Here is a 71,449-nt window from a genome sequence, read left to right on the forward strand (position 1 = left end):
CTGACATAGCCCACAAGGAACATCAGCGTGTGGCTCGTGAACGTCGCACAAAGAGCAGCTGGAAGCCGCTGAAGCAGCGCTATGTGACGTTGACGCTCCAGCTTCTCAGTGGGAAAAGGATCGCTCAGAAAGAAAAGGCGTCGGAATCCCTCTCTGTGTGGATGGCGCAAAGAGAAGTAGCACGTAGGCATGACGACAGCCTCTTCGTACCTTAAACACACGTTTAAGGTACGAAGCGGCTACCACCCCGCACACGGCGCATTTAGCCTACCTGGGAGCGATGATAACAGAAATAAATCCAAGTTGAAGTTTCTCATTGATGAAGCAGCGTCGCTTGGTCATAGGAAGAAGCAGCCAGTGCCAGACTTCCCCAGCTACAGCCTACAATCAGAACACCTGTTTACACCTGAGGGAAAGAATTCAGCTTTCAGCACAAAATAATAAACGACATACCAACAAACCTCAGAGGGACAGCTTCCAGGAAAGTAAGAATCCAACATAAATACAAATCAGGAACAACCTGATCAGGCCGAGGGGACGGGGCATAAACAAGACTCCTACCTGCGACAGGTATGAGAGTCAGGTGAGCAGAAACCCGGATGCAGAGTCAGCAACAGGAGAGCAAAAGAGAGAGAGAGAGATGTTCAGATGGCAGCTACTATTTATCAGCCATAAAGCATAGCAAAGTGACACTGATCAAAGTATTAATTCTGCTACATTTAAAAGTCTTAACAGTGTGAACTGTTAAATTTAAATATGACATTTAATGTTAAATCTAAATATTGTATAGCAATTGATTAGATTTCATTTATTACATTTAAGATGCTTTTATGTTTCCACTTGCCTCTTTGTAAAAGTCACCATAACTCCCAAAATTATTCCTTGCTCTCATAAACATGAAGCAATATTTTCAGTAAACACCAACTGAAATATATCAAATCAAAGATTTATTTATTCAAATAATTAATCAGTAAGGAGTCTTATGATAGTCAAGTGATTAAATCCTAGCTTTGTCCTAATTCATAGGCTGTATCCATCGGAGGACTGGGCCTTTGCAGTCTACATGGGCCAGGTCCTTTGAAGACCGAGAAGGGCGGAAGTGTGAGGCTGTGAAATGGGACGGTCTAGCCAGATTTTCGTCATCAGATGTCTCGGTGCAGTTTAATAAACTCAGCCATCTGCTCCTCTCTCGCTAATATATAACACAGCATTGGAGTAAATTCTCGACCATCTTACACTTTTGTTTAATCAGTTTTCTGTTTGACGTTTATTCAGCTGTGTGAAAACTATAGCCAGCACCGCTGGCTGACTTCTGGCATGGTAAGTGGCATGTCATCCAGAGATGAGCCAGGCCTGGCAATGATAGCACTGTTTATGTGATGGCATGCCATATCTGGTTCGATTGGTTTTTGGTTTATGTGGCCCAGGCTCATAGAAAACATCACTTGATGTCGGATCCGGGCCACACCTGTTGCCTGATGCCTGTCATGGCAGGGTGTATGTCAACCAGATGTGGGCAAGGTCTGGCAATAATGGCACTATTTATGTTCCTATTTTAGTTAGAAGACCCAAATGCCATATTGCAATACTATACTGCTATGGTGGCCAACGTTTCAAATGCAGGTTTGACAGGTTTGTGAGTGTACACTTTATCCAAAACCTAGTTAGGGTTTACTGATGTTTACCACTGGGTGGCTGTAGCTCAGGAAGTAGAGCAGGTCACCTATTGAACAGAAGGTTAGTGATTCAATCCCTGGCTCCTCCAGTCTGCATGTCAAAAGTGTGAACGTGTATGAATGTAGTTAGGAAGCACTCAGTTTAAAGACAGTGGGTGAACATGGCATGTTGTAGAGAGCACTTTGAGTAATCCGGGAGAGTAGAAAAGTGCTATATAAGAATCAGTCTATTCACTGTCTGAACAGAGTTTCATCATGTTTCTTTTGCACTATCATGTTCCAGCAAATTTTTATTACATTGTTTGATGAAGGTACACATTAGGCTGACATCTGGGGCCAGAGCTGAAACTGTTCTGAGCCAGCACAGGGCCAGCAGTGTGTTTGCAACTGGCCCATGGCTGCACACAACTTACACATGGCCCACATACCGCAAAGAATGACAGCCCTTTGGTGACCCAGATCAGGTTTGCCAGGTAATCCACACGTGGCTCAGCACAGGACCACCAGTGTGTCTGCAACTGGCCTTGTGCTGGCCCATGTGTGGGCCAACTCTGGCAAACCAGATCTGGGCCACCAAAGGGCCGTCATTCTTTGCGGTATGTGGGCCATGTGTAAGCACATTGTGTGGGCCAGATCCGGGCCATACCAATTTTGCTATGTGGGTTATATATCATGTTTAACCTGAGTAGCGAGAAAGACCGCGCGGGGGGGGACGGGTTGAAAACATTGTGCCGGGAGTCCGCTGTTCTCGCCGTCAGAGCACTTTTGAAAATATGTGGTCTTGATAAACCGATTATATTTGAAGTTTACACAGCTACATTCTTGCATGAAAATATGTTAAAAGTTTATTTTGCGACCCAGAAAGAGTAAGAAGAGTAATATTAAAACTAAGTAGCTGCAGTAGTAGTAGCCATTGTTGGAAACTGGAAGTGGCTGGGCTAATCTGAGACATGGTTTTTCAATTTTGCTGTCCGGGTGGAAAATCAGGAGAAATTCGGGAGAATGGTGACTCTGGGAGATTTTCGGAAGGGACACTGAAATTCAGGATTCTCCTGAAAAAATCGGGAGGGTTGGCATGTATGGGGGTGGATTAACCTGAAATAGCTTTCTAATGTTTCATGTTGTCTTCCTTGTTTGTACCTTTTTTCTGATTTTTAGTTGTTATGTAATGAAGAAATGTTATTATTTTAAGTCAAGTTAAGAAGATCCAAGCTTACAATTTACAGTTATCTAAAGAGCTCACACAGATCTGCCATATATAAATAAATAAACCATAGCCAACCTGTTATTTTCATACTTAGTTTTTGAGCCGTTTTTTTCCCCGATTTTCAGACTATCCCACAGCCACTAGGGGGCCCTTAAGCTGCAAATTCAGCCTCAGTGTAACTGTAAATATTAACTGGTCTTAATCTGTATCCAGATAAACTGCCAAATGTGTTTAATGAAGCAGCTCTGGGAGGCCGATTCTTGACCGATTGTGTTCCACTGTGTGTTTTTTCTGTTCAGATTTGCTTTTACTGCACTGTCGGTGTGTTTTAGGGTCGCTGTCACACTGAAACATGAAGCGTCTGCCAATCAGATTCTTTCCAGATGGTTTAACATGGTGAATCAAAATCTGTGTTCATAACTCCACCAATTTTACCAAAGATCTCCCACCACGGGCTCAAACGCAGACACAAACCATGACTGAGCCGCCACTGTGTTTTACAGAGGGCTAGACACTCACTGTTGGACTTCTCTTGTACATGCTGACAATAATTTGAACCAAAACTTTCAAATTTGGACTCATCGCTCCATTAGACCTGTTTTCACTGATTTTTAGTTCAGTTCTTGTGTATCTGTATTTGTGGCCCCTCAAACCAGAGAGGCGGGCACAGGAAGAGATAAGCAGAAAAAAGGAACGAGTCGTTTAAGAAAATGCAACTTTTTGTTTCCACCCTGAATTTTGTTATTTTTAATTTTGAAGGTTTGAAACTATTTTTAAAGATATTTACAATTACCACCTTAAAAATGAACCTGTGTGACCAGACTGAAGCCTTCAAACACAAAGCATCACTGAGTCCTTAAACAGGAAACTCTGAACCTTATTGTAAAAAATTATTCAGAAATATAAAAAAAACTTTTTTTATTTATATTAACACAAATTTATCCAGCAGTAAAAGCATTTTAACAAATCGTTTCTGTTTTTTTCTTTCACCCGAGAGAATCTCTACATTAAAAAAAGCTTTCCCAGAATTCCCTGCAACTTCTCTTTTCACAGCGACAACAAACTAAATCATAAAAAAAAAAAATCAATATGTGCATTTAGAAGCAGAGCAATGAGACAAAATTACACACACTTCCACTCTCACAGGTAAAACAGCAGTAACAGACCATCACCATAGAAACACTCTCGCACACGCTCATTGGACACCGAACGGACAAACCAACTGGTCACAGTTTCAGTGTTTCTTCATTTGAATAAATAATGTGACCTTTGATTGGACTAAAACTAGAAAACATCATGGCTTTTATTTTGAAAGAATCCTTTCTTACTATTTGTTTCCTGTTTTGTTTTGGTCCCTGAAAGATTTTCTCTCCGAGTCTGACAATCATCTGAGATAAAAAAAAAAATTCTCTGTTAAATCTTTTAATTTTCTGCTTCTTTTCACCTTAAATGTGACTTTTTTCAGTCCCTGTTTGTCTGCTCTCTGATTGTGAGAACCATAAGTACCAATCTCTGCTCAGTGGCTGCAGCAGCGTCAGCATTTCAGTCCATTTGTACGCGGAAAGCGCTGATTTCCATTGGCCGCAGCTGTGCGATGCGCGGCGGATGCCGTTGTTGGGCAGACTCTGGCTCGTCGTCAGCTCGCAGCAGCGTGAGACCCGACCGACGGACTGATTGGAACTGAAGCGGAGAGAAAAGGTCGTCCAGGTTCACCTGGAAACACAACAAGAAGAAAATTAAATCATACAATCTTTTAATGTCATTTTAAATCTTAAATAAATGGCGAGCGTGTCATCACCTCTTCATGCTCGCTCCACGTGCACTGAGGCGCCGGCTCGGGGGCGGTGCTACAGTCAAACCCCTTCCTGTGGAGGAACAGGGCGGTTTCCTGTGATGGTGTATCTGCTTCCTGTTTACACAAACACAAAAAAATGACCTCGTTTCTGACAGGTGATCGATTCGCGCTGATCGAGAACCTTGACAGGAAGTTTGAGCCACAGGTGTTTCCTTACCGTTACCGCAGTGACATCACACAGGTTATTATCTTATCATTTATTTTATACCTTTACTCCAGGTGCATCTCTCACCTGCGTGTCCTCCAGCGTCCTCAGGTTCAGCAGGTGGATGTCGCACGGCAGCGACGAGTGGAGTGGCTGGAAAGGGCGGAGCTTTGGCAGCTGGCTGTTGCTGGTAGCAACCATGGTCATGGGCGGGTGGCAGAGGGAGAGGGAGGCCAGGTGGGCAAGCAGCGACAGGTGATCAACTGAGGCTCCTCCCACTTCCTGTCAGAACAAAAACACAATAAAACCAGAGTGAGAAAAAATATTTGTTGTTATTGTCGAAGCTCCGACGGCGGTTTGTTTCTGTGTCATATCGAAAACTTTACTCTGAGTATTTTCTGCTCAAAGTAATCAAGTCACCTTTGATTTAAAAACAAAAGCGAAAAAGTGATGAGCGTTGATCTCACAAAACACTGTGCCGTGAGACTAGGCCCCACCGACAAATCTAGCTATTATTTCTGCCAACTATTATTTCTGTCCCTTACCTTAGCCCCGCCCCCACGGTCCTCCAGCAGCAAGTGGTACAGGCTCGCTGTCAGCTTGTTGTCGGTGACACCCTGCCCAAGGCCGCGGTTATCGTCCTGTTGCAGGCGCCGGTCCAACACCAGCTCCAGTTCACCTGCACAGTTAAGGAGTCACACAGGTCAAAGGTCCACCAACTGCAGTGACTCTTTAAACAGCAACGTTACTGATCTGATAATTTTGCTACTATTAAAACAGAATAGAAATGTGATGTAAACTGTGGGCTCACCTGGTTTGAGTGACGCGACACCCTGACTCTGAGCCGACAGCAGCGACAGGCGACTCGTCGAGTCCTGCAGGAATACCGCTGATGTCATCGGGTAGAAGTTAGCCTGCAGGGGGAGCTTCGCCAGCGTTCGACGCTGCTGCATCTATACCGATAACAGATCAATACTCAGTAAGGAATCACAGAAGGGACTGCATTTCAAAATAAAAGCAGCAGAATTGTGTAAAAACCTGGAAACCGTTGAGGTCAGAGTAGAAGCGGTTGCCACTGGCAACGTCACTAACAATCTTCATGACGAGCTCACGATTGACCTGAGACCGAATGTCCACCAAGTTTGAAATCTCCAGGGATTTCCCAGCATGCCCTGGGACAGGCAGGCAGAGCAGATGCTTAAGAATTATTCAAAGCAAATTCATATTTACAATCATTTATAATTTATTTTATAAATTTATGAATGAAGTCATTACCATCCAGGTGGAAGAGTCGCACTGTGTGTGTAAAGTGTGGGAAATGGGAAGTGATGTCAGAGAAGATGGGACCTCTGGAGATGCGGACCAATGGAGGTTCAGAGGATGTATAGAGCTGCAGGAGACATTAACAACAAGTCAGAGGACAGAGCGAGAGAGAGAGCGAGAGTTTCAGGTGTGTTCATGCTGGTCTCACCTGAGCCCCCTCATCCGCGGGCAGGAACAGGTAGGCCCCGCTCTTGTCCCGGGATCCGGTTCTGGTTCCGTACCACAGGAACTGAACCTGGATCTTACGGACTAGACCAGACTGCAGGCGGAGCTTCTGGATTTCAAAGTAAAAGCAGGTCAACAAGATGCTTTAGTGAAAAAGAAACCTTATTTTGAAAATAAGATGATATCTAACCACACATGATTTTATTCACATTTTGTTTTCTTCTTTGCTGGTTTTGAAGGTGTAATCGTACAGAGACTGAAGCAATCTTGACTCAGATTTTTACATTTTATAGTCATGTTTTTGAATTTTCATTATTTTTAATCCCTTTTACTGAATGTATCAGTTCTTACAGTTTGTTACTAAGAACATGGAAGTCTGCCAACAACATTCACACAACAGACTTTTAGTTTGAAAATCCTGACCTCCAGCAGGCCCGTTTCAGGTGAGCTCCATATCTGGACGTGTTTGTTGCTAAGTGACAGGGGTGCGTCTGCCTCAGATCCTTGAAGGCTGGACACCTGGAAGTGCTCGGTGTGGATATCTAGCGGGTTGCCACGACGATGGACTGTGTAGCGTACCCGAGGGGTGGAGCCAGAGGATGCTTTGGTCACATGGTACACGACGAGTGACAGAGGAGGAAGTTCAGCCACGAAGGAGAGCTAGAGTGAGAGAAGAGGAAGTTAAAGCAAACCGCAGTGATCAATAACCTGATCAGTGAGCTGGTTCTCACCTGGAAAGTGTCTGTGGATGGCCGGCTTGGCTCCGCCCACACCGCAGAGATCTGAGTGGACATTTGTCGGCCCGTTTCAGCGTCAATAACCTGTGCGTCCGGAGAGTCAACGACGACGCTGATGACAGAGGTACGGAGCTGCTCGGTGGGGTTAAAGATGATCAATGACCTGAAGCAGAATCCAATAATCAATAGAAGTGATTGTGATTGAAGTCAGCCGCTAACAGGAGTTACTGACATTTACACTCCCAGAGGCCCGCCATTTTTTTCTCACTCATTTTATTACTTTTTAAAGACACTTTTTCTACTTTATTGTTTTGTGTTTTGACATAAAGACGATCGTCTAAAATCTGAACTGTAAATACAAAATTGAGATTATATCTGCTCTTTCCCCCCTTTGTTCAATTTACACATTCACAATATGAAAAGTATTAATAAAGCTCAGTTTAAACAGCAGTAGTAAAATAATAAAATAACCGGATTATTTCATTATTAAATTCACACCTTAAAATTTTTTTAAAAAAAGGGGAAAAAAAGGCCTCTTCAGTTCCACCCACATACCTCGGCTCATAACTGAGTGAGAGCGTGGTCTTCTGAGGCAGAGCGTCCTGCGCCGAGATCACTTCGTCCTGGAGGAAAGTCACAACATTAAAACAGTTTATCGTTTCTAACATTAAAACTTTCTAAACTCATCTTTTAACTTCAAAAGTTACTAAAGTCAGTGAAGCCTCTTTAAGGAGTAAAGACATGGAGGATGGCCTGAGGATCTGCACCAAGGCCCAGTATGACATAAGGATTATTGTGAACTAAGCTGCGCCACCAAGAATAAAAACATGGACTTGGATATAAATCACGTTAAAGGATGAAAGCATTAAAAACATTCTTCATAAATATATGAAGTCCAGAGGAAAGTTAAAAGTCACCATTTGTAAGAAGGGCTTTGATTGGTCGTGGTGATATTGGCTCTTGTCCAATAGGAGCAGCCAATGAGCGGAGCTCTGCAACACCTGGTGTAGATTCAGGATCGACTGGAATAACCTGGAAAACAAACAAACATTAGCTAAAAATTTCTGTTTCTTTATGTTTTTTCCTTTAATTTTAAATTCAGGAAACAGTTCAATATTTAAAGTCTCCAAACACACGACAACTGAGAGTCTACACGGCAAAAACATGCCAGCAACACGCTTATTTAACAGGAGTGATGGACTATTAGTGTTAGATGCTAAATCTAGATGAATGGGTGTCATGGGAGGCTAATGCTAAATGCTAACTGCACACACTAGATGTGGTGGTACCTGTTACCGTTGCCAGTGGCGACGCCGTCCTTCAACAGAAAGCATGGAGGAAACAAATGAGACAAAAAAAACAGGCTAATGCTAAAAATAATACACAGATACAGGTGATGCTAACACTGATGTGCTGTGAAAAGGTATTTTTTCCCCCATACCTGATATTTCTTTGCAGTTTTGTTACATTTACATGTCTAACAAATTTTGATATTAGGCAATTTGTTTAAATAGAAAATGAATCTGTTTAAATTATAACTTTATTTATTAAGAAAAAATGTTATCCTGTGTGAAAAAGTAATTATCCCTCTTGTTTAATTATGAAGTAACTGTGATTGAGCACATTTTTTGGAAAGTTGAGCTCAGTTTCACTGCCACTCGCAGACCTGACTCCTGGTAGACCTGCTGAATCAGAACTCACTTAAACAGAAACTGTTTTACAAACTGAAGCAGGCTAAAGGATCTCACAGGAGAATTCTAGAGGAAAACCACTGCTACCAAAAAGGCTTGTCTCACATATGCCAGAAAACATATGGATGATCCCGAGATCATCCATATGTGATTTCCGAGAGTGACGCTGAAAAACTAGTTCATGCATTTATTACTTCCAGGCTGGACTACTGTAATTCATTATTATCAGGATGTCCAAAAAACTCACTGAAAAGCCTTCAGCTAATCCAAAATGCTGCAGCAAGAGTACTGACAGGGACTAGAAAGAGAGAGCATATTTCTCCTGTTTTGGCTTCCCTTCATTGGCTTCCTGTTAAATCCAGAATTGAATTCAAAATCCTGCTCCTCACATACAAGGTCTTAAATAATCAGGCCCCATCTTATCTTAATGACCTTGTAGTACCGTATCACCCTATTAGAGCACTTCGCTCTCGCTCTGCAGACCTACTTGTTGTTCCTAGAGTATTTAAAAGTAGAATGGGAGGCAGAGCCTTCAGTTTTCAGGCCCCTCTTCTGTGGAACCAGCTTCCAGTTTGGATTCGGGAGACAGACACTATCTCTACTTTTAAGATTAGGCTTAAAACTTTCCTTTTTGCTAAAGCATATAGTTAGGGCTGGACCAGGTGACCCTGAATCCTCCCTTAGTTATGCTGCAATAGACGTAGGCTGCCGGGGGGGATTCCCATGATGCATTGAGTTTTTCCTTTCCAGTCACCTTTCTCACTCACTATGTATTAACAGACCTCTCTGCATTGAATCATATCTGTTATTAACCTCTGTCTCTCTTCCACAGCATGTCTTTATCCTGTCTTCCTTCTCTCACCCCAACCGGTCGCAGCAGATGGCCCCGCCCCTCCCTGAGCCTGGTTCTGCCGGAGGTTTCTTCCTGTTAAAAGGGAGTTTTTCCTTCCCACTGTTGCCAAAGTGCTTGCTCATAGGGGGTCATATGATTGTTGGGTTTTTCTCTGTATCTATGAAGCGCCTTGAGGCGACTTATGTTGTGATTTGGCGCTATATAAATAAAATTGAATTGAATTGAATTGAGATTGCTGGGAAAATACTCTGTGGGGGGAAAAAAGCTGCACCTTGATTCCGTTCCATTACATCTGGCATCAAACTAACAGCACTTCATAAAAAGATCATCAGAGCAACAGATGGGGGTGGTAGTGTGACGGTCTGGGCTGCTTTGGTCCTTTGGGACCCGTACGAGTTGCTGTAATTAATAAAACCACACATTTGTGGGTTATGCAGCAAGACAATGATCCAAAACACACTAGCAACTCACCCCTCTGACTCAAAACAAAATCGAATTTTTAGGGTGACCGTTCATGTTAGGAAACCCTGCAGTGTAGCTGAATTATTACAATTCTGCAAAGAGGAATGGGCCAACACTATCACTTCTTATGATAAAAGGGAAAAACAAGACTTTATTTCAAATGCTACATTCCAGTTCTTGCTGCCAAGGCTGGCAGAATCAGTTATTAGGTTTAGGGAGCAATTGTTTCACTTTTTTTTTTTTTTTTTTATAAACACAGGAACAGATCAGCAGTTTTCCCTTAATAAATGAAATCATTTAGATATCATTATTTAAACACCGTATTTTGTATTTTCTCAGGTCATTTTTGTCAGTTTAAAAAAGTTATAAAAGCAATTCACTAAAGAAAGTGCTGTACATATTTTCTTCTATTGTTCCACCCTCCTTGCTAATGTGTCTACTGCAAGCTTCAACGTTTACCTGGCTGTTCTTTCACACGGCAGAGATTAATGCTCTGTTTGTGTTTGATTGACCTTTTAATAAGTTAAATGTATTGCTTTTATTTCCCGATTATCTTAACATGCTACTTTGCTAACATGAAGTAACTACCTGGTACCATAGTCAACCACCACATGCTCCCGTTCGGTGCCAGCGACGGCGTCATGGTGTTGGAAGAGCGCCAGGTTCCGCCTCCCCGTTGTCAGCCACTGGAAGTACTCACGTGCTGGAAAATTTTCAGCCAGACGACCATCGCTATGGGAACGACGCATCTCAGCCAGTGTCAGGCTGAAGAGGATTTCTGTTGCTCTGACACAGAAAGAAGACTCAGACAGTCACCATAAAAATAAAGACAACATCATGATGTGTATCGTGTAACCACACAGAGCGGCGGTACCTCAGCGTGGCCTCCAGCTTCCTGTCGAGGCGTTTGTAAAATGGCCGGGATGTGAAATACCCGGTCCAGTAGTGATCGTCTCGGTCGGCATACGAGAAGAAGTCTCCTCGGAGCTTCGGCAGAGTCGTTCTCGTGGTGCTCAGACGCCGATGAAGAGCCTGGAAGTAATCAGAAAGCGTCCCGAAACGAGCCTGAAAATAAGAGAAGAGGAAAGCTGTCGATCAGCGAAGAGCTGATGTTGCTGACTTGACTGTTTGCACTGATAACAACCTCATTTGCTTTCTTTGTCACTTTTGTATTGCATGTCCAGATGTTGTTTCAAAATATTTTAGATATCATGAATCATATTTGTGTTTGCCATTTTTCACATGAGACATAAACACACTGATAGTTTTTAATCACATCAATTTTTGAAACAACAATGGCCAGAGTTGTGATTCATTATAATAATAATTTTAAAAAACTCTTTTGCATGGGTATTTACTGGATATTAGTGTGACATTCAACAAATGGAAAATAAAATAAAATATTCTAGAAAAGTGATCGAGACCCTGTGGAACTGCGTCAAGTTTGTCTGAGTCATTTTTGCAAAGAGAAACCTATTTGTCAGGCAGTAATGATAAATATTAGCAGGCAAAAATCACACGTGGAGTTCCACATGGCTGCATACTCGGGCCTCTTCAAGAACAGCAAAGACCAACATAATGTCTCCAAATGTTGATAATCAGTTGGTCCCACCTGGGAACCAGGTGTCCTGAGAGCTCACCTTGATGTGGAGCTCTGGGTGCTGGTTGAAGTAATCAAAGAGTTTCTGGTAGTTGTTGAACTGAACGTCCCACTCGCTTGACTCAACATATCGAAAGTCATCGCCAAGAGGAACAAGAAGGACAGATGAGCGAAAGAGTCGCGACTTCTGACGGTATTGATCCAGCAGGAGGAGTGCCCTGAGAGGACGACAGGTGGATCAATAGAAGCTCTGATCAATCAGAGTGATTATTAACAACAAAACTAGCAGAAATACAGCAAAGTAACCGAAGAAGAAGAGAAGCTGCTATGTTAAATTAATGAAGTTTGTTAGAAAACTATTTGTATTATCACTGTCATTCTAGAAAATGACAATGATAATACAATAACCTTTACTCTACTTAGAATACCTGAAATTCAAAGTAAAGGTTAAAAAAAAGAAAATGTCAAGGAAAAATTAAAAGAAGAAAAGGAAAATAAAACTAAAAAAGATTTAAAAAGCAATCAAAATTTAAAATGTCAAGAAAAAAGTTCAAAGGAAGAAAAATAAAAAACTTAAAAAGGTGGAAATTATGTTAAAACATAAAACATCCATGAAACAGTTTTGAATAAAAAATTTCAATTTATTTTCAATAAAATTGCTTAATGTAAAAAAAAAGTTTAAAACAATTTTAAAAGTTGCCTAAATTTGAATGGTAAATAAATAAATGAATCACGAAAATTCCTTAAAAGTGAAAGTAAAATAAAATAAAATAACCCTTCTTTTAAAAAGAAGAAAGCTCCAAAATTCAATAATACACCTAATAATAATAATAATAATAATAATAACAGCAATAATAACAAAACAACAACAATAATAATAATAATAATAAATAATAATAATAATAACAGAATAATAATAATATTGTTATTCTCTTTGGCCCCGCTTCCTGCTCACCTCTCATGGACATTCTGGTCTGTGATTGGCTTTGGTGGGATCTTCCACGGACAGAAGGTCCGTCTCCCAGGCAACCGCTGGAAGTCAAACTGACAGCAGACCGCTGGGTTTGGACCGCACGTGTGCGGCACATCATAGCTGTAGAAGGGCATCATGTGACATGTGATGTCACTACGGGAGGAGGAGTCTGATGGACAGGAAGTGGGCAGAGTTAAACACTCTAACTGCCCCTTTTCCTTTTTGTATTTTATTGGTTATTAATAAAGTTTTTTGACTATATTTTCTTCAGTAACACCATTAAATTAAAAAATTTAATAAAAATCTGAATTTAATCCACATTTTTAAATGACTTACAATATTTAATCATTTAAATTATTATTTCATATATTTGTCAAAATTCCAAATGTTTTGTATTGTTCATGATTAATTTTTCCATCACTGAAAAAACATTATTTACCCCAGCTTTGTCGCCATAGAAACTCGAGGGTCTGTTGCTGGGCAAAGTGCTTCTTGATAGAGTAGTGAACTCTCTGGATGAGCATGTTGTGAAGCCCCGCCCCCTTCAGCAGGTACGCCATAGAGGGGGAGTGGCCAAATGGGTCAATGGCCCAGCCGCTCCTCGGCTTCACACCTGCACAGAGAAAACGCCACGGTTAAGCACGCGAACAGGAACCACATCATCACAACAACGTGCCAAACAGGGGAGTCATGTGACCCAGGTGTTTCTGCAGCCACTGGTGTCCCTCCATCAGCTGATCCAGCATAGCGAAGTAATGAGAGTTTGCCTCATCGGGCATCACCCAGCCGCCCGTTACCAGCTCCAACTGCCCCGCCTCCACCAGGCTGGCCAATCACACGAAAGGAAACAGAAAACAGGGGAAAAAATGGCTTCAAATGATGAAAATATATATTTTTTTAATTACAAAAATTAACAGAAAGAATGTAGTTACATTTATTTAAGCAGGTTAAAACTTACAAGTTTTTCTTTTAAAGGAAATATGACATAAGAGAAAAATTGAAATTAAACTGAAAGGAAAATTCAGAATAAGCAAGAAACAGCTTACAATTTTAGTTATAGTTTAAAAAAATAAAGTCTGCTTCTGTTTTTTTCCTCCCAGCTGTTACAATAAAGTTTAACATTCAGACAGCCACAATTTTCTGGGGTTAGCATCCATCTAAGGATGACATCTTGTACGACGGTCTGACTGAAGGATTTCAACAAAACTGAATGGCGCTGATATCACTCTGGTTGTAAAAGAGGAAGAAAACTACACCGCAGCCATGTCTGGAGGGTCAGTGAAGTCATGCTAGCTGACATTATGCTACTTGATGGTTAGCTACAGAGCTCTGGTTAGACTAACATTAACACATTAGCATTAATGAAGATAGAGGATGAGGGTTAAACTGTTTTAACAGCCGCCATCACAAGACAGGAAGTAGTTGCTGAAAACAGACCCAATGTTCAAAAAAGAGAAGGTCTGAGAGGATTGCCCCACAGCACGAGGTTGTTATTAATCTGCTGCTGAGCGCTTTATGTTTATATTAGAAAGTCCTGATCCTGAGCTTCATGTCCACTGAAATCTTCTGAATCCTTCAAATATTTGGGAAGCTGTGATGGGCTGTGATTTTAAAAACTGAGCATACAGACGAGCTGCACATGAACAGTGCTGATAAAAAGCTAGAGAGGACGAGAATGATGACTGCTGGGTTTTTGGATGGAGGCTGGTGTCTGCAGCATGTTATAAAGAGATGAGACTCAAAGCAGACGCTCAGACTAGAGAGAGGGGGGAAATGGCATCAGATACAGACTCAATGAACCAAATCTGTCTGCGGCTCGACTCCTGAGCTCTGCACATCCTTGCCTGTGTTTATCACTTCATTTTATTTTTGTGCTTCCTCCTGTTTTCCAGATGTTTCTGGTATTTAAACAACATTGGTTAATTGTTTAATTTTCAGAAAATGAAATGAAGAATAATTACTTTTGGTTTTTCTGGACATGTTCAGAAGTGACTGGAAAAAAAAAAAAAAAAACAACCAACCAAACAAAAAAACCTCAAACAAACATGAAAATGAAAGGAAGCTTGAGGAGAAGTTACCGTTTGACTGCTGCTCTCTTCTGGTCGTCGATGTCGTTCCACCACTTGGAGAAATAACTGATTTCAGCCCAGATTAACTTCCTCCTGAGGAGCAGAAAACATGACATGATCGATAATCTGTCAGGAACTCGATCAATAAACAGCATCACGAAGCAAAAACTGATAAAGAAATCAAACTTCTGATAAACTTAATGTAAATAAGTTTTATTTTGGAAAAATATGAAGATCATTTCTTCCTATTCAGAGTCAAACCAACATCAGTCTGTGCTGCTGTGTCTTTGTTTCACGTCATGATGTTTGTTTTTGTGTTTTATTGTTGTTGTTTTATCGTCAGTCTGATCTGTATTTTATTCCTGATCTCATTGGATGATGGCAAAACTCATAATTCACATCATACTTTTTTATAAAACTCTGAAAGCTCCAAACATTTTTAACAGGTGTCTAAAATGATCTAATTTCTGTGTCATGGTGGGAAAACCAAAGAAAAAAAACATAAATAAATACATTTACACCATCAGAGAACAGAATGTTGGGTGGGGTTGTTTTCAGCTAGCCTGGTTATGAAGGTTGATTTTAACCTCTAAACCTTCTCTGTGGTTAATAAAAACATTAATATAATAAGATGCAAATCTGCTGATAAATGCTGCTTTAATATTAAACCTGACTTTAGTGTTAGGTTTAGGAAGCCGTCTGTGAGGCGCGTCAGTGCACAGGAAGTGGGCGTACCTGCTGTCCTCGCTCAGTTTGACCACCATGTTGTCGAGGATGTGTCTCGTCTGGTCGTGGTAGTACGCGTCGAACGTCTTTATCCAGCCTGTGACAACAAGAACAAAAAAAACCAAATCACCTCCACGTGTTAGTTCAGCCACCGTCACGCCATCAGAGTCTCACTCACCAGGGTCGTTGTGTGAATGTGGAATCAGGAAGAGCTCCAGAGGTTGCTCCGACCACTCGTCGCCCTTGTAAGTGATCTCAAAGCCCTGCTTCCAGGGACCGCCATCGGGGTTATCGAAGGGCAGGAGGTCATAAACATCCAGCAGCTGATGGAGGAGGGGTTATTATTAAAACTTTATTTCTATGTTAATAAAAACTTTGAATATGTTAATAAAGATTTACACACGTTTTCCTTTGAATATTTATATTTATTGTAACTTTCAGTTCTTCATTCAAACTTACGAAACCCATTTAAACTAAAAAATAAAATCATTATTAATGTATCCATTTGATGATTTTATCATGATTTTATCAATAAGAGAAACTCTCTGTCTCCAGACTCCAGCATTATGAACCCTCCGTGTTCAGAGTTCAAGCTGTTCTCATCAAGATTCTTTTATTTAATTTTGTTCTAATCAATAAAAGGAGACAATTCTCAAACACAGGAAGTCCAAGCAGACGGTGAGGTAACCCCTCTGATGTCAGCATGACTTTTCAAACTAGAGGTGGACACACTCAAACAACAGTTACTCTGCATAAAAATATTTGCTGGGATGCTATTCTAGATATTCAGAGAGTGAAAAAAGGACATTTCTGTCCTTACAGGCTGGATGTGTGCCAGTGTAACTTTCATAGTTTAGTGTATTATAATCTACAGAGATCAGAATGTGTGTTAGTATGTGAGGAGGATGAACTTTCACAGTGTATTCACCAGAGGTGCCAAACCAGAATCACGTAACTGTGACGTCAAGGAACCAAAGGTAAACAGGAAGCACGAACACATCCATGAAACTGACACAGTGTGTGCGAGCTGCTCGTTTACATCCACACCAGTGTGTTCTGAAAGATTCCCTGAGCCTGTGTTTGGATGCTGAACATCATTGATTTACTTTTTTTTTTTATTTAGCAGCTACATGCTAAACATGCTAACCATATCTGCCTGTGTTCAGGGTCAAATACTTTTAAGATCAATAAATTTTATCTTAAATAAGTGTTTGATTCATTTGACATTACAGCCGATCCATGCCAACACCATGTTAGTCACACGTTAAACTGCTGGTTCCCGTTTGATAAAGTGTTGATATCAGCATCTTTAAATAAAAAGTAATAAAAAATTAAAAACTGCAAAACTTGAGTAAATGTTGTCAGTTAAATCTTCTAAAGTTGAGACAGAACAAAATATAAATGTAAAATTTTGCAGACCTGAACTCCGTCCACTCCATCCTTCATCTCTTTAGCCAATCGGCAGCCAGGAAGAGCCTCACCCCTCCTGCCAAGGGCGGAGTCTATACTGTTGTTGGCTCTTTTCCACGCTGATGCTTTGCTTTGGAGCAGAGTGTCACGGAGCATGGCAACCAATCGGTTGTTGTCGCTAAGGAGACGCTCCAACCCGTCAATCTTCTGCTGGAGGTGGGCCAAATCCTAAAAAACCCCAGAGATCTGATTGGTTCAATTTTTATAATTAGTTTGAATTCGTTTCTCTTTCCTTGGTAATGAAATATTTATATAATTTTAAAAGTTACCACTACCACTTATTATTATTATTATTATTATTATTATTATTATTATTGTTGTTTTTGTTGTTGTTATGGGCCAATTTTATTTTTATTATTATTATTATGAATAATGATAAGAATCACAGCTAAAAAGAAAATTTAAGTTAATGTGAAAAAAGAGTTTAAATTTTCTTTCTCACAAATGACACTATTTTGAAAATCCACAGGCTCTTATTGTGAAAAAAATTTAAACTCTTATGGACGCACCTCATCCACCTGTCCACCAGGTGGCTCCCCATATCGCTTAGACTCTGACCCCTGCATGAGGTCCAGCATGCGGTACAGTGACATCACAGCCACGCAGAAGATTCCGCCCACCAGAACCGCCAACATCCGACTCCTCTTCATCGCTATGACAACAAAGAAACACATTTTCTATCAGTTAACTTTTTTTTTTCCAATAATTTCTGCTTTGATTTTTAGGAAAACTGTAAGTTGTATGTCATGTAATAATTTTTATACATTACACTTATTTTATAATGTGCATGTGCAAAAATAATCAGGCTCATGAGCTCGATGCTGGAAATGTATTAAAAATGACCAAATAAAATTATTTAATTTAATTTCACTGATAAAACAACAGGTTGATCGTTCATGCTTAGCAGTGCAGTCGAGGCTCGTTCTGAGTAGGAAACACAGTTTAAAGTCAGGTCAGCACAAACAGACTGCGGAGACTTTGAACCTCAGAGTCTGTTTGTCAAAGTAAATATTTCAGAGCTGATATCAGAATTATTGACTCATGTTTTCTTATCAGTGCCCAGCAGCTGTCTGCTCTCACAGCTGCACCGGTTAAATGTTCAGAGAGCTGAAGGACTTATTTCTGTAATGTTTCACTGCTCAAGAGTTCAGAGGGACTAAAATAAACAAACTAAAAATAAATTACTGATCTTCTAACCGCCTGCATCGGCCCAGAAGTTTACGATCATCTCTATGTTAGTGCCGCAGAGTAATCAGACTACTTTTAGGCTTGAGGTGTTAATTCACTGTCTGACCTCTTTAAAGACTCCACAGACCCTGTGACCAATGGGACCACAACAGATGGACAGGGTCTGCCCGACAGGTAGGACACCTGACAGGTGAACCCCAGGCTGACCTGGCAGTCTAACACATGGTTCCTGTTTTTGTTCTTCTGTAGATCTGGAGGTTAAAGCAGTCGCTTCACCTGGCGTGACCTCTTCCTGCAGGAGGGCTGAATACTTCCTGACTGGCTGACACTGATGACAGACTATCAGCCGATAATTAAAGAGTTTATGGCCACAAATACAAAGAAGAAAAGGACCAATCACATGAAAGCTGCAGGTGTTCAGATCTAAGGCTACGAGATAGCATCTGAAAACACTCAGTCATGATTTCTTAGTCTGGAAGTGACGCTGCCTCCATGGATCAAACGGAGCGGCTCAGCTCACAGAGGCGATTTTTGACTTGTTAATGAATTCTGTGCAATTCTCCTGACTCGCTTTACTTGTCCTCTGCTTTGCATAGCATACAACAGGAAGTCAGTCATGTTGCAGGATGAATTTCATAGTCTTTCCCTTTAAAAAAAAAAAAAAAAGGGGGGGGGGGATCTTTAAAGAAATAAAAGATATGATCAGAAGATCTAAGAAAACTCAGTTTTAAACATGCTGGGGCTTTTAAATATCGGAGACCTTCAGAGATCTGGATGTTTCCATCTGTCCGTGCAGCTGTGAGCACTTTCCTTCCTGAGGACAGTGAACTCAGAGTTTCTGCTGAAATAACTTTTTTTTTTTTTTTTTTTTTTTTCACTTTTCCTGAACCTGTTTTTCATTTCTGTGTCACTGCTCAGTCCAGGAAGATCAGTCATTTCCATAAAAGCAAAGTTTTCAGTCTCAAAACCAGCAGGTTAGCTCTGAGGGAGGAGTCAGGCTAAGTTTTTAGACATTAATAGAGTTCAGGAGGGTTACTGCACTGCTGCTGATATTATTAACAAGAAAAAACACACACACACTCACTTTTTTGCACACTTGGAACTTTTCTTCATGAAGTTGCTACTAGTTCTACAAACTGTGCTGTAAACAGTAATGATGATGATGATAAAGTCCAGAGTGTAATAAAGAAATTTAACCGAGGTAAAAACTCAACTTAACTTAAATTAAATAAAATCATCTGATATGAGTATTAAGTTTAACTCTTTACACATTTAAAAGCAAACATGCAGAGGAGAGCAGAGAGAGTCTGAGCAGGCAGAAAATGAACTGAAACCTTATTAATAATCATTAGTAAATGACGCAGAATCTCTGCTTTAAATATAAAGTACAGCCTGCTGTCTGACATTTGAATTTTCCTTTACACACTAATACACAGATAAAAACATTTACATCAAAATATTATCATTAATCACAGTGCAGGAAAAACAGGCTGGACTCTCAGAAGTCCTCCTCTAGGATCCAGCTGTGCACTCCAAAGCAGAGAGTGAGTTACAGCACATTACAGACCGTTTACCCGGCTGTTTGAAAGTTTTTAAGCTTTTCTCCCATAAAGTCGACATCTGACGCCCTCCTCTGTACGCCCCAGAGTAGCTTGTACACATCCAGTCATTTTGTTCTGAAATGTGATGGTTCAGAAAAAAGCTTCAATGGTTCCTCCTAGCACACTTTCAGGAGGAAAGAGTTAAATGTGAGACTCGCTGTGTTATATTTAGTCTTTATGTTGTCAGCTGCTGTCTGGTTTCTGTGTTTTCTGTAAGATGATTCATTTAAAAAAGCACAAATTTCCTGCCAAAAACTTTACTAGCGAACAGGAAACGAAGCATCATGTGACGCACATCTGGAGAACATCCTCTGGCTCCAAACTCCGAGTTTAAAGGCGCGTTTGAAGAAATTTAATATGTGCAGACTTTTCACTTTTTAGTGCACATGAAGGAGAAAGCACAGTATTGAAGCGCTCACAGAGCATTACCCATAAAGTTACGTTTGTTTAAGTGTGTGTTTTTTCTTTAGGTTTACATTATTTGTCTAAACTCTGAGGTTTCCCATGTGTTTTATGTTGTATTATTTGATGTGTTCACTGGTTTTATGTCCTGTCCTCGTGTCTCGTGTACAGCAGCAGAGTGTCATTCCCTCTGTGGGACATTAAAAGGTGAGCACGTGATGAACAGGTGAGTTTCCGAGCTCGGATAAACTGCGCAAGTCTCCAGGGTTTCTGTGGATGTTTCACAATTTTCCTGCTCACAGGAAACTTTCACACGTTTCCTGCAGTAAAATCTGCCCGTCAGCTCTCCGGAGACCAAACAGCTGCTCTTTAAGTCAAACTTGTCACGCAGCAGTAAAACTGACCAATAGAAATAATTTAGAATATTTTCACCTGCCGGCTCACCTGATGCTTTCCGCTGCAGGTCTAAGAACCTCCGACAGAAAATTCATCAAACTTTACTAACTTCCACTCAGACTTTTCCTTCCTTACTTCCGGGTGGTACAAACGCTGGCGGGTCTCGCGCTCTCACTGCGTCTCGTGCCGCAGTTTACGTGCGCAATGACGACACTGCGTGACCTCAGCCTCCCGCGAGAACGAACCGAATAAAAAACAATAAATAAATTAAAAGTTTCTTAAAATCGAACAAAAATAAAGTTCGGACTTTTGGCAGAGTCAGACCAGCCTGCTTCTGCTGCTGCGCCTGCGCACTGCCGTTTGTTTTCCTTCCTGCTTGGTTGAGCTTACTCAGCACGACGTCACTTCCGTTGAGTCACGTGGTGTAAAGGTGGCCCTCTTATATTTGACTTTTTTCACCTGCTATTGTCACCTGCTCACATTGGGAACAGATCTTTGTTCAGTAACATTCTTTGTTTAATACGTTCTGAAAGAAAAACAAAGGTGGCTCTGTTTTATGCTCGTTTCATTGTTCAGAGGTGTTCTCTGATTGTTGGGAACCTGTTGAATAATTAAAACATTTCTGTGTTCATCGGGAAACTTTTCTAATGTAAAAAACTTTTTATGTTCCCAATGTGTGAAAATAGTGTTCAGCAGGGGGCGACTCCTGTGACTCTACCCAGAAATGCCAATGTGTGCAGATGTTTTTCTTTGGTGTTCTGCACCAGCACAGCTGTTCTCCTCCCAGATGTTTGATATGGAACAATATTACCATCACACACAGAAAACATCTTCATTGGTCTGAAAACATGTTTATGGAACAGCTCCTGGTGACTGTAACTGTCACTCAAGTTAAATATTTATCACACTATAGTTCAGATTTAAGCGACTACGCTGTAACGTTAACCAACTACAGCATCACAGCTGACAACAGCATTTCAATCTGGGATTTTAAAAATTCAACACTCCTCCATCAGAACATCCCTCAGTCCCAGAACAATAATGGCATTTACACAGAAAAGGACTGAACGAGCTCTTAATGTAGAATGTTTTCACTCTCGCATACAAATATTGGTGGGTAGAACTGCTTCTCAAATGTGTGTAAATATGTCCTTGATAATACAGACACATGCTCTGTTTGTACACGGTGGAGACTCAAAGGGGTTTATTCATCCACTGTTCCTGACACTACTATGAAAAGATTTCCTTCTTTACCTGAAAACACATTTTGTTTAAAGAAACTGTACTTCACGTGTGAAAGTGTCGGGTGTCAGTGGTGCCTGTCATGTATGCGTGATGGTAAATGTGCGCATGAACGGGAATCATTTAAAAAAAACAACATGCTTATCAGAAGGAGCAAAAGCTAGACAAGAAGAGCAGGTGTCACATCCTTGGCCACTTCCACTTCTCGGGTGGAGCAACTGAGGTTCAAAGTCTCTGCAGCCTCAATCAGAGATGCTCAAATCCTAAATTCTGACATAAGCAGCTTCTATTCTCCCTTTATTGCACATTACTTTTCTCAGTTTATATATATAACTTATTGGAAGTTACATGTCACTTTTTAATGCAGAGGTACAATACACAAAAAGTGCAGATTGTGTAAATATGTAAAAATTTTATGTCCTGTTCTGTATGTATATGTGTTTGGTTTTTTTTGCTGCTGTTACAACCAAATTTCCCCCTGTGGGACAATTAAAGGTTTATGTTTTCAGGCGATCGTGGCTCAAGAGTTGGCAGTTTATCTTGTAATTGTAAGGTTGCCGGTTCGAGCCCCGGCTCCAACAGTCTCAGTCGTTGTGTCCTTGGGCAAGACACTTGACCCGTTGCCTACTGGTGGTGGTCAGAGGGCCCGGTGGCGCCAGTGTCCAGCAGCCTCGCCTCTGTCAGTGCGCCCGAGGGCAGCTGTGGCTACAATGTAACTTGCCATCACCAGTGTGTGAATGGGTGGATGACTGGATGTGTAAAACGCTTTGGGGTCCTTAGGGACTAAGTAAAGCGCTATACAAATACAGGCCATTTACCATTTTTATTTTATTCTATTATTACATACTATTTGCAATAGGAGATGATACCATCCCATAATCCACAGAAATGTTCATGAGACAGACTCAGATCACAAAGATGTTCATTAATTGTGTTTTTTATTTCCTGAAAGGCTGATGAACCCACAACTGAACTCTGAATGTCACGCTTATAAAAACTGCTCAAACATCTCAGTAAAAACATTTGAGTGAAGTAAAGTATGCATTTTGTAGTCCAATTTCTGGATATTGTAGTTTTTATAAGGCAGACATCCACTGTGTAGTTCAAACACCAAACCTCTCATTTATTCTCCTTTAGATTGAGATGTTGCCATTGAGATCATGCATTAGGAAAGTGATGAAGAAAAGCACATCAGCACTGAAATCTTTCATTAAGAAGATTCATTGAATGGTTGAAATAAAAACACAGAAGAAGAATCCAAAACAAATTTATTAGAATACAAAAAGTGTATGTATGTGTGTCACAGCAGGGCACTCTTTGCGTATGAAAGCAGACATAACGATTGGTCAAATGATGCTTGTAGCTCCGCCCAACCTTTCTCCAACCGGGACAAGAGGTGGTTCAAAGCTTCCATGGCGGTGGCGTCCTGTGATAAAGAGCGAAGATGGAGCTAAAAAAAACAAAACAAAAAAAGTTAGCAGGAAATCGTGAAGAGACTTCCACAATAAAAGATGGCACAGTTGACGAGTGTGTTCTGATTGGCTAACCTTTAGGAAGAGCGCCAGGTAAGCGTGGGCTAGGTCAAAGTCCCGCCCACTGGCCAACATGCTGTCAATCATCTGAATGAACACTAGCAGGAGCTCTCTGGCTCCACCCCCCTCTGGAGCCAGAGAGTTGAGCTCAACAGAGAGCGCTGCTGGCCCACAATCCTTCAGGAGACGCAGCGGCTGATCAACTGCAGAGAGAGTATTGATCTCTGATCAGAACTCAGGTTTGTGTTTCAAACTTTGATGAAAACCATCTATTTATACTCTGATAAAATACAAAAGTATAATGTTACGGACAATATCAGATATGGACTAAAAACCACAAAAACGTCTTAATCAATCACTGGATAATTGATTCAGTTGCTGTCATTTCAGACTCTCCTCAGGTATAAAAAAATTAAGCTGTTTTCTTTCTTTATCGTTAATTTTGTTTTTCTGTCAGCTCAGTAATCAGCTTTTATTTTGAAATTCCGATTAAATACCAGCTTTAGATTTTAGTATTAAAAAATAAAAGCATGAAGGTGAGCCAATCCTGTCCCAACTCACATGATCCCGTGGTCAGAGCTGACTCCAGAGTGCAGATGAACTCTGACCTCTGAGAGAGCACGCCCCAGTTCAGCACCTTAGACTGAGACACAGGAAACACGACTTTATTTACACATGATTAAAGTGCACATCCTCAGTTTGGACTAAAACATACTCGGGTCCCGATGTGAGCGGGTCCCAGGCATATGTTACCTGTGTTTCGTGCTCGGTTTGTGTTTGCGTCGCAAATCGAGGCGTGAGTCCGGGAACTGTCGGCAGGAAGAAGGGAGCAGCAGCTGGAGCAGCAGGGGCCGCCACAGGTTTATTCCTTTTCTACAAACACCAAATCACACAGGTGAGAGGTTGTTACATGATCAGTACTCAATCCTTAGAGACCATCAGCTGATTTGTGATCATGTAAAGAATTAATCTGTTCATGAGCTGACTCATCACACTCCCAGGTGAAGCTGGTATGTGGAAGAATCAACAGTATGTGCTGCAGGGAGGTTTTAAAAAGAAGCAGACTGAACATGAAAAAAACAAAACATAAATATTTGATTTAATAAATACAAAGATGGGACTGGGAATCAATCACAGTCAGGTTTGTTCCTTTTTCACAGGATTATGATGTTGTTTTTATTTTTGGCAACAACCCAAGTGAAAAAGTGATCATTTCACTTCACGTTTTAACTGCTATCACTGGTTCTTATATTTTGTCCTCCCCACTAAAATGATTTTGAAATCAAGGACCACAGCTGCTCACAGTGTTCCTAATAAAATGACAGTTCCTCACCTTGATTTCATCGAGGTGCAGCAGACTCTTCCACCGAGACTCTGGCAGCAGAGACAAAGTTACAAGCTCCGCCCCCAGTTGTTCAGCTGACTGATAGACATCCTCCTCCTCCTCAGAATTCACCTCCTGTTCTGTCTCCTCCACCGTGACGCCCGGTAAAGTCTCCACAACTGGTTGGTAGTCAGCTGGGAGGGGGCGGAGCCCCACAGGCCCACACAGGCTCTTATTGGTCCTAAAGGAGGACAACTGCACTGTGACTGGCTGATAATGGACTTTCATATGACCAATTGTGAATAAGAAAAAAAGCCCCTGATTGGTTGCTGTAGCAAAGGCTGCATTGTGATTAGTTCATACCAGAGGTAGAGGCCCAGACTGTCAACGTGAGTTGTTGCGAGGAAGTCACCTGTCGGGGACAAGGACACACTCACTGGCGCCGTGGCAACCAGGAAACAGTCGACTAGACTGAGGATAGAAGAAAATGATGGATCTGATGATCAGCTAATGTCTCTGATTAGTTGTCCCAGTCACTCATTAAAATTTTCAGTCTTACCTTCCAGAGGGGAGGTCCCAGGCACGGATGGTACAGTCCATTGCCACAGTAACCAGCCATCGGCCATCAGGGCTGAATGTCTGAGGAATAAAAACATTTAGCTTCCTGTTAGCATACTGTGTGACGTAGTGTATGTATGCTAACACCTTCATCCAACCCACCATGTCGTTGATGTTGCCGTGGTGACCTGCAAATTTCCTAACGACTCTTCTGGTTTCTATGTCGACAACCACCAAAGTGAAGTCATCCAGTGCTAATGCTAGCATCCCACTAACAGAGAAACAGAGTGAGCAGTGTTAGGGAATGGTAATTGTTAGCATTCACTGCAGCTAATCATGCAGTTTATTAGCATCATGCTAGCTCCTAGCTACCTTTCCCTGTGTAGCTTCATGCTAGCCGGCGCAGCATTTAGTTTCATCTCTTCTTCCAGCTTCTTCGATTTGAAGCGCCAGAATTTCAGCAGCCAATCAGAGCCTGTGGTAAGGGTCAGCTGGTTCAGGGTATCCGTGGCGATGCCTCGCACCACACCATTGTGAGCTGGAGGAGCAAGACACAGGGGTTAACCTGTTACTATAGGAATTTCTGAGCTTCCTGCTCGAAAATGACACCCAAGTTCACATTTTAATCCAGAAAATCATTAATCAACATATAAACATCTTCTGTGCAAAGATTTATGCTTCTGAAGCCAAAAAGTGCAAAATGACAGCACTATTCAGGCGTTGTGCAATTATTGACGAGGTCTCTGAGAGCTAACAAGCCATTGTTTACAGTGTTACATGAAGTGGGGTTGGTTTGGGGCTCCATTGTTTGTGCTTAGTGGACTTTTTAGCAAATACGCAACTGCTCTTTTAATCATCGCTTGTTTTCGCTGTGTTTGGTAGTTGTAGAAATGATTTATATGAGCATTTAGCTGAGATTCTAAGATTTCTGTGTATACATGTTCATATTTGCATAAAAGGCTCGATAGCATGACAGATTAAACTGCAGTTACCGGTGGCTTTGGGTTAATAAAATGAGACAGTGCTGCAATCACAGGAAAAAGGTGAACACACCTTTCTCATCGTCACCGTAGCAACCCCGATGCAGTCCGGACTGCAGGTTGTAGACGTCCACGCGGCCACAAGATGACCCAATTACAACAAAGTTACCACAGGAAGTGATGTCAACAGCCTGGGAGCAGAAACAGGAAGTCATGTGACCCTCAGAGCCATCCAGGAGAGGAGCTTAGAGAAACACAGGTTTAAAGATGCTATTACCGTAGCAATGGCACCCCTCCGTGAGCCTGGTGGTTGCAGATGGTGCGCTCCCATCGTGCACCTCTGGTAGTTCCATGTGGTTGTTGCTAGGCGATCACGATGACATGCGACGATGCCGTCCCAGTCTGACTGACGAGTGACAGCTGTGAACAGAAAAAGGACAGTGTCAGCTTTAATGGAACGTTTTCTGTATGGACTTCTGCACAGCTTGTCATAGTGCTCACAGGAGGAGAACGCTGTGATGGCAGGAAGTCGCAGTTCCTCATACGTCAGTCCTTTCTTCTTCTTCTTTTCCTTTTTTTTGTTAACAGAGCCTAAAAGAAATAAATATAAACCATACTCAATTAAAAAAAAGAAGATTTTTATTAAAGCAGCAGCATTTAGTGTCCAACATGAAACTGCAGTGGGTGAAGTCAGGAGGATGTTCTTAGCCAATAAAGGAAATAGGTCGAACAGTAAGAGTTCAGTTTTCTGTGTCATAATTTTTGTGTTATTGTTATCGAGAGGCTGCCGACAGACACACTGAGTCTGAGAAAGCGACTCTAAAATGTCATATTTTTTGAACAGAGTCTGATGGGAGGGCTGAGCTTACCATGACCCAGGTTCTTGTTGAAGCGCTCGTGGACGGTGGAGAAAGACTGCAGTGTCCCATCCTGACCTGCAGGGCGGGCAAAAGCAACACAAAACATAAATATAAAGAAGTTAAAAAAATATCAGAAAATATAAACAGCGGGTTCAAAACAGGAGGACACAGAAAAAATAAAAATGGTACAATAAATAAAGAAATATGTATACTATCATCTGATCTTACCTGCACTTAGGATGTTTTTTCCGTCATTGCCATGGTGATGAATGGTGGTGGGCGGGGCGCTGTGTCCCTGACGGATCCTCAACAGTCTGGCTCCGCCTCCTTCCTGATCAAAAATCCACACCTGAGGGGGGAAAAGGTTTTCTACTGTTTTATATTTTGTTGTAATTATTTAATTGAGAATGTTGCTTTTCATTATTTTCTTTATAATATAAGTTTTTTTTTATATTTTCCTCAATGTCTGACTTTTGTTGGGAGTTTTTTTTTTTTGCTTTGTTTTTATTATTACTGCAGTTCTTGTTTATACTTCTTTTTTTGTTTATTGATCTCTGGTTTTAACCCTCTGGTCAAGATGCAGTGACTCAGAGTCTCAGTTTCAGCTTGTGTCGAATGCACAGACTTCAAACTATATACCAGTTTTTAAATCATGTTGATAGGCCACATAAAACTAGAGTTATCATAAAAAATAAAAGCAATGTTTTTTTCAAACAGTGGTGTTTACAGCGGGAAGAAATGGTAAAAACAGTGTTTTCTATGGACAGCGTTAGCAAACGCTCTCCGCTTGGGAGTAAAAAAAGAAAAAAAACACCCCTTCCCTGTCTATTGGTGTTAAAGTTTACCATGTCAACCAATCAAAAAAATTCTATGGCAACATGTGACATTTGGTTGTTTAGGAAGAGGGGGAAGTTTTAGGAGCGAAACCGGCGAGAGAGAGAGAGAGCGAAAGAAAGAGAGAGAGCGAGTTTTGATACGTGAGAGATTTGTGACATTTAGCGTGTTTGGAGGCTGTAGTTAGTGTGTAGTGTAGTCATTGTTTTGTTTTTTGTGTCAGTTATACTGCTCAATGTCACAGTTGGTGCAAAAAAGCCACCAAAGGCAGAATGTATTGTTAACTCTGTCTCCAGCTAAAAAACAGGAGGGCTGATCCACCTCCTGCTGTCAGACCTGCAGGGTTTATGCCTGTGGTGTTCTCCTCGGTCTTATAGTGGACAGAAACTATCTTTTGGAGTAAACAATTTGTGTCCCTTCTTATTTGATGCAAAACACCTGATTGTTCCTTAAATAGTTTTAAATGGTTATTTAAAAACAAACAAACAAACAAACAAAAAAAAACAAAAAAACACCTGAGGCCTTGGCTGCATTTTTAGTTAAATAGTACTATATAACTTTGTTGTTTGCAAAACTTGTGCAATGTACAGTTTGTATTTGCATTTCAAGTTAAACATGTTTGTGGCTTTTACAGTAAAAATTATAACTTTTTTCTACTCGGATTTTATGTTTTTTGTCTCAATTTAGATCAACTGTGTTAATACAGTATGTCAAAATGAAAAAATAACTCTACAATCTGATACCAACTGATACCAAACAAGGCAAGATGAACAGTTTTTAAAGGTGAAATATGGAGAGAAAATGAAAAGTAGCCAAAATTGGCCAATTATACCCTGGACCCCAGAGGGTTATTCATCGTAGTCTCTGATTTTAGTTAGATTTAGTTATTATTTAGTTATATGTAGTTAATTTTAAAAGTTGTATTTTTGTTGTTTTTAAATGGAATCACTTTATTCAGGGTTCATACGCCTTTTTCAGGATCAAATTCAAGCACTTTTTAAGCACTTTCAACTAGGGCTGCTCAATCGAATTTTAATCTAAATTACGATCTGGGCTTTCAACGATCATTAAAAGTGACTGAGCCGATTATTAGCCCCTCCCTCGTGCTTTACTCTCGCGCTGCTCCGTGTGGCAAATCGAGTGCACCTCTCTGCGTTTCGAACACGTGTCACAACAATTAAGAGGACCCGAGGGAAGCTCGGAAAGCTAAGCAGAAGTTATTTGGAGAGGAGAGTGACTGCCGCTGGTTGAAAAGAGAGGTAAAAAAACTTCAGTGGTGTGGAAACATTATGGGTTCGCGGAGTCAGACGTGGATCAAGTACACACAGTGTGTAAACTTTGCTACAGTGTCGTAGCTGCACCACAGAGCAACACTGCAAAGTTCACGAAACATAGATGTTTACATTTTTCATTTATGTTTTATATTGCAAACATTTGCACTGTTATCAGTATTTGCACACTATTTTATATTATTTTTTGACAATCTTTAAAGCCATTATTCAATACATTGTTATTGTTAAATAAATATCATCAAATAATCGAGATCTCAATTTCAGTGAAAATAATCGTGATTATCATTTTTGCCATAATCGAGCAGCCCTACTTTCAACGTCCCTTTTCAAGCTTTTTAAGCACATCCCCCCCACCCCTCGTAAAAAAAACCCCAAAAAAAACAAAAAACAAAAAAACAACTCGCATCACCTCAGTAAGACCATGTGAAAATTAAAACAAATCAGGGTGAACTTAAACACCTTTGTTCACCTTTTGTTAAGAGATAGTAAAAAAGCACCACACAAAAATACTGCAAAAGGAAACGGTCGCCTTATACACATAGTGTATAAACTCAAAATGCACATTTCACTTAAAAATTAAGATGTGAAAATGTGAACGAATCAGCTTGTTTGAGATGTTCTTCTCCTGTTGAAAAACCCCCCAAAAAGAAATAAATAAGTCTTCTCATCAGATATTGATGCTTCTTTCCTGTGTGACAGAAAATAGGAGACAGATGTTTGTTTGTTTTTTTAAGTTAATTCCCAATAAAACTGTTTTATTGCTAACTACATTGCTGTCTGTATTAATGCTGAAGTCCTAAATGATCATGAATCATGATCATGATGAATTTGTGCTAATAACATCATGTACAGTCAGACAGGCATGGAGAACAGCACTGACTGGGAGGCTTTGAACAAACATAGTTCAATTCAACATATCAGACTTTAAGAATGCACAAGCATCTACTTAAAATCTATTTAATTTATCATCCATGATATTATTTTGTACAATTCCAATGTATTTTGTATCTCCCTTAAATAAACAGGCAGCCTTAAAGTATGAAATATTCATATACAAAAACACATAAATGTGTGTACTGTCTCAGTGGCTGATAGTGTCCCACAGGCCTCAGTGTGAGCTTGCAGACATTTATAATGTTTAAGTAGTTTAATGTGTCGGTGCTGACGATAAACAAATTTTGAATGAAAGCCGGGGAACTTTGGTAGCACAGAAACAAGTGGCTATTCTTTGTGACCATATGGATCGGTCCCTCATATTACCATTATTTCACCCAAAGGCACCAAGTTAATACTCAAAAAAGCTGCAGCAATACACACAAATATAAACAGTACTTGGTGACAACTTTGCTTTTAGCCTTTAACCCCATGGGGTCTATTGGCCGTTTCTGACTACTTTTGATTTGGCCTCTATATTTCACCTTTAAAAACTGTTTATCCTGCCAATCTGTTATTTATTCATTTTGACATAATGTGTCAGCACAATTTATCTAAATTCAGACATAATTTAAAATACGAGTAGAAAGTGATATTTTTGACTGTAAAAACCACAGGCATGTTTAAGGAATCATTTTCATAACTTGTAATGCAAATTGAAATTGTACATTTTTTAAAAATATGCACAAGTTTTGCAAACAATGTCATATGGTACTATTTACCTAAAAATGCAGCCAAGGCTCAGACGTTATTCATATAACCATTATAACTATTTACAGAAAACTCAGGTGCTCTGCATCAAATAAGAAGGCACACAAATTATTTATGCAACTCCAAAAAATAGTTTGTGTCACTATAACACAGATGAGAACAGCACAGGGCAAACCTGCAGGTCTGACAGCAGGTGTGTCACTCAGCGTTTACACTGCAATCTGCCTTTGGTGGCTTTAAGGCAGCAACTGTGACGTTCACTAGTAGAACTGGCACACAAAACAAAACAACAACTACACACTAACTACACAAGACAACACACTAACTTGAGACTCCAAACACGGAAAACGTCACAAATCTCTCACGTATCAAAACTCTCTCTCTCTTTTTCGCTCACTCGTGCTCTCTCACTTCCCCCTCTTCCCAAGCAACCAGATGCCACATGTTGCCATATCATTTTTTGATTGGTCGACATGGTACATTTTTCCACCAATAGGGAAGAAGTGTTTTTTCTTTTTTCACTCACGAGCAAAGCGTGTTTGCTAGCACTCTCCATAGAAAACGCCGTTTATACCGTTTCCTCCCAGAGTAAACGCCACTGTTTTATTCAAAACACATCGGTTTTACGTGGCCTATCAACACAGTTTAAACACTGGTATATAGTTTGAAGTCCGCATGTTCGACCCAAGTTGAAATGGAGACTCTGGGTCCGTCGACCCCAGAGGGTTGATCAGAAAGCCTTAAGTTAGCTAGTTATGCATCGGGCTAATGTTTAAAGCTTTCACTTGAGTAAATTAACACTGCTAACTAACGTTAGCTAAGTTCACAGCATATTCCATAATAGCGCTGCCATACTGCATCACACTCAGTTCATTTCAATCATTTCTCCAGTGAGTTTGATAGCAAAATAATAATCATAATTTTAAAAAATGGGGCAACCGTGGCTCAGGGGGTTGGGAATCGCATCTGTAACCGGAAGGTCGCCGGTTCGATCCCCGTGCTCTCTGTCCTGGTCGTTGTGTCCTTGGGCAAGACACTTTACCCTACTTGCCTACTGGTGTTGGCCAGAGGGGCCGATGGCGCGATATGGCAGCCTCGCTTCTGTCAGTCTGCCCCAGGCTGTGGCTACAACTGTAGCTTGCCTCCACCAGTGTATGAATGTGAGAGTGAATGAATAGTGGTATTGTAAAGCGCTTTGGGTGCCTAGAAAAGCGCTATATAAACCCAATCCATTATTATTATTATTATTATCATTAAAATAGCGTGTGTAACGTACGCATACTGGAAAATTATTTACTAGAACTCACCTATCATGCGACTGTCGTTTTCCATCAAACACTCATTAAAACAGCAACCTGCAGGTATGTTAGCGCACTCATCCTCGACTGACCGAGGGAGGGGCGGGGTCACACGTTGAAACAGATGCAAGGCAGCCCAGGCGGAGAAAGTTTGCTTTTACATTTTGCGACTCATTTTATTTCTCTATCTAATAAGAAAACTATTCAATCAGATAGTTGTTTGTGGTGAATGAAATACAGTTACACTTTCAAGCACTTTTAAGCACCACATCTGAAATGCAAGCATTTTCAAGGATTTCAAGCACCCGTACAAACCCTGTTTATTCTTGTAGTTTCATATTCTATTTTGTTTTTACACTTTTAGCTGTTTTAATTTTATTTGCTGTCGTGGTTTTTGTTGTTTGTTAGTGGGATTGTGTTTTTTAAATTTTTCTTTAATATTTAAAAATAAAGTTAAACATTAGAAAGTTATCAAAGGGTTTTCATAAATCTCTCTCGCTTGTTTTGTTTTTTACCTTGATGGCGTTGTCGGCGCCGTTGGTAACCAATATCGGCTCTCCTTGCAGGAACGTTACCCCGGCGATGGACGTTCTGTGGGCGTGTCTGTGCTGAGTGACGAGCTGGTGACGTTCTAAATCCCAGAATGCAATGTGGCCCTGAGGACTGCCGGACGCCACAATGGGAGGGCCGTCTGAGAGACAGAGGTAAAGATACGGTGAATACGTGAAGAGAGACGGAGCCAATGGCAGCGAGCGCCACGGGCATGACATCATCACGTGTACCTGTTCTGAAAGAGAGCGATGTGATTGGTCCCCAGTCCTGTGTGAAGCTCATCAATGTCTCGTCCAGTCGGATGTTGTGAATAATGATGCGACCTGTTGCGGTGCCAACACCAACCACATCCACCGCAGGACTCTGGAAAGTTAAGTGTTCATTTACAAATCTTTCAAAGTAAAAGAATCAGGTGTGTATTTACTTCCAACAATAAAAGTCTGTGAAGTTCCTGACCTGCTGCAGAACTGTGACTCCTGCTGACCAGCCAGCAAACGTGAAGAGCAGCTTACTGAGGATCAAACAACTTTATTAACACCTCATCACTTTAACATTAACACTGACGCAGGAATATGGATACACATGTAGCTTACAGTATTAACATCAACAATTTAAATATTTATTTAAAACACATGTACGTGTGTCACTTTTTATAAAAGAATAAAAAACGTTTAAGATTTTAAAATAATTTATTTTTGACAGCATGCTGCAGCAGAAGATACTTTTGTAAGAGACTAAGGCCCACAAGCTGAGACAGTCGAGGCTCCTTTGAACATGCTGATGGTAGTTGTGTCATTGTTGTGTCATTGGTGTTTGTATGCACGTTTTACACAGCGACCATCACAGAGACATGGAAGGAAACCTAAAATCAGACAGACTCTCGGGGCATTTCTGAATGTGTGTTTCTGTCAGTGTTCAGAGTCGAGCGCTACACCCTTACCTGGTCTTGATGTTCCAGAGCTGCAGTGCACCCTGGGAGCTCCCCAGGAGCACCTTGTTCAGGTAGGTGCTCGGGTGCATCATGGCCGATACGTCAAAGGTTGATGGGTCAAAGTGCAGCCGCAGGTACACCTCTGAGAGGCAGAGAGAGTGAGGCATGATGGGTAAGAGCACATGTATGCTACAGTAGGTGAGTGCAGGGCAAGCCACACCACTTCAGACTCACCCCCACTCTGGACATCCCACACGATGACATCACCGCCGCTGTCAGCAGAGATCAGCTGATCACCCAGAGGCAGCAGCAGGCGCACTTCCTGTTCATGACCGTTGTAATGCATCACCACCTGTACGGAGAGCAAACTACTGGTTCATTTTTATTTTCTGCTCGTTTTTATTATTTTATTTTATTATTTAATTTAAATTTATCTGACCATAAAGAAAAAAATTATTCAAATAGAAATAAAACAGATTTTTTAATTAGTTATTTAAATAACATTTAATATTTTGTTTTCTAATTTGAATTTCAGAAAAGCAAAAGCACCAAATATTATAAAGATTTTTATTGTTTTTATGTTTGAAAATTAAATAATTTGTTTAACTAAAAAAAAGTAGTCAGAATTTAAAATTAAGAAAAAAAAAAGATGATAATGTTTGGTTACAGTTTTGGTACCTCTTTGTTCCTGGCAAAGGCGCTGATGAGCCGTCCGGTGGCGGCGAACACCAACATCCTGTCGGCTGCCAAACAGGTGATTTCATCTGGTAGGCTGTTACCTGGACAACAACATCACAATTTCATTACAGTACATCACAACAGAGCAGCCAATCAGAGAGAAATAAAATAAAATAAAAATCTAAGTACTCACTGACAGCAACGATCCCCAACCTGTTCACCTGCAGGAGACCAATACAGATCATCAATAATCAACAGATATCAGCCACAGCATTCAGGTTATTTTCAGAGTAACAGGCGCTCAGGATGGACTCCACACAGGAAACTGATCAGAAATCCGCAAATTAAACAATACTCCTGATGGTATCAATAAAACCTTCATCGCTGATCCTCTTTGTATGTCTCAGTCATAACAAGATTATCATATCACTGAAGGATAACTCTTTACAAACCACCCTGATTAAACCTGGGTCTTAAAATGTGTTCAGGCTGCAGGTGCACTTTAAAAAACCTACCAGCAATCCACCAATCAGAGCATAGATCAGTAATGAGTATAAACAGAGGGAGCTCAGACGCTCAGATGAGGATCAACATCTTCTGATGAACATGGTTATGAAGCTCATTTAATACCAAGCTGGTTTCTTGAACATGCCAGTGCATTCACGGCACTCTAGTAAGCTCCAGAGTCACCAGATCTTAATCCCTCTCAGCACCTTTGGGACGTGCTGAGACATCTGTATCATGGATGCAGCTGACACATCTGCAGCAGCTGAGTGATGACATCATGTCAACATGGACCAAAATATTTTAAAGCCCAAAGGAGGCCCATCCCGGTACCAGCAAAGTGCGCCTAATAAAGTGGGCGGTGAGTGGACATAACGTCATAACCTAAAGTAAAGCCACCGTAACCCCGTGTGTGTTTATAAGCGGTTATAAAGTCTCGGCCTTTCCCCGTCCTGCAGGCGGTGTTAGTCAGGTTTACACTGAGTGTGAGACTGTGTGTGAGCACGTGCGGCTGTTCTTACGTTGAACGTGTGGAAGCTCCGGCCGACCGCCGTCACCACATAGGACTCCCGGTGCTTCAAGTGGTACCGGAGCGCGTGCGGCACGTGGTTGGAATAAAGTCCCAGGACCCGGAAACCGGAGAACAAAGAGCTGCCGCCGGCCGGCATGTCCGCTCACCGGAGAACAGCACACCTAAGAGAGCACCGAACAGACAGGGAGACACAGGTAAACAGCAGGCACCGCGAGGAGCCGCAGAGAAAACACACACGAAGGAGCCACGAGGAATCAAGTCCGGCAGGAAACACATCCCGCCGGCTCAGCAAGGTTCCGCTTCGGCTCAGTGCCGCCACCTGCTGGACAGAAACAGGACAGAACCGTGAGCGCAGAGTCGGAACAGGATGAGAAATAAAACTTTGCAATATTCTGCCTGGTTTTCCTGGTTTTATGCCGAAGGAGCTCGAACTGTGAAGGAGCTTCAGATTTAAACAATACAGAAAAGAGTTCTCTGCATAATGTGATGATCTTACATTAGAGCTGAGACGCATTAGAAACTGAACTGGTTTCATTTTTGAGTTATATCTAATCTAGATGTGTACTCATTTCTCCTGAGTGAAGTCAGTTCATATTAAAATGTAGCATTTAATTAAAGACATTTAATTTATTATTTGAAATAATCTGATTGATATTTTTTCTCTGTGTGAGGCAGGTTTTATTCTGGGTCCATTTTGGAGGTGACATCAGTGTTTCAACCATGTTTGCTTTCATCCTTCCACTTTGTGTCACTTATCCAGGTTACCAGGACAACATAAACCAAATGAATCAACTTAATCATTAATTGGTAGAAAACAGACAAAAGACCTTTAACCTGGGAACTATGATTTTTACACGTGTGGTGTGTGTCATTGACATGAAGAAAATAAAAGTCACATTTGACCTCTGATCTGGAGGTCAAAATTACAATAATAATATGTTGAGCTATTCAGACTGACTGATAAGAGCTTGCTGGCACATGAAAGTATAACTGATGACTTTTATTATGACTTTGTTATTTACATTAGAGTAACAGGTTATAACTATTTAAATAGATAACAGTTTGAACACATGAGCCAGCACAGGTCCCATTCTTAAGTTACAACACTGATCAAACAAGACTTAATGCTTTAATACTAAATTTGATACATTTATCTGCATTAGCAGGGTTTTAAGTTGGCTGTAATACTTGATCCAGTTGTCTTGGTTAACTATAGACTGATCTCCAAATTTCTTAGTGCACTGCCAGCACCCGAACCCTAAAAGACAGAATCAACCTGGCTTGAGGGACACAGGCAGAAATCAAACAGGATCAAGAAGCTCTGAAGGAACATGGGGAACAATCAACCTACAGGACCTGAAGCTAAGTTCTACAAAGATACAAAAATATTTGAGTATGCAGATTTGAGTTAACGTTATGGAGTTACCTGGTGCACTAAGCGTGAGGAGAACTGTCACAAGCCATGCAAAAAGGCAAAGAAACCTAGGGACTGTGAGAAAATCAAAAGTGGAAAATGCACAATTTGTCTCAACAAGTCTTCTGCAGATGCTCGTGTGTAAGACAGCCAGTTCACCCTACAAGTTCAGAAGACAATAAAACATGTGAAGAAGTTTGAGAAGAATAAATCAGAACAGAGAAAGAGAAGGTCGAGACACTGGAGGAGATGAGGAGCAGAGTGGGTGAAGGAAGCAGAGCAGATTTGAGATACAGGTTTGATAAATACCAGGAGCTGGTAAACAGTTTAATACATGATGACATCATTATTGTCTAATGATGTAAGAAGGAGACTGTGAGCAGACAGAGAAATAATTCTATGTTAGAAGCTTAGCAGCTTATTTAAACTGACTGAACTCTGTAACACTGACCAGTTATTTCTCCATTTCATTAGAAAAGCTGCTCTTCTGTTTCTTCTTCAGAGGCTTTAAAATGATTCATGATGATCAATAAACAGATTGTATGAACAACATCTGAGTGTTTCACATTTTTCAGTTCTGATTAAGGTTTTTATAATAAACTGGAACAATTTTATGTTTTTACAAATGAATAAAATTAAACAAGAATGTCTTTTTACAGCTTAAGGTGTCATGATCAGGCTGTGTGGCAGGCAGGAAATAGGACCCAAACGCAAACTCACGGGAAAACAGGACTGAACTCAAAATACAGCTTTATTGCTGACAAAAGATAACAGCAATACAAAATAACATGAAACTAAACTGGGAAGTACTAAGGAACTGACTTAATAGGAAACACACAGAGGCGCACACAGTCATGAGGGAGAACGCGACACTGAACTGAGGGAGATATGGACATAAATGCACAGAGGGTAAACGAGGGAAGTGGGAGCACATGGGGAACACAGCTGACACAGATAATCGTAACGAGACAGGGCAGGGGTGAACACAACACTGACGGGAGACTGTCAAAGTAAAACAGGAAGTACACAGAGGTTCAGACAGGAGGAGAGAGAGCACGGGGAGAACATGGAATAAAACACAAGGAGAGACGAGGGCTCACAGATACACAGAGGGGCACACAGGGGGTCAGAGTCACAAGGGGAAAAACACATAAGGAACAACGTAACAGAGCAACCCAGGAAGCATGGCCTAAATAAGGGACAATACACAAATACATGAAAACTAAGAATACTGGGCCACCATGGCCCAGGACCATGACATGAGGAGACTTTGATAGAAACCTTCTTCAGCATGGAGGGCCAACGCTGGTTTCTGGCCCAGAGGAGGACAGACGTTACAGACAGGAGAAAAACCCTCACAGATTATCCCATCAGTGTCACACAGAGCAGGAGGACTCCCTTTATGTCTGATTTGATGTGTCCAGCTGCAGATAATCAATAACCGGACTCATGGAGACTAAAGCATATCTTACTGGTGAAAGTGAGCGTCTGTCTCAGATTCTCTTTACCTCTAAACACCACAAATAACACGAGAGAAAAACATCCAGAGGTATTTTAATGTATTTATTTTAAATTTAAATATTTCTGTTCTTCAAAATACTCCAAAGTACTCGTTACTTTAAACATACTCACAGCTTTCAGAAGAATAAAGAATAAAACAGTAATTTTATATAATAGATTTTTTTCTTTTCTTTTTTTGCAAATTGGTCCCCAGTAAGAAAACAGAAAGAAAGAGAAGATTTTCTGTGTATGAAGAAAACTTTTATAATTAGAGGACAGCCTTAGATATGAACTGCCAGAATATTTTCTATACTTTTAAATATTTATTTCTTATAATCGTGCGGACAGAGTTCTGTCATTTAATACAGCAATACTTTTTTATCATCTAAAGAAATTTAGGTGAACTGTTAAAATTGAGCTTCTTTTTCTTCTATTAAGATAATTGAGGCATTTAATGTGCATTTTCAGTTCTTTACACTGACACTTTCATTGGTTCAGAAAACTTAACCTCAAAGTTAGGCGATGCTCTGATATCAGAGTTCATGCTGTTTGTGAGCAGCATCTGTGACTCTGATTGGTCCACATTAATTTTAAAAAGCGCTAACTGGAGACCATGTGATTTCAGAAACAAACCTCATGGTGGGACTGAGTGAGGACATCTCAGCTGCTCAGTAGTGATGGTAAATTTGATTCTTTTTACTGAATCGAGTGTTAATGAGTCACTCACCAAAGTGAATCAGGTGTTTTGAGTCATTTGATTCACTGAGTCAGTTGACCAGAGAGTGCAAAAATTTTACGTTTTCACTCAAACTTAATTTGTTTCCCTTTTCATGTAAATCCCACTGCTAAGATGAATGATTAAAAAAACAACAAAAAAAACAAACAACTATTTTATAGAGAACAAAGAGCAAAAACATTTCTAAAATTAAGCAATTTCTTATCAAAATTGCTTAATAAACATTTATTTTGTTTATTTGTATTTTATTTGTATTTTCCTTAAGTGTGTCAAATATATATTTTCTCATCTAAATGTCCACTGCGCTGTGAGCCAGGGGGCGGTAATGCGCCTTAACATTGGTCAAAGGAGCTTGCAAAGAACATTGGTTGCCAACCAAGAAGAAGAAGAAGCTGTGAGCCAGGAGGGAGGGGGTTAGTGAGTGAGTGATTCGTTCGCTCGGTCTATGATTCAGCACAGGAGGGAGGGGGTGAGTCACAAGAGCACCTGGCTGCAGCCACTGTGGAGCTCCACAGTAACCGGAAACACGTGACCGCCACAGTAACCGGAAACACGTGACCTCCACAGTAACCGGAAACACGTAACTTCAGTTAAATCGACTATGACAGCGAAAACTAAATTGCGTTTTTGTTACTATTGATGCTGCTGAGAAATAAAAATGGTTTTAAGTGGGGTTTTTTTTTTAACACTCTGGGTTTGTTCAAAAAAATTCACCATCCCCTAAATTGTTCGTGGCCAAAAGTGACACTTGCTGTTTCGCTGATTTATTAATTTTTTACAGTACATCGCGTTGTGCGTTCTGATTGCTGTAGACCATTGTCAATCAATCTAGTCCAGTGTCTCCTGTACAGGAGCGGTCCCTAATAGGCCCACGGACCGCTCCCGGTCCGTGAGTCTTTTGGTACCGTTCCGCGAGAGTTGATCCTCCGGTGTGAAATGTATGGTTGTAGTTGTGTGTCTTATTTTGAAAGAACTATTTACGCGTTACCATAGCGACCAGAGAGCGTTAAGAAGCAGAGAGGAGAATGTCACTGTCATTGTTGCTGGCGCACAGCTCAAGTCACGTTTATTATTATATTTACAAAATACCACAGTTTCTTTTTTTTTAATTCTTTTGTTGTATTTATCCGCGACACCTTAAAGGTCGTTCCCTGAAAATATTGTCTGACATTAAAGTGGTCTGTGGTGCAAAAAGCTTGGGGACTCCTGCTGTACAGTACAGAATGCGTTTAGCTTGTCGAATTTACATAAATCTTCGATCGCTAGCAATGTAACTCTGAAGTGCTGTACTGTATGTTTGTAAGTTTTCTCCCAAACAAACACAACAATGCCGACGAAACGTTTTGCACCCTCAAATGCACCTTTAGGTTTCATTCCATAATCCGGACTTATGTTTCTACGAAGGTTTGAACTCTAAGAGTGTTTAAACAAAAGAGAAAAGTGTGAAAATGTTCATGCCTGTCTGAGAAAAGTGTATAAAGCAAGTAGTGAGGGGTTTTACAGTCTTAACATCTATAATAATTGTAAAAAATAAAGTTGGCTACTTCATGGATTTCACCTACCGCGGGTTATTTTTAGAACGTAACACCAGCGATAAACGAGGGGCTGCTGTATTATTAATAGTAGTGTCTGGGACATCTAATTGATTAACATCAACATTGATTATTATGCACTATTATTTTTGTTCAAGGAGAGCAAAAAATATAAAACTCTCTCTCAGCTTGTTTGTTGCCAAAAATGGCCACTTTTTGTGTATGTTCACAAAATGCTATAAAATGTATATTTCTTAAAACATTTATCTACTTTTGCCGACGTGACTCTTTAAAATAGCACCAGTCCTTTTCATCAAAATCAAAATTGTATCTGAGCATCGGGGAAAAGGCTGTCTTGCAATTGTTGAGGTCACTAGTGTGTGCCCCATTTCTTCCGGGATCACTCTCTTTATAGGTTTTAGTGGACTCCTAGTACTGCGAAGTGGTTTCATGGTACAAAGGGATTGTATTCCAAGATCTGGGAGATTGTAGAAATGAGCAGTGATGCCCTTCCTACCATCTTTCCAGAAAAATAATTGATCTGGAAGCTGTTAGGCTTACTTACAGCAGCAGCACTTTCTGCACCTGCATAAACTCCAGGACACATTTACTAACGGTGTTTGTTGCTGTATGTGCTGCAGCTTTGAATTTTTTAATAATATATATTTTGTTAATATTTTGGCTATGGTGTCTTGTTATGAAATGTACAAGAGTAAAAGTGTTTTTAGCATGTGCTTCAAAGCTAAGTTTGACTGGGAAACTCAAAGCTCAATAGGCTGTATCAACAGAAATTCACTGCAGCCTATGTAATATTTCATGCGTCATAATTTATTCTACTCTATCTTGCAAATACATATTTGTGTGGCAATGTCATGCACAACACACACAACTATTAGATCCTTAAGATCAAACCTGTGTCATTCTTTTGGTCCACTGCAGTGCAGTAGTCAAAAAAAAGAATAAGTGAAGTGTCCACAGATGGCCAGGATAGAGCCCAGAGTGTTAATGTTTAAAATGTATAAAAATATTATTGATTGCAATTCTTTACTGTTAATATCAACAATAAGCTTTTTATTTTGAAATTACAAGTTAAAAAAAAATGCTGTTACATTTACATTTAATGCTGTTACACTGTAATCCTTTATTATAAGTATGGACACAGAATAAAGTGAACAGCATTTTGAAATAAGTTTAATTGGAATTTTGTACTACGCAAAAAACAAAACAAAAAAACAACAACAACAACATATTAAACAAACAAACAAACACAGCCAGTGCCTTCATTTGTCCATTACATGTCAAACATAGCACTGACCCTTAGCCCCTGCTCATCAGCACATGCTTTCAAAAAGAGCTCCATGTCCTCTGCAAACTGAAAAACAAAGAGGAACAAGTCCCTTGCTCCAGTGTCTTCTTCCTCTGACATGTCTATTAAGACCCTCTGCTGGTCCCCTTGATTTAAGGACAGATATTTGGGCATTGTTACATGTCCACAGAAAAGTGCCTTATTTTGGACAACCCACTGCACAGCAGGACGCAGATCTTCAACAACTGCTGGCTCCTGTGTCAGGCAAATGGGGATGAAAACAGTTATTTCTCTGTTGCAGAACAGTTTTTTAACAGTTATTCAAATTTCACTAACCATGTAATTACACTACTGTTTAAAGTGAATACTGACTTGACTGACTTCCTGGAACTTGTGCTTTTTCAGTCTGAAAATGGGCACGTGTTGTCCTTCAAGCACAGCTTTGGCTTCCTCTCGCCAGTGTGCAAATAGCTTGCCAGAGCTACGAAGAGTAAGGCCACAGTGAGGGCATGTCATTTTCAAGGACTTTCCATCAGCTGCAGTTTTATTGAACACAGAGGGTAGAGCCAATGAATGTTCTAACAAAGACTCAGAAAATGGTTCAGATACCGAAGACAAAACCTTGGGGGGGAAACGGGGCTCCTCGAAGAGTACTGCCGGAGGAATACGGGTCTCCTCGGAGAGTTCAGCGGGGAGCAGTCCTGATAATGGTGGCTGACTTGGTATTGAAGAATGCTGACAAGACAATAAATGCCTTGCCATATCCCCACGCCGTATGATTGTAATCTTACAGACAGGGCAGTGAAAGTGTCCTGTTGTCCTACAAGGCAGCCTGCACCGGCATATCATTTTATCTGTAAGAGAAAAAAACAAACAAACAAACAGATGTAATTTAAATGTAGTTGTATAGAATGCAATCAATTTGTCTAACAATCAGATTGTACATGTTAACAAAAACATCCAAGCCAACCTCAATAATGAAAGCAAAATGGTATGGATCACAAAACTTATGTCAAGAAAAATTGTGAAAAGTAAATAAAAATATATTTTATAAAAACACTATTTTTGTTGCAGATGAATGCACTGAACTGTACAATATCAACAGCAACTTTTAAGTCAACAAAGATACTGCAGAAGTGCTTAAAAAAGTGCATATTTATAACTATAACGTATATTTAATACAAACATACCTTTGAAAGGCAAAGCATTTTTTTATATGCACACTTAGATGCTCCTCAATCTTTGCCCTGACAGTAGGGCTGAAAGTGGGGCACAGAGGGCAGTGAAAGAGTCCTCTGCAACACGTGTTGCATTCCTGCAATTCTGGCTTTAAGCCCGAATTCCAGATTGATAAGTGCATCTAAAACAGAGAGAGAAACAGATAAACACCATATACACATTTAAGTTAAGGTTTTAGCAGAAATAACAATTTACAGTTGGCATGTAATAGATTTGGGAAGAAAATTCTTGAAAAAAACCCCACAAATATTTTACAAGACACTTTAATTTGTGAGACATGTTTCTATTGACATATAACAGTCAATTGAACAGGGGCTAACTAAAATCTGGGCAATAAAAAAAGCTGTACAGAAAAGAATAACGAATAGAAGTATTGATAAATATATAAATCTGTTTGTGACGAAATTTACAGTGTTGACGCTAACCAAAGGTGTCACAAGTACACACGTTCCTTACTACAGTTTAGATACCTCTGTTTAGAAAGCACTGACTCGACTTTTTAGTCAAGTCGAAGTAAGAAGTACAGGGTCTAAAATATAATTTATGTACAAAATTTTGAAGTAATCTTGCGTCCAAAGCATGCGCGCGGGGGGCTGATTTACAAATGTATGGATTACAAAGTACAGATACGCGTGCTAAAATGTGAGAAGTAGAAGTATAAAGAAATATACAGTAGGCACAAAAAAGTACAGCAGTAAAGATACCAGAAAATTCTACTTAAGTACAGTATTGAAGTATTCGTTATTTTGCATCTCTGACGCCAACAATAAATCATACTCTAATGCAAAATGTGGTTTTTGCTTCTTCTCGCCCACAGAAGCCATTAATCCAGCTCTCTTACTTAAACCAGGCCCAGGAAAAAGCATATTTGTGTGTTTCTCTGCCATGGAGCACGATGAAAAAACATTAAAATAAATTGTAACGCTAAATAAGTGGCAACATGATCATTGTAAGAAAACTAGACGATTCCTAGAATTATAAAATCACTAACGGCAAATTTATTTAAGAAAGACTTAACCAACCTTTGTGATCAACTTGCAAGACTTCCATGGTATCCATGTGTGTTTACGGCTAGTGTGGAGGTCACGTGTTTCCGGTCAGTGTGGAGGTCACGTGTATCCGGTTACTATGGAGCTCCACAGTGGCTGCAGCCAGACCCTTCTCGGGTTTTTTTTTTTTTTTTTCTTTTTTTTCCCAAAATCTTTATTTAAACATCAGTACAATACAAAATGGAATTAAGCAGTATTATAATAATGGTGATGTACTTACAGAAGAATTGTATGGATAGATAAACAAATACAAGAACAGCATTCAAAAGCAACAATAGAAACATGCTAGGGGGAAAGTAACTAATCAAGCCAAAGAACAAAGTGATTGAAAGATCTTGATTTTTTCACAAACACCAATAGTTTTTATAGCTTTTGGGTTAGTGGAGTTCTTAATAGAGTTAAGATACTGTACAAGTTCAAAGGAGAATACATAGAAAGAGGGATGTCTTCCTAAATATTTGGACTTGTGAATATGAAATTTAGCCATTAAAAGTAACAAGTTAATCATATATCTGTTATCAAAATTGAATTGTTTTTGATTTTTGTGCAGACCAAACAAAACATATTTCCAAAACAGTACAAATCCTTTAAATATATTTTCTGAAATAAAAACACATAAGCTCTGCCAAAAATCTTGTACAAGGTTACAAAACCAAAAAAGATGTGTAGTAGATTCCTTGGAAGTTTTACAAAAGCTACAGCTTGTATCAATGTCTAATTTGAATTTGCTTTGAAGATAATCTTTAGAAGGATAAATTCTGTGTATTAATTTATAAGAAATATCTTTAATTTTGTTGGTAATTAAAAACTGATTAGGGAGTTTCCAAACTTCGTTCCACATAATACCATCTGACAGCCGGTTCCAGAAAAAAATAACATATGGTAGCGTGGTTATGGTACTCTGAAATAAAGCTCTAATCGATTTATTGTTGTTTTTAGATTGCTTAGAAAAGCAAATCTTGCCAACAAAAGTTTGTATGGGAGATGTCAACGGCCTGTGGAATGAAGTGATATTAGGTTGATTCTTAAACAGCATACAAACCCCTGATGGTATTGAGCCAAATACTTTGGTATAATCATGACGATTTATAGCTAAATTGAAGTGTAAACAAAATTCTTCATAGGAGAAAAGCATACCATTTGAGTCAAATAATTGGTTGACTAAAACAATGTCATTCCTAAACCAACTATCTAAGAAGAGAGATTTTCTTTTAAATAAAACATCCTTATTATTCCAGATATAATAACTGTGTGGACTAAAGTTATGCTTGTAAATAAGGGTCCAAGCTAAAAAAGCTTGACGATGAAAAGCAGAGATCTTTAACGGGATTTTATCAATATCAAAATTACAAGTAAGGAAAAATTCAGTGCCACCTAACTTAGAAAACATGAATACAGGTATAGCATTCCAAATGGAAGTAGGATTAGTAATTAGATTCTTCAACCAATTTATTTTGAATGTGTTATTTAAAGTGTTAAAATCTAACACATTAAGTCCTCCGTTGACATAGGAGTTCATAAGAACTGTTTTTTTAATGTAGTGTGTCCTATTTTTCCAGATAAAGTTGAAAATTAACTTATCAACCTCTTTTATAAGCTTTTTATCAAGGTGCAATGCCAATGCAGCGTATGTAAGACGAGAGATGCCTTCTGCTTTAGTTATTAATACTCTTCCTTTTAACGACAAATCTCTTAAGAGCCACTGATTAAATCTGTGTTTGAGTTTCTCTAGAATAGGATAAAAATTTTGAGTTATTCTACTTTCCTGGTTCTTGGTTATTATGACACCTAAATAACGAACTTCTTGTTTAAGTGGAATGTTACACAAAGCTGTTTTCGAGCAGTCTTTTATCGCCATAAGTTCACATTTAGGAATATTCAAGTATAATCCAGAAGCTTTGGAAAATATGGAGATTGAGTCAATAGCAATAGAGATTTGATGTTCATCTTTTAGGAATAATGTAGTGTCATCCGCTAACTGTGTTATGAGTAAATCTTTGCCAATTAGCGATATACCTTTTACATTGCTTGATTTCATATGGTTAGACAATAGTTGGGCAATTAACAAAAACAGGTATGGAGAAATGGGACAGCCTTGTCTTATCCCTCTTTGTATGTTAAATCTGGGTGAAGTACCGTTTGTTAATTTAATACTGCTGTTACTGTTATGGTATAATGTTTTAATCGCTGTAGAGAAGTAAGAGCCAAAACCATACTTATCCAGAGCTTGAAATATAAATTCATGCTCCACCGTATCGAGGGCCTTGTAGAAGTCTAAAAATAATATGAAACCATTGCAATCTATGAGGTCAGAATAATCCAGAACATCTAAAACCAATCTGATATTGTTAGTTATGTGTCTTTTGGGCATAAAGCCAGATTGTGTTTCATCAATAACAGAGTCAAGAACCATCTTAAGTCTGTTAGCTATAATTAGAGCAAATACTTTATAGTCATTATTTAGCAAGCTAATCGGTCTCCAATTATCAATCATTAATAGGTCCTTATTAGGCTTCGGGATCAATGTAGTCAAACCTTGATTCATCGTAGTGGGAAGCTGTTGGTTTCCTATGCTTTCTGCAAATACCTCAAGAAGAAAGGGAGACAACTCTTCAGAGAAAGTTTTATATAATTCAGCAGTAAGACCATCCGTACCTGGAGATTTATTATTTTTCAATAGCCCAACTGCAACTTTGACTTCTTCTAATGAGATGGGTTGATCACATAATATAGATTCTTCTTGGCTGATAGATTTAACATTCAGCGATCCTAAGAGATGATTTGCATCTTCCTGAGAAAATGTAGAACTATAAAGTTCCTTATAGAAATGACTACAATATTTAGAGATTAATCTGTAATCCTCTGTTATAACTCCATTTATCATTAATTTGCTAATATTATTTATACTTGAGTGTTTCTTTTCTAAACTGAAGAAGTAATGGGAGTTACGCTCACCTTCTTCAAGCCATTTAGATCTTGATCTGATAAAAGCGCCTTTTGCTTTGTCTGTGTATAAACGATCTAATTTATCTTGTAATTTAGCAAGGTTCATTTTATCCTCTTCAGTTAAAGTGTCAATTCGTTTATTAGATAACTGTGTGATTTGAGAAATTATATTTTCTTCCTCCAATCTTTTGGATTTTGCATTAAGGCTGCCAATCTTTCTTAAATATTTGCCAATTTCAAATTTTAATAATTCCCAGTTATTACCATATTTTAAATCTTCTTGAGCTATAGACCAAAAGTTTGAGATCAGTTCTTTAAGATCCTTTTTCACATCGTCTTTTTGTAATAATGAGCTGTTGAGTTTCCAGTATGTAAATTTAACAACAGAAGAATTAGGTAGAGAAGTTAGATTTATTTTAATATATATGGCTTTATGATCTGTTGCTGGAGAAGGCCAAGCACCTACATCTATGCTATTGCTGTCAAAGCTCTCTGAGACTAACCAAAAGTCTATCCTTGAATGTCTCGAGTTAGAATTGTTGCACCAAGTAAACATTTTGGACTGAGGAAATTTGAATCTCCAAATGTCTGTAAGTTTCAGGCGTACCATAACAGCCTTCAATGTGGTATTAATTCTTTTCGAATGTCCTGGAGGAAATTTATCTAATTCAGCATCCATAATACAGTTAAAGTCTCCACCTAGTAATAATTTTGCATTTGGAAATTTATTTAACCAGCTAGATATTTTTTTTTCAATCGTCAAAAATAAATGATCATTTTCTAGCTTCGTGTTAAACCCATATATGTTAGTAACAATTAAGACTAAATCTTTATATCTTATGACTTGACATATGTAATGACCTGCAGAATCACATTCTGTATGTAAAACATCCCCATTATATCTGTTTTTTAGGATTGATACCCCAGCTGATCGTTCAGTTCCATGAGATAACCAAATAGAATTTCCCCATTGAGATCGCCAAAAACTAACATCGTCGATAGTAGAGTGAGATTCTTGCAAAAACACAAAGTCAGATTTAAGTTGCTTTGCATAAAGAAAAGTGGCTTTACGTTTTAAGTTGTTACGAAGACCCCTAGCATTAATAGAAACAAAAAACAAAGAACACAAGTTGACAAAGAAAAGATATGTATTAAAAAGTAAATCGAAGATAAACTTTTTAACCTAACACTGAGATCAGCACTAGAATATGAGAATGTTCACAGTATAGAGTAAATATATATATATAAAAAAAAACTTTAGACGCCTAATAAAAGCATAACAAAAAAGGTTTTACCTATTTAACAGTAATTTGGCTTTTTGCTAACACCAAAGAGCAATTTAGACAGCCAACTATTAATATCTACAAATATCAGGCACATCAATATAAAGAACACCTTGTAAACAAACCTGAGAAGAACTAAGGGTCAGGGAATATTGAAGAGTTTATGTGTGAACTTCAGCACCATTTACAAAGCCTCGACCTCCAATAAAGTAAGCAGATTTCCCTTCTTCACGTGCTTTCTTTATAATGGGCCACAGCTTCAGTCTGTTTTCTTTGTCCTCTCTCGTCAGGTCTTCAGTAAACCTCAGATGATTATTTTGAAGGAAAGTATTATTCTTGGCAGCTTTCCACACCGCATCACGAATTCTCCTTGAGATGAACCGGATGATGATCCCTCTGGGTCTCGGGTCATTTTGTTTTGGTTTCCCCACTCGATGAGCGATGTCTAAGACCTCTGAAAACTTTTCCTTCTCCGCAGGTAGAACCGTTTGGCATATCCCAATCGCCTTTGCGCGCACATCTTCCTTCTCCAACTCCGGTACCCCATACAGTCTCAGATTCCAACGGCGGTTGTAGCGTTCAACTTCAGAGATGTGTTCGTCACATTTCTGTGTAAGCGTTTCGTTTTTCTCAACCCTTTTCTCAATGACCATAATCTTATCACTTATGTCCTTTAAGTCCGTACGAACTGTTCCTACCATTTCTTCAATTGCGTCACTTCTGGTGTTGATCAGATTAATCAAAGTGTTGACCGCATCAGCTTTCAGGGAATCGTCATCAGAGTGACTGGTAGACAGTGTTGGTTTTTTAGCCACTGGAGGCTTGGAAGGCGTAACTGGTAGGGGTGGAAATTCTTCTTCAACCATCTGCTGACACTCCATTTCTCTTATGTAGCTATGGTCGCTAGCTAGCATGCTAGTTGCATGTGGTTTGCCCGAGTTACTCAGCCTTTTCTGAGCAGATTTCGACATGTTGTTGTTGCAGAATTTGGTTTCAGGTTTAGCAGGTTTAGTGTGTTGATCTTCAAAAAAGTCTTGAAAGTTACAAAGACGTCAAATAAGCGTTGTAAAAATGCTTTATATCTTTCTAGTGCTGAGAGCTCGAAAAGACACTCCTCATCACGCCGCCATCTTGCTCGGCCCCCTTCTCGGGTTAGTGAGTCCTGAGTGATTCGCTTATGCTTACGATTCAGCACAGGAAGGGAGGGGGTGAGTAGCTCAAATGTGATGTTAGCATGTTAGCAGCGCAATGCTACTGTGAACCGAGGAGCTATTTTCTTGATGTGAGCTTCTACTCAGGGGGTTTTCTTTCAGTTCAGAGCAGAAATGCTTTTGTTACGAAACTGGCTGTTGTTTTTCCCCCCACAATTTTAATTATAAGCTAGATATATTTCTACTAATGGAATTAGTTTGCTAACAGCAACAGGGATGAGTCAGTGAGTCAGTTGGGCTTGTGAATCATGATTCACAAGTCAGTAAAGTGATTCTCGAGTATTGAACGATTCGTTCACGAATCGAACATCACTACTGCTCAGACATTTTGAAGAGTGACTCGTCGGAGCTGCTCGGACTCTCAGCTTCTGCAGACTAAAAAGGTGAGAATCCGCTCGTTATGTCATAGTGATTGTGCAGGTAGGAGAGAGAGGCTGGAGAGACAGAGAGCCAAAGAAGGAAGGAGGACTCAGATAATGTTCAGATAAACTCTGTTTGGAGTTCGTGGCGAAATGAAAGTGAAACTAAGTGTAACCGAGGACAAGGGATGAGTAAACGGGGCAAAGAAATAATTGATCATTTATTTATTACATAAGTTAAACATACAAATTCCCAGTCGTTTCCAGACAGGACTTACAACACATCCTGCCGATATCCCAGCTGCGCATGAGACTTACCACACAAACTGTGCGAAATAACACTACAACCCGTCACACCCCGCTTAGTGACACTGCAATCGTGGCACACACTGCAAACAATTCGGGTCTCAGCGCAGCTGGGAATCAGTGCTATGTATGGCCTGTGATCTGAGAGATAAAGGGAAGTGGCACAAACAATTAAAATAAAAAACAAAAGAGAGGTTAGTCCGCCCTTACAAAACTTACTCTCAATCAATAACCGCCTCTACGGCTGGACGGACTAACCAAAACAAAATTACAAATCAATCAAAAGAACAAAAAAAAGGACAGCAGAGACAGCACAGCTGAAAAACAAACAACATTATCAATTAAAATATTACCCAATAAAATAGCAATTTTATAAAACCATTCAAAATCATGAAACTAAAACAAACACTCAATATACCTACAATATTGATCAGTTTCCCTGCGCGCAGTCGATCTAGGGCTTGATCAATTCTTCTATTAAAATTCGTGGTCACACTAAAAAAGTCCAATGACACATTAAAAAATAGGCACATGCAATAGCAAAAGATCCAAACAAAAAATGGCAAAAGTCTCTTACCGACAGTATACCCACTCGCACCTGAGTGAATTAATTGCCTCTGGTTTTTTCCACAGAAGAGCGCTGACTTCACCCCACACACCCACTACCTTTTCACAGCTCTTCAGCCAATCACCTGGCAGCGAGCAACAAACTGCCAGGTGACACTTGTTACATAAGCATCAACAAGTGTTTTTTTTTTTTGAGTATTTTAGTTTTTTTAAAAACGTTTTTCCTGAAGAGTTTTCAGAGACTGAAAATAGTTTCATAACAGATGTATTCATCTGTACGGGATCTGAGTTTGATCTGCGTCATCACAGCAGGAGCAGGGCTTGCAAAATCGCTAGCCCGACGTCCCGGGGCTAGCGATTTTTCCAGTCGGGCTACCATCTCTGCCCTGCCTGTCGGGCTAATGTAGGAAGGAAAAATATATGTCAATGCTTTTGCATTCTTTCGGAAATGTAGCTGGGTAATTATGTCATTGGCATCGGTGAGCCACTGTCAATATGTGACATATTGAATTCGCGCTTGTTTTTTGCTTTCACTTTGCAATCGCGCGAACTGTGTATAGATAGGGACAGTACTGATTGGTGAGTGATGATAATTTGCACACCAATTCCTCTGACATCGTCTTATTAATCGTTAGCTTACTATGCAAACATGACAAGTGAAATCTCCCGCAGCTTAAACATGTGAGAGGTTGATCGCGCAGAGAATCGCTGAGCGTTATGTGAGTGCGTGTGTAAAAGCAGCAGGATATATATTTTAGTTCTGCTGAGCCAAATAAGACAGGTCAGGGTGAAGAAGTGACAGCCAAAGAAAAGCTTACCACAAAACGGAGAAGTTATGACAAATCAGACTATAAGGCAAAAAGAAAGTGCAGCTTTATGGTTTCATGGACAAAAGAATTTCTGTGGCTGCAATATGACAAGCTATATAATAACCAGTGGTGCACATAAGTGGTCCGCAGGTGCGCATTTGCTGTCAAAATAGTTGCAACACGCGTTTGCGTACATAAGATTTTCTGGAGGAGGACAGACATTTGTTTAGCACTCTTAAAGATGTCGAAGAAGCAAGCTCCTTTAAGCAATTACTTTGGTTTTCCTCCACCTCCAAACAAATGTCAGAAGGAGTCCGAACCACAAAAGAAGCACGTATTCTCGAAAAAGTAGTTGCAGGAGGTGAGCTGGCTTCAAACAAATGATGAACGCACAGAGATGTGGTGCAGAATGTGCCGTGAAAATCCCACTCTAGCGGACAAAAACAGTGCTTTTTATATGGACGCAAACGCGTGTTGCAACTTCTTATCTGGTGCGCATCTTTTATTTTGACAGCGAATGCGCTGCGCACATGCAGACCACTTATGTGCACCCGTGTAAATAACATGATGTTCTGCCGGGTGTGTTGTTGGTTTTCCCTCGATTTCTGAGTCGACAAGCATCTTTGTTACTGGGACCAGTCATTTTAAGAAAGGCCCCCATTAGAACCCATGAGAAATGCAAGAAATGCATTATTGCTCAGTCTGCAATGTCTTTCCCAGAACAAACACCAGTTGCAAATAACATACTAAAAATAAACCTGAAAATCAGTCTAAAACAGCGTACTATGTTGCAAAGAGTGAACTACCACTGGCACAATTTAGCAGTCTTTGCAAACTTCAAAAAGCAAATGGCATCGATCTTGGTTCCACTTGTCTCTTACCTGTGATTTCAGTGGAAATTTCAAATTCAGGATCTGACACAGACTGATTCATGTCCTACACAGTTCTTACAAGTTCATAGAAATTTCTGTTCAATTAGAACCAAGTATTTGAATTGATGATTGTAATTTTTATACAATGTTGTAATTTGTTTTTCAACAATTTTTTGATTAATGTTTTGTTTCCTTTACAATATTATACTTTAATGTATAATATTGTAAAGGAAACAAAACAGGAAACAAAACATCAATCAAAAAATTGCTCTTTTTTATTCGGGCTACTTAAATTTATTTTGGGCTACAAAAAACTGAAGAGTCCCTGCCCGAAGGGCTACCAGGGATTTTGAAATTTTGCGAGCCCTGAGGAGAGTTAGAAACCTCAGAGCTGGTACACAAAGAGAAACATGTTCAGGCTCTGTATTCACAGATCTTTGCTGTAATAATTTTTGCTGCCCTGAAAACTGATTTTTTTTCTAAGAATTTCCCTGAAAGTTCAGATCCTGTGAAGCATAGCAAGCATAGCCAAGTTCCTTGGTTGCAATTCTGTTAGAAGTGATGATGGTGAAGACAATAAGAGGATGAAGAAATCCCTGCAGAAAATTTTTCAGATAACAGGTCTTAATAAAGTGCCGTCTGAACCAAACAAAGAAATAGAAATATTGTCTGGGCACACAAATGTTTCACCTCCATCGTCCCCTCACATCATCATAACCCGCTCATCTCCATTTCCCATCTTATATGGAAACTAACAAATCATCCTGAATTCAGAATTACTTTGTTTTTCATGGCGTCTGTTGGCACTTTTTGTAAGACCATGTATATCACCTGTTAATAATACATTTTGCTTTGTCCTCTGAATGCTTTGTTACATTTTCTTGTTAGTCAGACTGAACTATTGTAAACGGCAGTAATTTTTTCTTTTTTTTGTAGAAATTTCTGCAAAGTTTCCAGTTGATCAGTCAGGAGGTCGATTCAACATTTTTCCACTGCTTTGAATAGTATTAGAACATCTGGTGGTGCACCCTCACCCTCTGCTGACATCACTGCTAGCATCGACTAATCACCAGACACAAAGGCATTAGCACAATAACCACCGCTCACCTTCACCACACCGTAAGGAATCATGGGGGTTTCAAAGTTAAAGAAAATGCTAGATGATTTGTGTCTCTGTGAAGAGGTTAAAGTAGAAAAAACAGGTCTCATCATTGATGGTGCAGCTCTGTACTATTCTTTGTATTATAACTCTGATCCAAAGCTGGACCAGCGCTGTGGAGGAGATTATCCTGGATTCAAAGATGAGGTCTGTAACTTTTTTAAGACTCTGCAGGACTGTGAAGTCACTCCGTACGTCATCTTGGATGGAGGCTCGGGGCCTGACAAGCACAAAACAGTTGTGTCTCGCCTTGGAAATAGACTAGAAAAAGCAAAGACAATAGCAGAGAGTGAGCCTGACGCTGTGCCAAAAGGATGTAACGTCTTACCACCTCTGGTCAAAGATGTCTTCATAGAAATCTTGAAGGAGAAAGACATAGAGTTTAAACAGTGTTTAGGAGAGGCAGACCCTGAGGTTTTTTCTGCTGCAAATCAGAAACAATGTGCTGTGCTGGCCACTGACACAGATTTCCTTATCTATGATGTGCACAAAGGTTTCCTTCATCTCGACAACTTTGAATGGAAAAGAAAGAAGGATGGCAAAATTCCTGCTAAGCTCTACACACGTTCAAAGTTTTGTGAGCATTTTAAATTGGACCCTGCTCTCATGCCAGTCTTTGCTTCAATAGCAGGAAATGATTATTCAAGATTAGAAGATAGAGGTAGGTTTGCAAGACAATCATCTTCATCTTGTGAGTACAGCATTAAAAGACTGGATGGTATGCTCAGGTTTTTAAGTAAAGTGAAACTGGATGGTTTGAACGACTCACAGAAGAGAGAACGTGCTCTGAGTCAAGCTTTAAGTCATGTTGGTGAAAAAGAGAACAAAACATTCAAACTTGCCATTCAAAAATATGTTGAACCAGAAGAAACAAGTTCTAATCTGCCTTCGTGGATGCATGAAAATATGATGTCTGGAGAACTCACCACTTTCGTCACAAGTGTTGTGGATCAGAAGACAATGATGCTGACTCCAGTTGTGGAGGACTTTTCACAGCACAGTAGTTACACAGCTGCTTACCGTATCAGACAGTACTTCTATGGACTGTTAATTGGAGATAAGATGTGCACTGAATATGACAGGGATAGAGAAGAGATCAAAGACAAGCGTGTCCCATCAATACTCCTCAGCAGTGATGAACAGAAACAACTGCAACTAGAGCGTCTGCATAAGGTACTGAGGTTAATCAATAAATATGTGTTTAATTACTCTGACAGGTCATAGATGTGTTTCCGTGGTACACGTGAGCATCTTGTCTGTGTGGTACCTCTCTGTGCAGGCTCCTGAGGGTTTGCGTCGCAGAGTGTTTGAAGAAGCTCTGCAGGTTCAGACTTCAGCCTTAGAAAACATCCCCGACCAGCTGAAGCTGCCAGTCTGTGTGACTGTTTTCTGGTTCAAGAGGCTACAACACCACCCAAAACCTGAAACTGTCCACTGCCTCCACGCCCTCCTGTTGGGGTTTGTGTTTGACCAACATGGTCCAGGTGAGTCTCACTGGGTAACATGATGGATATTTACAACGAAATGCATAGTTACAAGTCACTTAATTAGGAACACTTGTGACAGCTCTACAGTTTCAGCTCCATAAAGTTGATTATTCGGTTTATTATTCACGGTCAGCTGTCAGCAGGTTAGTCTCTCTGAAAGCAGTCAGCAGATGGACTGTAGTCAGAGTTTCTGTGACAGCAGCAGCACTGATGCTTCCACATCAGCCTGATCAAGAAGACAAACTGCTGCTGGTCTCTGGTTCTGTGTCACTGAAACTTTGTCTTATGTTGTCTGTAGAGGACGAGTTTGAGAGGAAGAGGAAAGCTTTAAAGGATGAAGGTGTGAGTAACTGGCAGCCCCGTGTGGCTCATGCTTTCAGCCAATGGCTGTGCTGCATGAGGCAGAGCCTCCACCTGAACCAGCTGCTGTGTTCCCCTCTACCAGAACCTCAGTGTGCCCGGTAAACACCAGACCAATGATGCGCTCCACAGATGTTTAACACACTTCATCAACTTTAACTGAGATTTTCTGCTTTGTCAGGCTTTACTGTGGACCTCTCCTTCATCGGCTGGCAGATGAAGACGAGATTGAAGAAGTACAGAAAACACTGAGAGGAGAAAAGAAGGAATTATATGAGAATCTAAAGACTGCTTGTAATCCATCTTCTGGAGAGGGATCCTCTCAGTCCTTGATGAGTGCAGCTCCCTCTAATGAGAAGGGATCACAGCAAGTCCAGAAACGCAAGAGGGAAGAAGAGCAGAGAGACTCAAAGCAGAAGAAAACAGATTATTGAGACCAAGTGATGCTGCTGCTCCTGAAGCTCTATTCTGTTACACTTCTTTGTTATTCTCAGAAACTTTGTACCTTTTCTGCTCCCACTTTAGCTGTACTCTGTCTTTTGTATGCTCTGCATTGTCTATACTGAATGTAAATTGCAGAAGCATGGAAAGGAGTGTGAAGGGAATTGAAATTTGGGACAACAAGGCTGCCGATTTAAAGTAAAAGAGAAATTTTTATTTGGCCAAAGAAAAACATGCAAACCAAAATACAAAAGGAAACAAAAGCTAGAGTCCAGAAATACACAGAAATAATCTGATTAATGTGCCACATGTTGTACAAAGCACTTTGAGTGCTCTGGGAGAGTAGAAATATAACAATCAGTCCATTTACCTTTTACATGACAAATGACAGTTCATGGCGGTTTTATGTCACACAGTATCCACAGGAAGTATCATGATGTGCAACAGCAGGTTAAACTCCAGTGAGATTTAGACTGAACATTGATCATCATTTTACTTATTCTGTTTTAACAGCTTTATGTTGTTAAAACAAGTTATGGTGACAATTTGTGTTACTGTGAGATGTTCTCTTCTGTCTTAACTTTCTTTTATCCTGTTTGGTTTTGAATTGTCTCTTGGGTATAAAGCTGTTTCTCCCCCTCACCCCCCTTTCTGCATCCTCAGCATCACTGACCATCCTGAAATAACACAGGTAAGATCACTGCAAATGTTGGGATCAGGAAATCAAGATAAATTTAATGTAGAAGTTGATTTTTTTATCATCCTCATTTTTAACTTAATCATTGAGAAAAGGAAGAATTGCCAAGGGGAAGCAGCTTTTTGTGACGTATAGACGCAGATGTGTTTTTTCCAATATTGTCTATCATTATTTTAGATATTAAGATATATTAAGAACCAGTGTTTGCAATTTTCTTGAACATGGGATTATGTACCCTAACATATCAAGTGTGCTTAAATGAATTGGTCCTGGTGGAATTAATCTATTTGTATTACAACTACAGATAAGACTTGTCTGCATAAAGAAATAAATATTAAAAATACAGTGGTTTTGTTTTTGGCTTTTTAATGAGGGGTCAGCCATGTTGAATTAGCCATATTTATAACAACCTTTTTAGAGAAGTGTGTCAGTGTGCAGCTATTTTACAATAACATCCCCATAACGTCTTTCAGACTAAAATATCTTAAATTTACATTCAGGTTTAAATTTTCCTAAATATGATTCTGCAGTAGTATCCTTTGTGTTACAATGTTACTTCTCTGACTTTAGCTGAACAGATTCTGGAGCTTCATAAATGTGTTTCAGTGTTTGAAACATGGAGAAAATCTGCCTCTTTGTTTTTTTTAAACATATATTTATTGAATTTTGTATTCAGAAACATCCAACACTTTAAACAACTTGAACATATGGCAGTAAGAAAGTACTAAGAACACAAGACATTCAAAAAACAAATAAAAAAATGTTAATAATACTAAAGGAAATTTAAAAAATATAAAATAAAAAAAAAAGTACAGGATAGTCTGTACTGTATACATTCCCAAATTTAGTTGCATATTTTCATTACATTACTCTCTCTCCAGTTCCTCAACGTCCCCGGTCTTTAAAAGCTCCAGAAACATCTTCCAAATATCAAAAAATTCTGATGATCTTTTCCTAACCACATAGGTCAGTTTCTCAAGAACTAAATTTACATTGTTTAACATTGGTCAAAAGAGGGGCCACCAACATTCTTTTAGCATATAGCAATACAACGTTTGGCCTGGAGTAAGCAAAAGTCAACCATCTTTCTCTCTGTCTGAGTTGAAATACAGTCATCTGAATAAATGCCTAAAATACAGACCTTAGGACTTAACCCTTTAAGACCTACCATAGAACCAAGTCCGCCAGAGCTTATATTATATTTTTACATGGTGTGGTGCCATTTTTGGGAGCATTTCAAGTTGCTATACATCAATACATCAATTATAGCCCAGATTTTAATAATATGTATTCATTAAGTGCATAGTAATTACATAAATTGCAAAAAAGTGCAATAAACTACAAAAAAATTGAAAATCGTTTTTGCTTTTTTAACATATATTTCTAGTTAGAGAAATTTAAGAGGCTTATCCCTCAAAACTGTAAATACAAAAAAGTTGCACAAAATAGTTTCCACCACAGGAAATTTATTTTGAGTGCCTTCATAGTTTTATTTTTGAAATACACCAATTTTTATATACTGCAGGAAAAACGAAAATAAATATTATACTGCAAATTTGCAAAAAGGCAGCATATGCATCAAAATAAACTATTTCCAGCAGTGCAATATGAGTCCTAAGCATCCCAGAAAAGACAAAGAAAGTCATAAAGTCAAAGATAACTTTTAAAAACACCAGTATAAGCCCTGAGGCCCTGATGGTAAAAAAAACTACATTTCCGCGAAAACGACGTCACTTCCGGTTTCGGGCAAAAGTTCGCGCTGACGTCTATTCCAACGTGGGAAGTGTTACAAACAGCTGATTGGATCGGCAAAGCGTGTTTCTGGAATATTATGTTTTTGTTGCTGCAAGTGCTTTTTATGCAGTTTTTGCAAAGCTATATGTGGAAGGAAACCGTGACCTAGTTCAAGCTGATGGCATAAGATGTAAGTACATCTCCTCCGGTTTCATATGCAAAAAAAATTATTGCACTAGCTTACGTGGTTGCAGAGCTACCGGGATTTAAAAATAGTTACGCAAAACAGAGCGTGCCCGCTCTGACCGGCTCTAAAGGGTTAATGGGACAGGGAAGATGTGATCTGAGAAATATATTTTAACACTGAGCACCAAAACTTTTGAATCTTTTCACACTCCCACAAACAGTGGTACAATGAACCTTTGTAACCAGTACACTTATAACCAATGTTCCCCCTAAGCTGCGCACGTGCGCAATTGCGCACTGCTGGCACGGTCTCTGCGCACAGAAAATTTGCGTTGCGCACAAAAAAAAAAAGATCTAACCTGATTTGAAATTAAAATTAAAACTTTAACAATTCTGTTTTGCAGTGTTAGTCAGTAAGTGACTGGCTGCTCCTGTATGGGATTACAATGATGCCACCTTATCCCATAGTCCAGCCAATCACGCGATTCACATTCGTATATACGCAGCTAATCAACGTTGACAGGCTATGACAGCGTCCTTATGTGCCGACGCCGGTGTTTTAGCTAGCAAAGCGGCTGATGTGGAGTGAAGCCACGGTAATGACAACGTGTACAACCATTGGAGATGTGAGCAGGACAGACGGAACAATTGACGGAAAAAGTGTGGACTTTATACCAGTTTTTAAATTGTGTTGATAGGCCACGTAAAACCAGAGTTGTGATAAAAATATCTGCAATGTTTGGTTTTCTTCCTGAATACTGTCGTTGTTTATATTTACTGCGGGGAGAAACGGTAAAAATGGCATTTTATAAGAAAAACGAAAGCACTCTCCACCTGTGAGCAAAGACAAAACCAAAAAACCCCGCCCTTTCCTATTGGTGGAAAAATGTACGTCGACCAATCAAAAAATGATATGGCAACATGGCATTCAGTTAAGAAACGGGGGGAAGTTTTAGGAGTGATGCCGGTGTTTTGAGATGTGAGAGATTTGTGACGTTTAGCGCAAATCTTGTGTAGTTAGTGTGTTTTGTTGTGTAGTTAGTGTGTAGTGTAGTCAATAGTTTTGTTGTGTGTGTCAGAACAATGAGGCGACTGCTGAATGTTACAGGTGTTACAGCAGTGATACATCTCCTGTTGTCAGGCCTGCAGGTATCAGGCTGTTGTTCTCCTTTATCTCATAGTGGACAGAAATTATTTTTTTGGAGTGGCACAAATAATTTGTGAGAACAGAGGCGGGGCTGGCCGGGCTGACACGGGGACTGTGACATTATGAGATCCTGTATTCCACTTTGGGCCTAGAAATATTTATAATTGAAATTTTGTTTGTGAATCTATTTTTCATGGAGTTACAAACATGTCCACTTGGACACCATGTGATTGACTTTTGAACTAAAGAAATATGTATTTAACAAATCAATAACAGAAAATGGTATACTGTATGAAAACAATGAAAATAACAAGTTTTAATGTTGTTGATGTTTTTGCACATTTTAAGATTTTTAAAGCAAAAACGCTAGAATAGAAAGGCTTGTCTATGCTCTGCTTGACACCCAGAGTGACACTGTGTTTATTGATGAAGATGTTAGTCATAGCTTGACAACCAAGACCTATCCTGTAAGGCTAAAGCTAACCACCATGATCGGAAAGGACACAGTAACACACAGGGAAAGAGTCTCAGGTCTCAGAGTGCGTGGCTATACCTCCACAAATCTCATTGATCTCCCTCCTGCCTATACCAAAGCCTGCATACCAGTGAATCGAAGGCACATTCCTACCAGTGAAACGGCGAGGCATTGGAATCATCTCAAAGCAATAGCAGATGACATTCCGCCACATTTAGACTGTGAAGTTGGTCTTCTAATAGGCTATAACTGCTCACAGGCACTAGCACCAAGACAGGTCATGCTAGGAAGAGATAATGAACCTTATGTAGTCCGCACAGACCTAGGATGGAGCATCATTGGCTGCTCACCACCTCACCTTGAATCTCCTCCTGTTGCCAACATATGCCATAGAGTAACTGTCAAAGAGCTTCCTCCAGTGACGCCATCCGATGCCATTAAAGTACTTGAGTCTGACTTTAAGGACATCAACAAGGACAGCAGAACAGTGTCTCAAGATGACATCCTCTTCCTGAATATGCTAAAGGAAAGCATTTCCAACGCGAGACTCAACGCGTGAACGCCCATGGTCACTATGAGATCTCTCCCTTTTAAAGAGAGACCCTACCTTCCCAACAACAAGCAGTTAGCTATCATCCGGCTCAACCATCTCAAACGAAAGCTGCTGAACAACAAGAACTACAAGACTCACTATGTAATGTTTTTGAATGAGGTAATTAAAAACAATGATGTGTATATTCCACACCACGGAGTTTATCATTCCAAAAAACCAGAGAAGCTCTGAGTGGTTTTTGATTGCTCGGCTAAGTACAAGGGAACTTGCCTAGATGATCATCTCCTGTCGGGCCCAGATTTGACAAATACTCTAACTGGTGTACTTATTAAATTTTGACAGAACCATGTTGCTCTGATGTGCGACAAGTTCAAAGAAGCGCCCCTCCGACAGCCAAACCCATCTGTTCTCTGATTGGATTGTTACATTTGTGATTGACATGACATTGACCAATCAGATGAAAGGAAGAAAAATAGGGTTAAAATTCGTACTTGTAACTTGCAGAGTTTCATACAGTTTTTTTTGGGCTAAGTCCACACACAAATCTTTTTTATGTACACACAAATTCATTTTACACATACAAATCCTGATTTACAAGTACAAAACTGATTTACAAGTACAAAATATTTATGACCACAATTTGAGCCCATAGACTTGTGCGTAACAAGCAAGCGAATAATGAAGAAAACAGATTTTTAGATTGGAAACTGTTCTTGAAGTATACAGAGAGAGCGAGAGAGAGAGAGAGAGCGAGCTGTGCATGACGTGTGATTTTATCCTGGTGGAAGCAAAACAGCAAAAGTAAGAGGGAATTCATGATGATGTTTATGTGAAGCGTAGTTTGGATCTTCTTTTGCTGCTGGTTCGGTCAATACAGTGGGGCAAAAAAGTATTTAGTCAGCCACCGATTGTGCAAGTTCCCCCACTTAAAATGATGACAGAGGTCAGTAATTTGCACCAGAGGTACACTTCAACTGTGAGAGACAGAATGTGAAAAAAAAATCCATGAATTCACATGGCAGGATTTGTAAAGAATTTATTCGTAAATCAGGGTGGAAAATAAGTATTTGGTCACCTCAAACAAGGAAAATCTCTGGCTCTCACAGACCTGTAACGTCTTCTGTAAGAAGCTTTTCTGTCCCCCACTCGTTACCTGTATGAATGGCACCTGTTTGAACTCATCATCTGTATAAAAGACACCTGTCCACAGCCTCAAACAGTCAGACCCCAAACTCCGCCATGGCCAAGACCAAAGAGCTCTTGAAGGACACCAGGAAAAGTATTGTAGACCTGCACCAGACTGGGAAGAGTGAATCTACAATAGGCAAGCAGCTTGGTGTGAAAAAATCAACTGTGGGAGCAATCATCAGAAAATGGAAGACATACAAGACCACTGATAATCTCCCTCGATCTGGGGCTCCACGCAAGATCTCATCCCATGGGGTCAAAATGATCATGAGAACGGTGAGCAAAGATCCCAGAACCACACGGGGGGACCTGGTGAATGACCTGCAGAGAGCTGGGACCAAAGTAACAAAGGTCACCATCAGTAACACACTACAACGGCAGGGAATCAAATCCCGCAGTGCCAGACGTGTTCCGCTGCTGAAGCCAGTGCATGTCCAGGCCCGTCTGAAGTTTGCCAGAGAGCACATGGATGATACAGCAGAGGATTGGGAGAATGTCATGTGGTCAGATGAAACCAAAGTAGAACTTTTTGGTATAAACTCAACTCGTCGTGTTTGGAGGAAGAAGAATACTGAGTTGCATCCCAAGAACACCATACCTACTGTGAAGCATGGGGGTGGAAACATCATGCTATGGGGCTGTTTTTCTGCCAAGGGGACAGGACGACTGATCCGTGTTAAGGACAGAATGAATGGGGCCATGTATCGTGAGATTTTGAGCCAAAACCTCCTTCCATCAGTGAGAACTTTGAAGATGAAACGCGGCTGGGTCTTCCAACATGACAATGATCCAAAACACACCGCCCGGGCAACAAAGGAGTGGCTCCGTAAGAAGCATTTGAAAGTCCTGGAGTGGCCTAGCCAGTCTCCAGACCTCAACCCCATAGAAAATCTGTGGCGGGAGTTGAAAGTCCGTGTTGCTCGGCGACAGCCCCAAAACATCACTGCTCTCGAGAAGATCTGCATGGAGGAATGGGCCAAAATACCAGCTACTGTGTGTGCAAACCTGGTAAAGACCTATAGTAAACGTTTGACCTCTGTTATTGCCAACAAAGGTTATGTTACAAAGTATTGAGTTGTATTTTTGTTATTGACCAAATACTTATTTTCCACCCTGATTTACGAATAAATTCTTTACAAATCCTACCATGTGGATTCATGGATTTTTTTTTCACATTCTGTCTCTCACAGTTGAAGTGTACCTCTGGTGCAAATTACTGACCTCTGTCATCATTTTAAGTGGGGGAACTTGCACAATCGGTGGCTGACTAAATACTTTTTTGCCCCACTGTATTGTTTGGAGAGAGATAAAACTAACAGCCTTAGAATCAGCGCAAAAGGGTGTAAACACAAAGCGCGGACCCGCGAAACATCAGAATCGAGCGAGCTGTCGGCTTTCAGCCCCAATCGTGTCCGTGCCGTCGGGTTAGAAAAGCGACATCTCACTGATTCTGATCCGCTGGCGGGTCCGCGCTTTGTGTTTACGTCTTTGTGCAGAATCCGTGTACCTGCTCTCATTTACTGTTTTAGCTGTTTGGTGGTTGTTGAAATTGTTGGGTCTGTGTTTCCACAAGCCCCGCTAATTCTAGAGACTTATTCATCATGAAGAAAACAAGACAGTCGACCGATCAATCACTTGCGCAAGGGAGGCCTGTGTCCACCACGAAAATGACCCCGACGACGACCTCCCTTGCTGCCCTTTTTATTGAGACACAGTTCACACAAAAAACATCAGAACAAAGCCATGCCCACATGGTTCTAAGACAAGGCCTTGTATGTATATGTGTGAACTTCTGTAAGAATGTGTGTGTGTGTGTCAGACCTCCTGTTGACCAAAGGGTCGTAAACGCTGGAATCTTACATCAAAAGAAGCAGATCTTCCAGATAGGATGTATCTGCAATAAAACATTACAGCCCCCCACCAGAACCTCGAGAATCTGGGGGTATAGGACAGTGGAATTTCTTTCATCAGAGTTGGCAAGCATAGAAATGACAACATTTAACAATTCACTCTAACAGAAATTTTGTGAGATTTAACCTGAGATTCTGGCGTTTTGGGCAAAATACATTTATATTGAAAAATCGATTCAGGATTTTAATGACTCGATATCACGTTATCCGAGCCAGAATTGATTTTAATCGATGAATCGATTATCAAAACCCACCCCTACTGAAGAGTACTCAGAGTAAGAAAGTAAAAGTAAGTTATTGAAGGACAACACTACTAACAAGAAAACTGAACCTTGTGTTATATTAATATGACAATAGAATATTATTATCACATGATAATAAAAATATTTAAAGTCTAATTCTAATGTATGTCCTCAGTTTCAGACTGATATGTAGGACACAAGCAGAGAAGACCATCCTCTGTACTGGTGGACGTAGGTTACTGGCCTGGTGGCCTGGCTGCCCCTGAGTGGATCCGGGGCAGGCGTGGGGGTTTGGGGGTGCTTCGCCTCCGTGCTGGGGCTCTGGCTGGGCCTTGGGGGCTTCGGTCCTCGTCGGTGTGTCACCGAGGTTGTGAGCGGGTGGGTGCACGGGGGCTCAGCCCTGGCGCAGGGGGCCTCTTGTGCATTGGCCTAACTGGGGGGCTCTTCAACTGGCGGGGAGGTTGTTCCATCCTTGCAGGAGTCCACTCTGCAGGTGGGGGAGAGACATAAGAGAGGTGGAGAATAAACTTAACCTGGGTGTCTGTTGTCTTGTGTAGTCTGGGAGACGATTGAATGTTGGGGTGGGTACAGTTCCCTCTGCGATGGGGTAGGGTGGGCTGCCCCGGGTCCTGTGGGGCTTGGCAGTGCTACCGTAGGCCCCAGTCTGGATGGACCTGGGCTCCCTTGCCTTGGTGGGTACCAGAGGACAGGGGTGCCTACTGGGGTCAGCAGGGGAGCTGGCCCTAGGGAGGGGCATCCTCCCCTCCCTCCTTTTCCTCCCCATCCCCGGCTACCTCCCTCTTCCCGCTCCACCACACTCACCCACACAGGTAGGGCCTTGGGGTGCGGGTGTGTCACAAGGGTGCAGGGGAGACATTACCCCCCCCTCTGTCCCCTTCTGGCCACCTGTGCCTCAATTTTATCTCACAACTTAGACATCCACATTACTTACACTCTCATAACACACACATATATATAGGGCCTTGAGGGTGGGCACATTAACGGCGTCCAGTGGACGGTCTGTGTACTCAAACCTACCTCTGGCGCTGGTGCCCACCTCTCAATTTTAAATCCATGTAGACATTGAGGGTTCTCGGGAGGGGCCGTGCTAACACCTGCTGCTCTCTGGCAGCAGCACCATGCTCTCCCTTGTGTTAAATGCACTTTAGAACAACACGCAGCAACATTACACATGAGCGGGAGGAGGGAGGTATGGGGTCTTCACACACCCCCGTTCTCTGCTGGCCATTGGGGCGGGGGGGCTGGGAGGAGATGTTGGCTGTCCGATTGGCCTCCCTGCTGCTGCGGAGCCTGAGGCGGTCTGCTTGCCTCCACCCCGGGGGGAAGGGTAACATCTCTTGGGTCTGGGTTCTGTTTCCCCCTCTGGGGGTGAGGGTACCTGGACCCGGAGTATAGAGTATGTTTGGGGAGTGTGATTGTGTGTACATGTCCATTTATGTCAATCCTTACGTTGGGTGAGTGCTGAGTGTTTGTATATGTGTGCATGAGGGTGGGAATGCATGTTTGTGTCTGTGTGTGCCTGTTTGTCTGTGTCTATATTTCAGGTCGGGTCTTAGACTCCACCTCTCTGGGAACTCCCAGGCCCTCCAAGGCCTATCTCCCCTCACCACACTCCCTGCCGGTGACTGATGCCCTCAGGGGTCGGTGTATTGGTGGTTCTTGGTGTCTTGGCTGGGCACTCAGGTATGTACCAGCTCACTCCCGGTGGCTACCTGGCGGGGCCTGGCGCCTGTTGCTCGGTCAGGCCTCCTCCGGGGTGCGGGGGGCCCTCGGGCCTCCGGCCTCTGGGCCTGCGGCTCGGTTCACTCTGGCACAGCTGGCTGCTGGCAGAGCCGGCGGGCACGCCGGTGCAGCCCCCTCTAGCTTCTGCTCGGTGGCTACTGGGTGACGCCTCGTCTGGGGATCCTCAGCCCTTCCCATGAGGGTGGCACGGATGCCCCTCCGGTGGTCCTCCTTGGGCTCTCGCACTCTGAGGCCTCTGGATGTCTGGGGCCTGGATCTCCTCCATGCCTGCTTCATGCCCTGGGGGACGGGGCTATGGCTCGCTACATCCTCTTGCAGACCATTACATGTGGGAACCATTTGAATACAAGCGCGCTGATCCACACAGGTATGCACACGGATGTTCACTGCTCGTAGACTTAAATTACACCTTTCTTGGCTGCTACTTCAAAGCACATTGTGCGCTGTCTGTCCTGCGTGCTGCACAACAACATTGAATATTTAATATTTACTGCTGTTTACACTTAGCTAGATTAATGCGATGGTGTTGTGTTTAGTATGTTGCTTTGTTGTTTTTTTTTTGCTTGTTTTCTATTCTTCTCTCAACAGGTGATCCAGGAGATTTTTTTTCCTCCCCCCCTTTCTCACTGTCCCTCTCCCCTTCTGTTTTTCCTTTCCTTCCTCTTTCTTTCTCCCTTTCCTATCCCTCACTCATGTCTGTCCCGTCTGTAACATCTGAAAATAAAATATAATAAATAATAAAAGCAAAGGTCGATCAAATGGACCAATACGGCAATGCCACGATGATCCATTTGGCAAAGTAAATCCATTGGGTATCCTTGTTGGTCTTCAGACAACAATTCTGACGGCTAAAGAACCAAATGGGACAGGCAGAAAAGAAAAAAAAATGATTTTCTGTTGCTAACATGAAACCACAGCCACCCTGCACCAACCAACACAGAGCTGTACTGACAGTGCAGCAAACAAACCTTTTTATCCTGAACAAAAGTGCTCAACAGTATTTTCATGCAACATTTGAATAACACAAAGTTATTATAGCTTTGGTTGTTTAGCCAGATGTTTCACAATAATGCTCACAACATTCAAAAGGAGTCAAACTGGATGAGAGCAGATGCCACAAGTCTGTGAACGAGGCTCAGAGTTGGAGGGAAATGTAGAAGAGGGTGAATCTTTCCCAGGATGCTCTCTGTTTATTACAGAGATGAGAGATTTCTTTGTTTACATTTGGTGGATTTTGTATTTTGGACTCTGCATTCAAAACAAGCAGAAACTGAAGCATTTTATATTTTCTGTTTGAAGTTTATTTCTAGGACACTTGAAGAAGAAATTATTATTTTTTTTAATTGTTTCTGAATGTATTAAAATAAGTAAATGGTTTTAAAATGGTTTGAATATATTTTTTTTTTGCATGATGTGTCTTTTATTTATTTATTACCTTTATGTCATGTTTTGTTGCTCTCTCTCCTTTTCTCATTATATAGAAAATTATTTTTAAGAGCTTTTTCTTAAATAGAAATGTTTATTTTATTTATATTTAATTCATTCTTTTTATTAACCCTTTTATGCATAAATTATTAGATCCTCAGTGAAGAAATGTATTCCTCTTTGGACCTAGAAAATATTTGTCACGGCTGGCGGGTTGAGCCGTGTGGTGTGGAGGAAAAGGAGAACCCAAAATGCAGACAGCCGACGATATGAGTGAGGGTTTATTTACAGGTGACAGTGGCAGAACAGACAACGAATCATGAGACATACTAACGGAAACCTAAACTGGGAAAACTAAAGAGCAACTAGAAATCCTCAGGACACGGGGTGAAAGGCAGAGAGACACAGATGAACGCAGACGAGCCGACAACGAACACAGACCGCCAACGAACACAGACCGACACCCACTAAATATACACACGCAAGGTAATCAGGTAATCACACACAGGAGGGAAGAACAGCTGAACCTAATACACATGAGGACCGGAGGAGACAAGCTGAGCCGTGAAGCTAACCTGCCCCCTAGCAGGTTTACTACAACTAACCCTGACTGTCTCCGCCCCTTTGTCGGAAACCTGACAGTAGGAAGTGTCGGACATGGCGTGCTCCTTCCTTGAAGAGCCAGTAGATCGTGAAGCCCAAATTCTCCGCAGAGCTCTCCGCCGGGAGAGAGTGATCAGAGCGCGTATGGACATTTTATCATTTCCTGATGATTTTCTGTGTGAACGTTACCGTTTCTCAGCACAATCTATAAGTTATTTGAATAACATCCTCAGGCCATATATTACGCATGTGACATTGCGGACATTCTCTCAGTTCATTACATATTATTTGTATTGCACTTCGGTTTTTTGCAAACGGGAGCTTTCTGTATAATATTGGTGAAGCTGAGCACGTTTCCAAGGCTACCGTCTGTCGGGCAGTCAGGAATGTTACAGTTGCACTGAAACGTCTCCTGTACTCGTTTGTGGTGTTCCCCGGTCATAGACCCACAGGATTTATCAAAGAAGGATGCCACAAAATTGCAGGTATCAGGATGACCAAAACTTAATTTATGATGTGGTGATACTTGAACTACTACTTAAATTTTACATTTATTTTCAGGGTTCCCAGGCGTGATTGGCTGTATAGATGGCACTCACATTCCAATCATTGCTCCTTCAGTAAATGAAGGAGACTATGTGAACAGGAAGTCTTTCCACAGCATTAATGTACAGGTACATAGTTCCCTGTAGCATTTCAAACTAACAAATTATTTCATTATAGTAATGGATGCTAATTTGTGTTCTCTGCACTGTGAAGATCATATGTGATGCTGCCAACATTATCACAAATGTGGAAGCCAAGTGGCCAGGCTCTGTCCATGACTCACAAATATTCCGTGAATGTACACTGAGCACAAAATTTGGACATGGTGAGTTGAAAATACTTTAAAATATATAAAGACCAATTGCTTCAGGGACATTTGAACTGAAGTGTATCCTTCTGTCTTAGGAGAGTTCACTGGCTACTTGCTTGGTGATTGCGGGTATCCATGTTTACCCTATTTGCTTACCCCTTACTCTGACCCTGAACCGGGCCCACAGCAGCGATATAATCTGGCTAATTGCAGGACAAGAGCCAGAGTTGAAATGACTATCGGAATGCTTAAGGCCCGGTTCCAGTGCCTGCAAAGACTCAGGGTCACCCCAGAAAGGGCATGTGACATTATTGTGGCATGTGTGATTCTTCACAACATTGCCACAATTAGAGGAGAACACTGTCCTTCTGAACCAGACAGCAGTGATCCAAACCATGAACATCCTGACCCTCCCACGGACATACAAGATGGAAGCGCAGTCAGAGACACCATATGTCACAATCATTTCTTTTGACCCATCACCTCAACATGTTGAAAGAAGAATAAACAGATTTTTTGTTCAACTGGCTTTATTGGTCGCCTGTATTTCCTGTACACAAAGTATTAAAAGATGTAAACCTCATAAAGTGTCTCTGTTGCTTCCTCCTCTGTAACAGCTGTCAATGTTTCTTCATTATTTTCCTGTAGTAAAGAAATAAACAACATTGCTGTTCTACTGTAAACTCATATAATCTGTGGAGTATTACTCACAACTGCATGTTGGTCTGGCTCAACAGGAGGCTGCACCAGATGCAGTACACCATCACCATCAACTGATAGAATATGAGGTTTATACAGGTCACTTATAACTTACAAGGGACCAAATGGCAATTAACAAACATACCAATCACCTTACACTTCATTGTCATTATGCTCTCAAGGACAACCAAGACTGAGGGAAGGCAAAATCAGTAGGAAAATAACTTCACTACAAAATAATCCATTATGGTAAAGAGTTTATCAAATGAATGAGTAGCACTGCAAAGGTGACTGTGAAGAAAGGATGTATGCACATCATGTATTATTTTGAATTTACCCCCTATGTAGGCACTTGTGTCTTGCGGGCTTATTGCCTCAGAGGATGTCCCCGCAGAGATGCCTTCGGCCACAGGGCGCCCACTGTTTTGGCTGAGGGCCAACTGCTCAGCCTCTGTGAGTGGTGGTGGTGGAGGACCCCCACCTGTTTTTCGGGCCTCCGCTTTTTTTCTGTTGGCTATAACGGGCCACATTTGAGCATACAGAGTAAGCAAATATGTACTTGTAATGTGCTCAGATAATTTCAATAAGTGCTTACAGACAGAAAATTAATGTAGCCTCTAACTGCAATTGATTTACATGGGACAAACAGACCAAGCACTATGGCTCATAATACAATTACACCTCACCTGTTTGGACTATATTTTTATATTTCATTTTTACTTGCTGCCAGGCACGTTTGGGGCCTGTTGGGTTGCACCTGCGCTCACATCACATCACAAAATGAAATGTATAAAATAAAAAATAAAATAAAATAGAATAAAATAACGTGTTAAATGGGTGGAAATCCCTAGATCAATGTTTAAATTAACACTCACGCATTGACTCTGTCGGCTATGTTTTGCCATGCATGCTCCCTTTCTTTTGCAGCTGAGGCTGTGTTACTTTTTTCCGCGGAATTTGCATGTTATCGGCATATGCTGCCATCAGAATTTCGGCCTCAAGCGCTGTAAAATACATTGACCGCGCCTTCTTTCCCTCCGTCTCCATGGTGACTCGCTTAATCTGTGCTCCACTGATCAGGGCTTTATGTATCCTCGTCCGCGCGCTTCACTTGGGGTTAAAGCAACTCCGCGTTGACTGAACTACTTGTTATCAGCCTTTCTGTCATGGTCCGGGTGTGTGCCAGTGTGTCTCCCTCCGAGCTGGCGTCTCCACCCCTGGGAGGGGCCTCAGTGTTTTTGCTGATCGTTGACATCTGTGGGTAATTAGCCGGGGGACTCATAAGGCCAGCGTTCTCAATCTCTCTTCGCCAGATTCTCTGCTAAACATCAGTCAGTGCAGGCCACCACCATAATTTCCTTACGTGTTTTTTTGTGAATCACCTTTGCTTCACTGTATGTTTGTTTTTTGTGCGCCTCCCTTTTTCAGCTACACCTAACTGTTAAACCCCTGGCGAAGAGCTTCTACTTGGATGCTGGACCTTCTGGCAGTCCCTCAGGCTACCACCAAAACTACCTACCTGCCTCTCTGCCTCCACGCCAGGAGTTTTTGGATTTACACACCCGGATTACTCCCCCTCTATGTCATCTCCGACCTCCGTTGGCAAGTACACAGTACGAAGGAGGATTTTGAGCCAAACAACATATTCATATGCCTCCTTATCTATGTTTTGAACATTTGCATTCTGTTACAGTGACCCCGACCTTTTCCTGGACCTTTTGTGACTTGCTTTCCAGTCCAATCCCCGGACCCGGACCAGATCATTATTTAGTTAACGTCTACGCTCACCTTTTGTTTATGAATATTTTGTGTGCACATTAAACATTATTCTTAAAATATATTTTCGAGCTGTTCGGCGTCTTGCGTTTGAGTCCTGTCACTCGTCTGAAACGGTCCCGGCCGTAACACTTTCTGAAACCGAATATTCCGAGTTGGACAGTTCGGGGTTACTCAACCCTGCGTATCGTTTTTCACTCTGAGTTTTCTAAACCGGCTTCCTGAAACAGGGCCCAGAGCACCAAACTTCAGGTTCAACCCTAAACGAATACAAAATCAGAATAAACACAAGGCACAAAATTGAACTTCAAGGAAACA

The 71,449-nt window shown here is 40.6% G+C and overlaps 3 protein-coding genes across 4 annotated transcripts; 1 reads left to right on the forward strand and 2 right to left on the reverse strand.

The window, feature by feature from the left end:
* Window positions 1-3,788: 3,788 nt before the first annotated feature.
* On the reverse strand, window positions 3,789-20,906 carry LOC146570389 (alpha-mannosidase 2-like). Of its 2 annotated transcripts, none has more exons than XM_085278819.1 (24): window positions 20,588-20,906; window positions 17,462-17,604; window positions 16,902-17,120; window positions 15,661-15,805; window positions 15,492-15,579; window positions 14,766-14,849; window positions 13,385-13,512; window positions 13,127-13,300; window positions 12,670-12,856; window positions 11,755-11,932; window positions 10,989-11,179; window positions 10,703-10,900; window positions 8,026-8,140; window positions 7,664-7,731; window positions 7,103-7,271; window positions 6,795-7,031; window positions 6,355-6,480; window positions 6,159-6,273; window positions 5,922-6,055; window positions 5,695-5,836; window positions 5,429-5,562; window positions 4,971-5,165; window positions 4,682-4,792; window positions 3,789-4,596 (listed from the first exon to the last, which is right to left on the reverse strand). In XM_085278819.1, exons 2-24 carry the CDS (start codon window positions 17,600-17,602, stop codon window positions 4,426-4,428), a joined length of 3,450 nt encoding a protein of 1,149 aa, XP_085134945.1. In that variant the 5' UTR covers window positions 17,603-17,604; window positions 20,588-20,906; the 3' UTR covers window positions 3,789-4,425. The 2 variants fall into 2 exon arrangements, with proteins under 2 accessions (XP_085134945.1, XP_085134946.1); XM_085278820.1 differs by having other exon boundaries at window positions 20,576-20,906.
* A 2,126-nt stretch (window positions 20,907-23,032) lies between these two features.
* Window positions 23,033-35,561, reverse strand: wdr36 (WD repeat domain 36). Its single transcript, XM_085278822.1, has 22 exons — window positions 35,290-35,561; window positions 34,458-34,485; window positions 34,265-34,365; window positions 33,821-33,938; window positions 33,596-33,728; window positions 33,112-33,166; window positions 32,886-33,018; window positions 32,619-32,794; window positions 27,264-27,384; window positions 27,045-27,110; window positions 26,677-26,766; window positions 26,453-26,595; window positions 26,249-26,366; window positions 25,568-25,733; window positions 25,358-25,466; window positions 25,197-25,276; window positions 25,001-25,108; window positions 24,647-24,878; window positions 24,067-24,186; window positions 23,875-23,956; window positions 23,329-23,516; window positions 23,033-23,231 (listed from the first exon to the last, which is right to left on the reverse strand). The coding sequence occupies exons 1-22, from the start codon at window positions 35,434-35,436 to the stop codon at window positions 23,082-23,084; spliced, it is 2,664 nt and encodes an 887-aa protein (XP_085134948.1). The 5' UTR covers window positions 35,437-35,561; the 3' UTR covers window positions 23,033-23,081.
* A 14,250-nt stretch (window positions 35,562-49,811) lies between these two features.
* LOC146570391 (single-strand DNA endonuclease ASTE1-like) lies at window positions 49,812-57,168 on the forward strand. Its single transcript, XM_085278823.1, has 5 exons — window positions 49,812-49,899; window positions 53,366-54,761; window positions 54,868-55,072; window positions 55,374-55,536; window positions 55,617-57,168. Exons 2-5 carry the CDS (start codon window positions 53,559-53,561, stop codon window positions 55,867-55,869), a joined length of 1,824 nt encoding a protein of 607 aa, XP_085134949.1. The 5' UTR covers window positions 49,812-49,899; window positions 53,366-53,558; the 3' UTR covers window positions 55,870-57,168.
* Window positions 57,169-71,449: the final 14,281 nt, after the last annotated feature.

Source organism: Mchenga conophoros, linkage group LG7, assembly GCF_057382185.1.
Source record: "Mchenga conophoros isolate Kocher_MC1m ecotype Shallow Benthic linkage group LG7, M_conophoros_male_GT1.1, whole genome shotgun sequence".
Lineage (NCBI taxonomy): Eukaryota > Metazoa > Chordata > Actinopteri > Cichliformes > Cichlidae > Mchenga > Mchenga conophoros.

What these genes read in the sequence shown, in the direction of transcription:
- wdr36 (XM_085278822.1), bottom strand. Translation starts at nt 35,436, where the DNA reads ATGCCGGCCGGCGGCAGCTCTTTGTTCTCCGGTTTCCGGGTCCTGGGA. An exon ending in ATCGCTCTCTTTCAGAACAG is followed by an intron (nt 32,795 to 32,885) that starts GTACACGTGATG and finishes TCTGTCTCTCAG; the next exon opens with ACGGCCCTCCCATTGTGGCG. An exon ending in TGCACCTCGATGAAATCAAG is followed by an intron (nt 24,187 to 24,646) that starts GTGAGGAACTGT and finishes TGGTGTTTGTAG; the next exon opens with AAAAGGAATAAACCTGTGGC.
- LOC146570389 (XM_085278819.1), bottom strand. Translation starts at nt 17,602, where the DNA reads ATGAAGAGGAGTCGGATGTTGGCGGTTCTGGTGGGCGGAATCTTCTGC. An exon ending in ATGGAGTGGACGGAGTTCAG is followed by an intron (nt 15,806 to 16,901) that starts GTCTGCAAAATT and finishes CTCCTCCATCAG; the next exon opens with CTGCTGGATGTTTATGACCT. An exon ending in CTGACCTCAACGGTTTCCAG is followed by an intron (nt 5,837 to 5,921) that starts GTTTTTACACAA and finishes TTATCGGTATAG; the next exon opens with ATGCAGCAGCGTCGAACGCT.
- LOC146570391 (XM_085278823.1), top strand. Translation starts at nt 53,559, where the DNA reads ATGGGGGTTTCAAAGTTAAAGAAAATGCTAGATGATTTGTGTCTCTGT. An exon ending in AACTAGAGCGTCTGCATAAG is followed by an intron (nt 54,762 to 54,867) that starts GTACTGAGGTTA and finishes CTCTCTGTGCAG; the next exon opens with GCTCCTGAGGGTTTGCGTCG. An exon ending in GTTTGACCAACATGGTCCAG is followed by an intron (nt 55,073 to 55,373) that starts GTGAGTCTCACT and finishes TGTTGTCTGTAG; the next exon opens with AGGACGAGTTTGAGAGGAAG.